We start from the raw sequence: 72,089 nt of genomic DNA, 5'->3' as shown, positions 1-72,089 counted from the left end.
ATTTCATTTTTCATGGAATGAGGTCAATAATCATTGTTTTCATGAATTTACATATCTCATTAATTTACAAATTTTCATGAATTACATTAGTAAATTCTGATGTCCTTGTTATTCTATAGGTAGTGTTATTTCAGGGCAGGAATTAGAGAAATGTATGTGAAGTCAAGGTTGAATGAGGCCATATACTTATGACAAAATAATTAATGAGCTATGTTTTATAGTCTAATTTTCTGAGGACCAATTAGTAAGAGATAAACTGAGAAGGTTGTACGTAAAGATTAAGTTTGTTATCATAAAACGTTGGCTTTTCAGGTACAATAGGGTCAAAACTTCTTATACACAGAATCCATACAAAAATATTGAATATAACTTACAATATTAGTAGCATTACATAGAATTCATGAAGTACTGAGTTCAGAGCAACATATGCCTACAAACAAGGTCTGTGGACGTTGCACACTCTCCAATATAGACATATTTATACAAATTTAATTATACATGAAATTAAACTAAATAAGAAGTAAAATCAATTGGATCAACACACAACAACATAGAAATAAAAACTTGTAAAGACTTAAGTAAGAGACCCATAGTGGATGAAGTGTGGTTTCCAAATGCTAGGGCAGAAATGGACATATAATCAGTTAAAGGTAATTGAAGAATGATAAGTTACCCACTTTGAGCTACAACAGCATTTGAATGAAAAAAAGTCACAAAGTCAGTGAAGATAATTCACTTCCATTTGTATGCTTTGTAATATTTTCCAAAAGTTTTCTGCATATTTTTTTGCAGTCAAATTGGGAAACAATCCAGAAAGTTAAAAAGAGGGAAGTATTCCTCCTTGGTTTTAAAAGCAAGAAAAGGTATAGAGAGAAATTTATTGAGCTAGAAAATTTACTAGTTAGAGTTAAAAAAAAAAAACTGAGATTATCAGAGTCTAAGTATACTGTATTTCAGTCATTCCTGGCTGCATTGGGCATTTTTTCTTAACAAAGAATTTGTTCACATATGTACGCTTAAAGAACATTGATGCTTTCAGTCAGTCTTTTTCATTAATAACAATGATGTACCATTCAACAGTTTCCAGCCACAAAAATACACAATTTTAGAAATTTTCTGTTTCATCCTCCATATATTCTGCCACAATATTCACCAGGACAAGATAATATAAACCTTTTGGCAGTCCCATCAAGGCATTTACTTCTATTAATTTTAAGGCCAAACATATACTGCATAAAAAGTATGATACACGGAACAACATAATTTTACTTAGTAAAAATAATTTTTTTCATGAAAAATATATCATAACTCCTTTGTCTTGGGATTACATTGGAAAAACATGAGGTAATTATACTGGATATTATGACCTTAGGCTATGAGCCTTAAAATTACCTTAAAATACAAAAGAATACTAATGTTTATCTTTTAATATAGTTTTTTATATTTCAAATATTCAAAATCCACAGCCATCAATGATACAAAAACATGAGAAAAACAACTGCAGTTTGTTGTCTCATCATGACATTTAAATACCTGCTGTAATTTGCCTGTGGCTTCCACTTTTAATTTAAACAAATAATAATTTTTACATACAATTTGGGTCAAGTGGAGGACAAAATTTCCTGCATTGCTTTCCTGGGCAAGCCATCATCCATGAAACAACTGAATCCCAAATCAAAATATGTTTACTCTACATTATAATTATATCAGTTCTTAACTCATCTAGCATAAAAAAAATCCACTTTCTTCTGGTTGAATATCTTGAGCTCAAAGATATGGAACGTGATAGCTAAAAAGAATTATGACATAAATAATGAAGTCTTTTTTTGCATAAGGCAAATTGCACTTTTTTGTACATGATTTTTCTGCCTGCAAAGATCTACATTTCTCTTCCTACAATGGTATTATGATTGATGATGACTTGTGTCATTACAGGAGGCTTAAAATATAGCTACAAGTGTTTGAGTCCTTTCACTGCTAAGAAGAAAATACTATAATTTTTACTCTAATAGGAGACTCAAAATGGTGCTAGACAAACCTATTTTTTTAATCTACCTCTTTATTCATGGTTTTATAATGGTTTTGATGTAGTCAGTTCAGACTATTTCTGATTAATGGGTGTCATCAAGATGTAAATTCCCTCTATAATCATTAGCAATGAGACAATTCTTCCCATTAAAAATAAAAACTATCTCATAGAGTCTTTGCTATATTCCAAGGCACCACTCTCGCTTTTGCTTTACTAAACAAACAAAAAAAATTCCACATATTTGAGTCCCAAAGTAAATGGCAATACATTAACCTAAGCACCAGGAGAAATATAAAAAAATACAAGATATCACCTTTGAAATATAAATACAAATAAGAATCAGAAATGCTAAGCCATTACCATCTAAACTATACCAGAGCTTTTAAAATGTAATCTTAGATGTTCTACCCACTCTCATAGTAAGATGCCTTATACCCAAACATATTTAATCACTCACTAAAGGTCACTCAGTCAATTCATAACAGTTTTAATTCTAAAGCTTTTACAGAATTTTTTGATAATACATTGCAAAGTCTCACCTGTCTTCTTTAGAAATAAGACCCAGAGGTTGTTTTAGTCTGTTTTATAATGTTTTAGAAAAATACCAGAAGCAGGCCAATGTATAAAAAGATATAAATGCATAAAATATTTTCTTAGAGGCTGGGGTTCTGGCTCAGTGGTAGAGTGCTCATCTGTCACATGCAAGAAGCTGGGTTCAATTCTCAGCACCACATAAAAATGAATAAATAAATAAAATAAAGGTATAGTGTCCAACTACAACTTATAAATAAATACAAATATAGTTTTGAGTACATAGCTCTGAAGATTTAAGTGCACTGTACCAGAATCTTCTCAGCTCCTGTGACAGCTCCTTCACCTGCATTACACATGAGGTGGCATTATAATGAGGGCTCATTTGAGAGGTAGAGAGAACATAATGAGACAGGAAGTCAGAGAAATTCAGAAAAAAGACTTGCTCTTTTGTAACAACCCGCTTTTAATAAGAACTATGTTGTGCCCCATGAAAGTTACATTAACCCTCTCCAAGAACATCTCCCCCAATGATCTAACCACAATTTACTAGATCTCACTTCTTAAACATTCCACTATTTTCCAACTCTCTCCCTTTGAAACTAAGTTAAAAACACATGAGCATTTGGGGACATACTCAAATTATAATGAAAGTAATATGAGAGAGACAATGGTAAAAAAGAGACATAGAATGTCATTTCTTAGTAGTTATAAAGATTCTAGATACTACAATAAAATTCTTTAGAGTATAGAAATTATTTTAGGTTGATTTTTTTTATTTTAAAGACAATGGGGAATTTAATTAAATTACTTTTTGAAGAATGAATGAATTTGAATGTGACAAGACTAATGGGCTAGGTATATTAAAATAAGGGAAAAGTCTGTGCAAAAACTCAATGTTTAGTAAACCATGCCTAGGTATAAAAACAGAATGCTGGGCTTTCTGATTATGCTATATCAAGCCAAAAGTTTACTGGCTAAAATATGGTGGCCCTCAATACCAAAGCAAATATTCATATAAAAGATGCAGTGGAAATAAATCTCAAGAGCTTCCTACTTAAAATATCTGCTTCCAAAAACTACATGATTCATAGTAATTCTCAGACGTATTATATTTTCTTCAATTTCAATTTTTAGCTTTCTATATAGTTACCGCACCATCTCATGGCCAGATCAATATTTTCTTGAACTTCTTCATATATTATTCTATACACTATCTCAGATATGTTTGTTTCTAGATTGCCAGGGATCCCTCCTACTGAATTCTGAGATTCGTGAGAGGTTGAACAAGCATAGAAATATACTTATGAAAAATACGCCATGTTGTAGGTGAGAAGTAAAAGGAGAAAAGAGGCAAAAGTCCTCATCTAAACTTGTATGTGCTGATACTACACAAGGTTATTCCAAAGATGTCTGGTTTGAGATAGGAAAGCAACTTCTCTTATATATTATGACACAAAGTTCGTCAAATATGTTTGTTACAGACTTTTTGAGAACACCTAAATTTTTATTAGTAATTTCTACATTGAAAAACTACTGTTACCTTTAAACAAAGCTATCCATTGCAATAAATCTGAAATAGTTCTTTAATATTGCAAAATAGAAAATTGATGGCATCATTCACTTAATTCTAATATTTTCCAATAACACCTCACACCACAATATATGTACCTTATATTGTTTAACACCTATAGGGGTTTTTAACACAATGGATAGATAATTAAAGTAAAGAGTAAAATGAGACTCAGAAACAACTTATTATAGTAAAAATTATTATTATCTTATTTCAAATACTAGTGTACCCTTTTGCTTTTTTCCCCCAAAAGTTAATTTTTAAACATTTGGTATGATATTTAACTTTATTTAAATAATATAATAAGTAGTACTGTTTTTATATATGTACTCTCTGATGCATCTCAAATATATTTGCATACCCCAAGACCTTAGCAGATTTCTATACACATTATTCACAAGAGAAGCAGTAGTTACTTCTGAAATCTATATTGCTCTTTTCAAATGAGGTCTTGCAGTTTTTTAAAAATATCTGAAATAATTATAATAAACTTATTTCTAATAAGCATATAGTAAGTGCCTGATAAATATTTGTGAAAAAGAATGAAGAAATAATAAAAGCATTTATATAATCTGTACAATATGGTATGTGGTATTTCATGATTTTAGCTACAACTTATTGAATATTATAACAATCTTACTACGTAAGTAAGATTTGGGTATAATGAACCAATAATAAATAAAAACTTCATTCTGCATTGTTAGTAATTCACCAAGCAATTTTTTCAAAAACACTCTGATGTGTGTTTTTTGTCAACTATTATATTATGAATGAATGAAGCTCAGTAAATGAATAATTAGAACTACATACTTGCTTAGGGTGCCTATCATTCATTGTTAAAAATCCTTTAGCTATATAAAATTTTAATACTGTATATACCATTGTGATATAATGGAATTTTGATATAATGTACATTAATAATGCTGAAGTCTTTCATTGAGTCTTATATCAGTTTATGAAATAAACTTACTATGTGTGATTTCCTCAATTCTAAGTGTCTTATGTTTTAAGAAACTGTATAGACAATGCAAATTAAAGTTAACATACTAATATCAAGAGCAGAAGCACCACAGGAAAGATAAAAACAAAGAATTCGGAGATTCCAGCATTATAGTTGTAATTTTCTCAACATCATTTCAATGTACCTAACCCACTATTGACACCAAAATTAATGAGCAAACTCTGCTCATGCTGATTGTGCATAATGCTATTATATAAAATGAAAACAAGCAAATGCGTCAGAGATGCATTTTACAACATTAGTTGAAAATACAATTCTTGATCGGTATCTCACTGTGTTTTACCCCAGAAAATATCTTCTTAGTGTGCAAGATAAATGGGTAAAAATAAAAAAAAATCAAGTAAAATTTATGTTAAAGATTAACAACTACTTTTTCATGAGGTAAATGTTAATGTCTTTTTGAAAAAAAACATGTCAATAAACTGTGCCCTATTACATAAAGGAAAGCAACAATTCTGGTAAGTTTCTTCATTTTATTCTTTGAATATGCCAAGTATTCTTTAGCAAACTTCCACATATATTGTTTAATTTCACAGGTGTAAATTATATCTGGTTTTCTCGAAATTGCTACTTATTTAATATAAATTTGTTGAGAAATTATTTCTGCATGTGCTGATAGTGAAATATAGTGAGGAATGGAAGACATTTAAAGCTCTATAAATTGAAATCCCAGAATGGTGGGAGCAAACTGTATATAATCATGAGAAACATATTGAGTACTATGAATTTGTTCCAGATATTTATTTCCCTTAGTATCTACTTTTCACATAAACAAGTTCTTTTAAATGAAGCTGACTATTAAATATCATAGAAAACGCCATCAGAGAAATCAGAAGAAGAATTTTAAAAGAGAAACAATCAAATCATAAACATCTGGTTGACTAAGAGGAAGGTACTTCTATTAAAACCATGAGCACAACAGTTTATAGCAATTTGTTTTTCTAAAACACGGATAAAATTGACTTGCTAACTCAGGATAGAATCTAATGAGTAAATCTTGTTATGGTAAGAAAAAAAAGTATAACTACTCAACATGAATATTGGCCTTTTCAAAAAAAAATATTAGGGTCAAAACCAATTTGGTAAGATAGTATTAAATATTTTATATCAAAGAAAAGGCAAAAATATTTAAAATAATTTTGATTATAAGATGCATGTAAAAAAAAGTAGTGTCCAGGCCTGATGTGGTGGTACATACCTTTAATCCCAAATATCATAGAGGCTGAGGCAGAAGGATCACAACTTCAAGACCACCCTTGGTAACTAAGTGAGACCAGGTCTCAAAACAAAGTACCAAATAATTTTATTTATATATATATATATATATATATGATAAAGCACCCCAAGTTTAATTCTCAGTGCCATATAAAACAGTAGTTTCCAAAATTTACACCCAAATCAGCAACCTACATTCTATCTGCAACTATGTAAAGTTTTAAAAGGAAACTAAATTTAGCCATACCTACTACTAGTTGTCTGATTATATTGATCATAATCTTGAAATATAAATAGAAGACCCTACACAATGTTTTAGGTGATCCCATTATTTTTTCTAATTGCAATGAGAGAGGGAGGAAAACCAATTTAACTTATGGTGCTAATTCTTTTTCTTCAGGCCTAATCAATCAAATATTACAAGGATTTAGCATTTAACTGATTATCATTTATGGTATGTGTTCTTTGATTTTTTGCTTAATTTACATTGGACACTTTATTATTTCTGAGTATCAACATCTGTACAGGCCATCACACTCCACTCTTTTTTTTTTTTGATAGTTACAATTCCCTGTGTTCATGCTTCCTCAGTTAGTTATTCTCTTTAAAAATAATTATGTGTTGCATTCTTTTTCTACAGAAAATTTATGAAGGTTAAAAACCCATAAGCATTTTCACAAATTTGACTTTAAGATACTTTTCATCACAAAACACACACCAGAAGTAAGAATGATTTTTCTCTAATTTATTAGCCTTTCTGACATCCAATATCAGGACATGAATGGTGCTCATGGAGGGATGTTCTTAACATCAAGAACAATCAATACTACTTTCTTCTTTCCCATTAAATTTTACAAAAAGTGTACATTTTACTGTGTTTCATATACAGAACTTGGCTTTCCATTATTTGTGTTTAGTGCGTTTTTACTTTTTTTTCATCACTCTGTTTTTCCTGTATTTTCTAATATTCATTTTTTTTGTGGTGAGAAAAATAGACCACTAGAATCTTCTAACTTTTTCTACATTCAATTACTTGACTACTCACTAGCTAATATTTCTATTAAACCATCATTTTAAATGTAGGACTGAGGTATGCTAAAAAAATATTTTCAAGTTCTACTGCAGAATAAGCATAACTTTCTTGAGCTCTGCAGTTAGAGCCACTGTTTCTGTCCACAAACTCTGCTCCCTTTTTTAAAAAAAAATTCTTCTATATTGAGTAACTCTCTTTGAAATGATGCATGGAAAATAGTTTTTTAGATTTTTATTATTTATGAAAATCTATTTTTATTTATCATTGATGGACAATCTGCTTCATTTTAGAATACCAGGTTGAATACTATTTTTCCTTTAAATCTTGTGGTTATTCTGGATTTATCATCTATAATCCATCATTAAGGATAAATACTTGGGTTTTACACTTGCTTTCATGAAGCTGACCATGGTTTTTCATTTCAGGATATTTTCTTTGTTTTAAGCATAGCTACTTGAGAAAATCTGGAGATATATTTAGCATATTTAAATTTTATTTTCTTTATTATTGCATTCAAACAAAGTGGAATATTTCCAGACCTATTTTTCTTTTCAGTATATACAAATAGGAAAATGGATAAAATATGAAAAATAATATATCTGTTTTTCAGTCCAAAAACAGGCATAGCAGGTGAGTGAAACCATAAGCAATAAGTGCAGACTGGTTAGTAGAACTATAACTTTATTTTAAAAATGAATCTTAATAAGTGCAGTTTGATAAAATGCTGTTAAAACTTATTTGTAAAGGGGAAGTAAAAATAATCAAAGTATACCACTGTAAGAAATAATTGAGGTCTGGCACCTGAGAACAGACTGTGGGGGAAACTTTATGTTATGATAGGAAAGAATCCCCCACTTTCCCTTCACCCTCTCACCCACATAACCTCACCAGAAACAAACATGATGCCCAGAATAAAATTTTTCAAGTTAAATAGTCACAATCTTTCCAACTACAAAAGGCAGTTACAATTCAACTGAACAAAGAAGCTAATGTGCAATGTTAAGGACATCTGAGACATCAAATAAAAAGTTAGGTTAAAGATAATTCTGTTTTTTTTTTGTGTGTGTGTGTGTGTGTGTTTTGTTTTGTTCCAAGGGTGTGGCTATTCCTTGGTCACCTGAACTCAGCAAAGAAACTGTTATTTTGAAGAAGTGTTAGTGGGTGACCCACATTAAAATCAGACAAATATTAATAAAAATTTAAAAAGCCTATTAATCTGCTTGAATCAAATGTATGAAATATGATATGTCAAGAGCTTTGTAAAATTTTGAACAACTAATAATAAAAAAATAAAAATAAAAAATAAACAAATAAGCCTAATTACCAAAAAAAAAAAAAATGTTGCTACTTTTTCCCTTTACATTTTACTGTTTAAATTATCTTATTTTTAAAAAAAAAAATATTCACTTTTAGTTTTAGGTGGACACAATATCTTTATTTTTTTTTTATTTTTACATGATGCTGAGAATCAAACCCTGTGCTTCGTGCATACTAGGCAAGCCTGCTACTACTTGAGCCATATCCCCAGCCCTAAAGTATCTTTTTTTAAGTTTTGATTTTTATTTTTTGTCTTGAAAAGTAGACAGTAAAACAGCTTCCAGAAAAATTTACAATCAACTGCATGAGGGTCTGGGAAGCTGAGAGGCTGAAGCAGGGCTGGGAGGAGCAGACTGGAAGTCTGACTAAGGAGCAGACTTCCCTTAGTCACTGGAGGCCAATTATAACTAAAAAGAGACAAAAATCAATAAGTGTTTGTAAACCAGGAAATGACACAGATTATCAAGTTAGTGTCAGTTATAAAAAAATTCATATAATCATGAAAATAGAGAAATTAACAGGATTAGAAAAATAATAGATTTAAATTTTATTTTTAGAAGCTTATTGGTGATACATAAAAATAAATATTTTAAATGAAAGGCAGAGAGATATGCAAGTCATATAGTACTTCACAAACCTTACTTCAGTTACGAAAGTATAATCAATTGATAACTTCTACTTATTTTACTCTCTATCTTCCTTGGCATTTCACCTAAGGTCACACTTGTAGAGTGTGACTAATAGCTAAGCAAATAACTAACCAAGAAGATAGTCACTCTTACACTCTTTCTCAGAAAACCCCAATCAATTTCAGAGCAAAGGAGTGACACAACACCTATTCATTTTCTTCTTTGGGAAAAGGTCCCTTTTGTGAATCAGATAGAAGAGGAAATTGGCCAACCTCTATCAAAATATTACTAGAAATTAATATGAGTTATCTTCATTTAGAAGTAAAGTGAAATAAAATAACACCATTGTACAGTATCTTTCAGGATTACACTTGAAAAATAAAAACATGAAAAAAACTCTTTCTAAAGAGCATAATACTTGGCAGCACACTTCATCCATAATTTCACGTGGAAAAAGAAGTTACCTCAGGTAAGAACGTATATAAGAAGGTACATAAAATAATAAGGAAAAATCAAGACTTGGTCAAGGGTTCAGAAGGAACTTTGAAGACTATAAAATTCTGGGGGTACAGTATTAAGGATGGATGTCTGAGAGAGACAATGCAGTGTAAATATCATGGGATTTCATGCTATCACATACCAAAGCACATATATCATGGACATTGTACAAGATAACCAAGTTGACAACTGGACTTGGCTAGTTGCTTTTATCCAGAGTTTCCCCTTTCTTTTTCTTGGATTTCTCTCTGGAAACACACAATCAACAACAACAATATGCTGTGATAATGAACCTTAGTGATTCAATAATAAGCCCTGCAAAAATATAACCTAAGGCAGTCAAAAACACCACCAGCTTCCTTCTCTGCCCACTGGCAGATTACACAGCTGTTTCCTCCATATTTTTTCCTTTGTTTCAGGCTGACCTCAGTTCTGAGCTACAGCAGCTTCTACACAGACAGGGTCCCAGGAAAAGTTCTGCTCCTCTCCAAGGACCTTATGGGTAAAGTTAACCCTCAGTAGTTTAGGGGTGTATAGGATCATCTACCACAAACCATCCCCAAACATACACCTTTGCCCAAACCCTAATTCTAACACTGCCACTGTCCACACATAGAGGTTAACCCTCTCTAGTACCAACAGGAACTCAAACTCAAATAATCTGATGTTAATTCTCTAGTCCTAGACAAACCCCGCAATCCTTACCCTTAATCCTACCCAAACCTAACCCTCACTTTCCATTTAAGTCCTTTGTGATGGGGTGGTTTCCCTGCCTTACCCTTAATCCTACCCAAACCTAACCCTCACTTTCCATTTAAGTCCTCTGTGATGGGGTGGTTTCCCTGCCAGACTCCCTGAATGGGCTCTGTGGCCACCACAAGATCTAGAGAGAGGTTTTCAGACCCTGGGCTCTAATGTCTTTAGTTCTCCTAACCCAGGCCGTGTTCCCATCCTGGATGACTGGAGCCTTCCCTTTCCCAGGGTTAGTGGGGTCATGCCATGACTACAGCTCCCTGAAAGGCCCAGGGCTGCAAGCCACCCAAGAGCCAGCTGAATCTAAATAATATACAGCTGTTTTTCTGCTGTCTCTGCTTCATTATTTCCATTAACTAGCTTTGTTATACTCCACCATGCCCAGTTTTGACAGGGCAATGAAATGGGTCCAGGATGTGCACCTGAGGGCTAGCACACCAGGACTTCTCAGGATTCCAGTTTTAGACCTTTTAACTTAATTAACTGTCATTGGCTGTTCCACCTACTTGGTCTCATAGAAGATAATAGAGGAGAAAACTCACTTCTTTGCATAGCATTTCTATCATTCTGTGCTATTTAGAAATAATTCAGGATGAATAAATAAAGACTAAACCCTGTAGCCACATTCTATGGTGCTGGAAGAAACCCACCCCTTGTGGCAGAGGGAAGATAATCTTGTGGAGTTGGAGTAAAGAGTAGCAGTGGTGGACTGGTTGAAGATGTCGGGTAACAGGAACAGAGCCTGGCACTGCCAAGGCTCAACAACATGATGAGGCCCTGGTGAAAGACAAAAATACTGAGCAGCAGACACTCATCTTACCATGCTTTACACAAGAGCAGAAGCCAACAGCTACAGATTTTTCTGCAACTCTTTACTAAAGTGTACTGGTCACCAAGTATCCCACTACAAACTGTGTGTCTTAATGTCCCCAAAGCTTGAAGCTCAGTGGGCAGACTCTGCCCATCCAAGAAGCTCACCTGAAGAAGCTCAGAGCTGTGTGTGGATGATTGTGCAATATTTTGAAATTTCAAAATATTATCTACTTATCTTTCAACATTATATCAAACATCAATTTATCAATAATTTATTTATTTTAAGTTTATAGAAAAATTAGAAAACACATATGGTTTTCTTTGAAGCTATGTTATATCACATAAGTGATGACAATATACACCTACTTCTAACTTACTTTACTACATTAATTCTGCTGCTACTGTTGTAAAGTTTTAAGATGGGCAGCTCCAGACTTGGTCATGTGGTGAAAGTGACACAGTAAATTTGAACCTAACATCTGATCCCAGGAAATATAAGCACACACTGTGTGTATAAAGAGACTCCTGAGTTCTCCCTTACCTACCTTTCTTTCTTCCTTTCTTTCTTTCTTTCTGTCTTTCTTTCTTTCTTTTGTTCTTTTTAAATAGAAGTTCTTAGTTGCTTGATTAAAATGGCACAAATTGGTCTGATAATTTGAGAACTTGTATCTATAAGTTGACAGCTCTTGAACCTTATTCTTCAGCTGCTCAAGTAACCTTTCTTAAAAAACATAGATATTTTTCTGACATCCTGTTTTTTGCTTTTGTTGCTTGTAGGATAACATCAGTTTAATTAGAAACAGGTCTAATTCATTTTATTCAAGAAACAATTCATCTTTCTGGGCTTGAGACACTAAACAATCATCTGCTGGCCTGGCTGAGGAAATCATCTTGCAAAAAACCCAATGTAAAATCTTACTGGAATCCTGTTACTCCAGAAAATTTCTCACATGAGAGCAATCCCTACACTGATGAAAGTGTGGGCCTGGGAATCCTGGAGCATTCTCTTTTCCATTCTGAGAGTGTGTCCCAGAGCTTCCCCTTTCTATTTCCTGAATTCCTCCCTGTAAACACCCAATCAACAACAACAATATGCTATGATAGTGAGCCATAGGTACTCAATTTTCTTGAACACCAGTTTTCTGGGGCCTGTCACCATGATGGTATATCCCTTCAGAGTTACTATAATGACTCCTTAAACACCCTCAGTGTGCAGTGGTCTGCTGACCTTGCTCTTCTCCCTTTTACTAACCAGGAGGACTGGTTGAATAATTTCTTCTACTCCTGAAGGTCTGGGAGGCAGGCCAAGCTCATTCAAGCTGTAGCTTGAAAATATATATAAGCATTTAATGCTTCAATTATTTTTTAAATATTTCTTTCTTCCTCTGTATTTTTGTTGTTTCTATTTCAGGCAATTTAAATAAGAAAGAGTCTTAGAAATATATTTCCATGCTTATGACTTATCACTAAGTCTTCAGAAAAAAATGTTCTTGCTGCTGACATGAGGACACTATCACCATCAGTGATAGACAGCTCTCAGCTGGATCTCTTTTTCTGATCTTGGTCTTATGGATGTGATGTGCAATATGTGACAGTGGTATGAGCTAAAGAGGTGTGGATATGGGAGCACACACTAACATCACTGATGAGAACAAATTGTAACAAAACATGTTGATGTGATTATCTTTCACCAAAATTCAACAGTCCTGAGCCTTGATGCTATCAGAGGAAACTGCAGAGGAGTTCGCAGATCCTTTGTAGGATGCTTGGAGACAAATAATCAGAAAGTGCTATATCACATGTCTGATGTGCTCCTAACAAAGAAGATCACATATGTCTGTAACAATAATCTGAGGAAGTGGCTCCTATGTGAGCTGCTACTCAGACCTGCATTGTTTGTGTGTTCTGCAGAAGTCTTGGAAACACTGGCCTCACAGACATATTTAGCATTGTGGGGATCAGAGTCCCAACTCGGGAATATGGTCTAGTGATATTTGTAGAGATTTTTTTTTCAAGGATTTGGTGCCATGTTTAGAATGCATATACTTAAAAGAAATGTGACACAGAGTGATTGAACACACACTCGGGATAAAAAGCTGATTTATTGTCAGGAGCCTGAGAAGCTGCTCTGTGCAGAGAGAAAGAGAATAGTAGAAACTCGCCCTTTAATGTTACTTTTTATATGCTGTAGTCATGACAGTGCATTAAGAGCAGATGTAGTTATGATTTATATAGCAAGCATCTCTTGATTTTGTGGAAATCAATTTTTTATTAGGAAATAAACAGTCAGTTTTCCTATATCTCAAAAGGGGGAATGAAGATATTGACACATCATTTATCATCTCAAAGAGAGAATGGATAAACCAGCATTTCTCCATCTCAAACGCTGGTAACTCATCTCCTGTCTCTCAGTGAGAGAAAAGAGAAAGACAAATTACCAGACAAGTAGGTTTAATCTTGAGCTTGTTTCTTTTTCTTGAGAATAAAAATAATATTTATAAAGTGTGAGTGGGGGAAAGAAAGTTGTAATTATGCCAACAATTGTCATCTATCTTTTCTAAACCACTTTTTAAAAAACTTAGGATATTTCTGTAATATATTGCTCTTACTATTGCTGAAAGTATTTTATTCTTGGTTTGATTTTAACACATTGTTTAAAAAAATTGTACATTATTTCTAAATTGAACAAGATTTTAAGTCTCTGGATATTGCACAATAAAAATATTTTTAAATACAGAAGTCAGTTTATAATAATCTAGAACACAGAAAAATTCGAACACTAATTGAATAATCTTATTATATATAATTAATACTAAATCTGATTTAAGAATGAATACTTTTAAGAGCTGCCTTTGTACTCTCCAATTATTTTCTTTTATGCTTCATCTTCTTATAAGTTATTTCAATTGCATTATAAGTTTATATGCCTAATACAATAAATTTTACATGCTGTAAATAATTCTTAAAAAAAAGAAACTAGAAACTACCAATGATGTATAAAACAATATTAGCTAAAATGCACAGAATCTATTTTATAAGTTATAACTAGAGGCTGAAGTATAACTTTGTGTTAGCCCTTGGTCCAATTCCCTGCATGAAAACATGGCTAATGATAAATTGTGCAGTGCTACTAGCATGGCCTTTGGCATCAAACTTGCTGAAGTCAGTAACAAGAACTTGAAATCTAGAGGCTAATATGAACGTTATTTTATTGGTTTACCAGTTCAAGTTTAGAATTTTTCAGAAATTGTAAAAACTACTGGTGAGATCTTTATCTTCATAGAATTTGGATTTTTATTTTCATAAGAGTTGAATGAGATTAGATTTCTCTTTTCAATTAAGTTTTGCTCATTTTAAAACAGTAAAACCTTAAAAACTACATTATGCTTACAAACACTTCAGTAAGCAGGCTTTATTTTAAATTTCTTTAGAGGTCTCAAGCACAAAAATAGATTATAAACATCAAAAATATGCCACTGACAAATAATTATGTTTAGTAATAAATATTTTTGTTTAGACTTCAGAATCACTTTTAAAAGAAAGTTAAAGTTAAAGAGAGGAGTTCAGTAGTTACAAAAATTCACAATCTTGAAGTACCAGAGTAGAGGTGCAGGATCACACCACACTTTCAGTATTTTAATTTTTTTTAACTACAGCAATCTATGTGGTGTAACTTGTGAAAGTGTTCTCTCTATCCTTCTTACAACTTCTCATTACTTATTTTTTTTTAAAATATTTTCTTATTAAATAAATTTAAATATATTTTATTATTTTCAGTGTTCCATAGTGTAGGACTTATTCTGACAAATTTCCTGATCAAAGATGTTCTTTTTATTTTTGAATATTTGCAGATTTCTTTATGTCTTTTCTATTATAATTAATTGAAAACAGAAAATTTGTTGGTTTACACTTCTTTCATTTATTTTGCTTAGTAGGTGTATTTGTGTTTGTTTGATGGTCTTTTTTTTTTCTCTTTTCCCTGAATTCTAGGTTTGTGAGATTTGCACCAATGTTTTTGATGTGGTGAAAATAAGGTACTTACAAAGTAACTTCTTTAGGTCTCTTGCTTTCTTAATTTTGTCCTTTCCCCAAATGTAAAATAATGGAGCTTGAAAAGTAGATATTTTCAAGGTTACTAAAATTGAAATGACTAAAAATAAGAAAAAATAGATGAAATGAAAAAGCCAACAAAACATACGCACTTGGGCTTCTGATTAATGTGTACAATGTGGTGAATTTCTGGCTGAATGTTCTCTAAAGTGTGTTGTCATCATGTAGATAAAAGATAGAGTCAAGACTTAAAATCAGTCTATCCACATAAAACTGTTTTTTTTCAACTTTAACACATTTTAGAGTTGTCACCATGGTTGTTAAGTGATCTCTATACTTTTTATTGTGTAGTTTTTAGTGACTTTGAAACCATACTTGAATTCAATTTCCTTAAACTTTAAAAAGCTTAGAGCAAAATACTCTGTAAAGCATAAAAGAATCAGTATAAAAATAATATATGTTTTGTTTATATGGTATCTCAACCTATAAATAATGACATTGGAATTTTATACTTTAGACTATGTGGCACATAACAATAAAAATTTACCAAAAACAACATATCTACTAATATTGTAGAAAAATGTCATTAACAATATATCATAATTTATCTGTACTATCTAGTAAATTCTGTACATCTTATATTATTATCAAAGTTTTACCACACTTCAAAATTCTGTAATATACATTTTTTGTAGCATTGATTGAACCTAGGAACATATAAGCACTCAACTACATCATGAGCTCCCCAGCCATTTTTTATATTTTTATTAGATGCATAGTTTTGCTGAATGGCTTAGATCTTTGTTAAGTAACAGAGGCAGTATGTGGACTTGTAACCCTTCTGCCTCAACCTCAAAAGACACTAAACTTATAGGTGTGTACCACCGTGGCTGGCACATGTTAGCAATCTTATGATCAATACTTTTTCTTCTCTGTTGTATAATAATCTATAATTGTTTTGTACAAAAACCATGCAGTGTATTTTGTTATGTATAATTTCTAGATAAACATTTATAATAGCTGCAAAAAGTATACAATAAAATAAACAGTCTTTGTTAAGGTTTTTATTTTGTATTTAGTAAACTCATATAATATTAACTCTAATTAAATTAAAGTAAGATGGGAATTATAATTCTCATAGCATCTAGTAAAAAAAATACAGTTTCATTGTTACACTAGGAAAGAAGCTGAGTGGAATAGTTTTTTGTTAAAGAATAGTGATGAACCAAGTAGTCCTAATGGTTCAAAATAAGAAATGACTCAAAAGTTCTTGAATGTTGATATAAACAATTTGTAGTGCATACATAAAATACAAAAACAGTCATCAATACAAAAGAACACATTACTGAAGTACACATGCTTACTGACTCTCACAGATACTGTATAGTTAATCAGCTGTATTTAAAATTATATTGCATGATGACAAGCAAAATAAAATTATGGTTAAATACCCATAAATACTCTGGAAATAAAATTTGCATGTAAGAGAATCTAGTTTTATTGGGATGATGTAAATATTCTGTTTTTTAAAAACAGTGAAGGTCTTTATCATTATATTTTTCTTTTCTTTTTTTTCTTAAAGACAGAGTGAGAGAGGGGGAGAGAGAGAGAGAATCTTTTTATATATTTATCTTTTAATTATCGGCGGACACAACATCTTTGTTTTGCATGTGGTGCTGAGGATCGAACCCGGGCCGCACGCATGGCAGGCGAGCACGCTACCCCCTGAGTCACATCCCCAGCCCTATCATTGTATTTTTCACAACTGAATAATTAAAATCTGTGACATTTAAGACAAGTAAATATGACCTAACCAAAAAGTAAATATACAAGAAGGGGTATGGTCTACTTGGGGAATTAGTAAAAGCACAGAAAAAAAAATAAAAATAAGCATAAATACCTGTAATAAGCAGGTATCGAATCTGGGTAACTGGTATAATCTCATTTATATACATTGTACATTCTTGTAACAAAACATTTCTATGCTAATTATTTAATAATCTCTTTTCTTTGAAGAAAATGCTATAAAACTCAAAGGTATGTTCAGAAAAGAACTGCCTTTTCCTTAGGTCTATAGTGGGTTCATCTGGGAATTTATTTAGAAGATTTTTTAATCTTGATAAGGTAAATGACAAATTGTCAGATCAATTAATTCTATGCCATTTCAATATTCTGTAGTCCATCTTTGATCAATATGGTATACTACATGATTGCTCAATATGATTCATATAAAAAGTGATAGTATACAAACTTGCATCAGAAATAATCATACACTAAATTACATAAGATTATGAAAAATACAGATTGCTCATTTTTACTCATAACTTCAGCTGTCACTGCTGTACAGTCCCTTTGGTCCCACAGCATAAGAGAGAAACATTGGCAGTTTAATCAGGTGCTGGGGACTAATTAAATATTTGTATTTATTTCATCATTAGCTCTTAGACAAAATATGTACCCAGTCTTTGAAACAGAAACAGGCTTTTTGTAGACATAGGGGACAGAAAGAAGCACCCAGTCTCTATACATTATTTAACATCAAACTAGTGTTTCAACACAATACTGAGGAAGACAATGTTCCCAAGGAAAATATCAGCCAGCAGACATATTCCATGCTTATAGGCAGCTCAATTCCAATCATTTCGTCCTTTTTCCTCAACTAATTTAATTCCCACATCTAAATTTAAAGTTCTCCCTACCTCAGCCTTGTTTAAAATACTTATCCTTTTAATTTAATTTTTTTGCAACTCAATTCCCAGTATTCTATTTCCTCCTTCATCTCAAATTATCTCTTTAACTTTTTTTATTTATTGTTGTACCCCCACCCAAAGCCTTTACCTCAAGAAAAGGTACAATTTAAAAAGATTACCCAATACATTGAAGTTTAACCACAGAGGCCCAAAATACCATTTTCCTTGCTTAGGTTTAGGAAGAATATATTTTAACTAGAATTTCATTATCATAAATTTCTTCCCTACATTTCTCCTATTCCTCCTTCTGTTTACACACAATCACAATGTAGCAAACTCTCAAAATGTATAATATATATATATATATATATATATATATATATATATATATATATATAAATAAATAAAATCATACAAAGAATTCCTAAAAATATATAACTGTAAGTATGCCACAAATACCATTTAAAATTCCAAAGTTAGGGATACAGTTTAAAAAATACACTGAAGTTTTCTTATAAGTTGTGTTTGTTGTTTGTTTTCAGGGGTTAAAAGGGCATAGAGGATTGAGGGCCTTCATATATGAACCAATTGCTTCACCTGAAACTACAAACTGTATTGCAGCAGAAATCCAATGAAGACTAAAACATTTTTTTTTTCTGTAAAAGAAAAAAGTTGAAATTGCACAAATAAAATGGAAAGTCTCTGTACCTTGCCCACCAGGATACAAAATATTAAATAACTCATTTTCCCACTTGAGAAACAGGCTTCATGTACCAAACTAGAGCATTATGAAGTATGTATTAATGAATAATAGAAAAAAAAATCATCTCCAATTTCTACCTTTTAAAGACTTAATACCACGGTAAAATGCTTTTAGAGAATGCCCATGAATTTGGTTATCAATTCAGAATACAACCTAAGGGATAATTTGTAAGTGCCATCTAGGATCCAGGTAGCCTCATCAACAAAAATAAAACTTGTTGAGATCATCCAAATTTAAAATTCACATATATTTTTACATCTGGATTGAATTAATCTTTTCTTGGTACTGGCTTCCGTGTTAAAAAAAAATAATTGTTTGCAGGTTTTATTTAAAAAAAAGAACAGATCTTTAGAAATTAAAATGTGCAACATTCAAGTTGAAAACCACAAAAAGAATGTCTTTATCAAAAAAGTGAGTTGTGAGACAGGATTCATTTGCATTAAACTCTAAAACTGACAAATCAAAAACAATTCTGATTGAAACTCTCATTCCAAGTATATGCCACAAAAGGGTACACAGTCTATTGTGTCTGAAGTTGTGAAATCCAAAAGCTTTATAAACATAGTTAAAGGTGGAAACAGGATCCAGAATCTATAAAAGGCTCTAATTCACCTCTAATTCAGCTAGCCGAGTCTAATGATAGTTTCTAAGAAACTTGGAGCTAAAAACTGTTACCTGACACGCTGGAATTTGTTTTCAAAAGCAGTGTCTCTATCATAGCCCATGTTGTTTTCAGGCATTTTCCTGTATAACTAATGGCATCTTAAATTTTCAAGTTCAAATTGTGTATTTACTCCTGATACCCACCAAAAGGAGAAACTGGATATAGAGAAAGATTTACTGTCCCCTAAAATGTCTTGAGCACTGCAAGAATTGCTGATTACTGTGTCCTATCAATATCAAATCTCGGGGATTCTTATAAGCAATTCAAAGGGGGATGTGGCAGGGTGGGTTAGTTCATATTATAGCCAGTCTGCATTCTGAAGAAGATATCCTGCAGATAACCTGATATGAGATATCCCCTCAAGGAACATTTAAATCTAATAATCCTATCAAAAGTCCATTTTAATATGAAATGTGAATCCAATATGTTTCAAAACATACTCAAAAGGCATTCAAATGTCAGTTGTCTTATATTGTGAAGTATTTCCTTTTAAATATAAACCTTTTATTTCCCAAAAGTAAATCCCCAAAAATGATAAGTGCTACAAGTTTTATACTACAAAGGACAAAAGCAAAGGTATCTGTTTTCCTGCCCTTTTCTGATCTTCTATCCTCCCCCATTCTACATCCTGCACACCATTTGTAGGTCTTAATTTTTAAAAATTATTTCTACAGTAGTCTTATAATGCTCTGAATGCTGAAAAACTTCTTATCCTTTAACATGGCTTCGCTTAAATTTATGCACTGCTCTTAGGAAGGAAACCCAAAAGACTTTTTAATGACAGATGCATTACAGAAAATTTTCCCCACAAAGTTCTGCTGCTGTGAAATATTAACCTTCTGAAATCACAGAAAGGAAATGACTTACATTCTTGAAAAATGAAGTCACTAGCAGCTTTCTCCAACAGCATTTTCTAATCCCCAAACTACATCCTGTGGCAACTGGGAGTGTTTCATACAAAAACTACATTTAAATAGATGTTTATAAAACCAATAAATAAATATCACTGGGTCCTTGAGAATAAGGGAAAGAATCACACATGGAAAACACAGCAATAAATGATTTTCCTCTACATTTAGAAGTGCAAGAACACAGACTTTAAGTCAAAAGCATCCTGAGAATTTTAAGTTTGTTTTACCTGCAGTGAGTAATGCACAGCTCCTGAGGAAAATGTTGGCGAAACAGATACTTTGCTAAAATAAAATAAAAACTAAAACTAAAGGGGTAGAAGGGAGTAAATGACCTAATATTTCTTTAGGCACTAGGTACACAACTGTGCATTCCCAAAATTTTGCAAGGTTCATTTCAACTTTAAAATATACAAGTTTTGGTCATTTTCCATCTCTTCATATCTTTTAGAAAATGTCCCACCCTTAGGCCCTGCCATCCCGGGACTGAAGGTGTTGTTTTCATCCTTTTAATCTCCCACGGGTAGCCCCAGGTATCCCTACCTGACAGTGCCTGGCTGGCCAGCCCAGAGGGTAAACTGGGCGGTCTTCTTTTCTGTCGCCTGGCCTACAGCCCACGAACTCCTCCGGAAACAAACATTCTGCAGGCGGCCCCCAACTCATATGGCCCTGAGATCCCTCCAGGCGCCCAGGAGTTCCATCCTGGAGTAGGGTTTCCCCAATGAGACACTTTCAGGGTCATGGAGTAGATGCTGCGCTCCAGTCCTATCTGGAAGCCAGGTTTCCTGGCCTCCAGGGCACACAGAAGGGGACACACACAGCCCCCAGGAATGCAGGTTCAGAAGATAGTCCCTTCACAGTGATGGAGATGGAAAGAGAAGAGCCCTAGAAAAGAGCATTGGAGACCACCACGGAGCCCTGCAACCTCCAGAGCCCAGAGATCCGGGGACAAGGCCCGGTGCACAGAACACAGGAGTGCAGCCCGCAGTGGCCACCGGCCTCCCACCCTCGCCACAGAGGTGGCCTGGGAGCTCGGGCCTCCACTGCTGCCAGGATCTGCTGCCCTGGGTCTGGGTCCTCCCGCCCTGGCATGTGCGAGCTCCAACTCCGGAGGCCACCTGCTCGCCTGGTGCCCGACCCTACACCCGAGCATGGTAGAAGAAGAAGAAAGACCGAGAGGGGGACAGTGCCCTCACCGGGACTAGTGATCTTGAGAAACCCTCCTGAAACCTGTCCTGTCTTGGTGGCTGCAGTCCAGCTGACAGGGGTACCCAGCCAGTCACCGGCACAGTGCCCAGGCGAGGGGGTGGAATAGGAGGCCCTAGGTTCTGTGTTCCTGCTCTTACCTCTAGAAAGTCCCCAGCGCCAGGCTTCGGAGCCTCTTCAGCTGTCAAGTTCTTCCTGCTTGTGCGGAGTCTGCCTGCTTCTTCCCTGAGTCTCTTTTAATAAGTCTTCTCTGGATTCTGTGACTTGTTGCACCACTGAAACTTGGGGAGCAAGACAGAACACTTAGCCTGTTTTATATATATATATATATATATATATATATATATATATATATATATATATATATATGTGTTGTGGATGAACACAAAACGTTTACTTATTTATCTAATGTGATGCTGAGGATCGAAACCAGGATCTCACACATGCTAGGTAAGTGCTCTACCACTGAGCCAGAAAACCAGTCCCACTTAGCTCTATTTTGATACAATTCAACTCTGTAAGGCATTTCATGGATTTTTAAGTTGCACATCTGAGATCCATGGATTCTTAAAATTGGCATGTTGTAACCACATGGCAATTTTTTTTCCGAGTTGTACATAGAATAAGAATGTTCTAAGTGTCTTAAAGGTGATGGCATTTCAGAGACAATGAAATAGGAAATATATAAAAATATCAGCACATTGGTCACACAAAACTATTCAAAGGTGACTTGCAAAAAGAAGTTACAGATTTCTATATCCTTCTCTTTTTTGGAGGGGGGGTGAGTACCAGGGATTGAAATCAGGGGCATTCAGCCACAGAGCCATATCCCCAGCCCTATTTTATATTTTATTTAGAAACAGGGTCTCACTGAATTGCTTAGTGCCTCACCATCCCTGAGGCTGGCTTTGGATTTGAGAGAGTCTTGTCTCAGCCTCCAGAGCTGCTGAGATTACAGGCATGTGCCACCACGTTCCACTTCTAAATCTTTCTGTCTACACTAGAATCTTTTTTTTTTTGCAAAGGTCAAGAATGTTTTATTGTGGCTTGGGGGGGGGGGGAGCTGTGCGCTGCCCTGCACCCTGAGCAATTGTTGCGAGCCCAGAGGTGGCCAGAGGGAGGGGGCCAGACCTGGAGGCTGAAGCCAGATAGCCAACCAGGGCCCTGCCCATTGGATGCTGGGTGGGGCGGTAACTATGGCGACAGCCATTGCTAAGGGCCAGAGCCAATCAGGGCATCACCCGGGCTGTTTCAAAAATCTCCCTGCAGCGCTTGTGGGAGGGGAGGCCAGAGCGGTGCATGGGAGAGGGGAGGTCAGAGCAGAGCGTGGGGGAGGGGAGGGGAGGTCGTGGCCCAGCTGGGAAGGTCCCCCTCCACGTTGTCGCGTGTGGGACCTGGGTGCTTACTTGCAGCCCTTGGGCACCTTGGGGACACTGGGCTTGGCTGCCTTCTTCAACTTCTTGCTCCCAGCTGCTGCCTTCTTGGCCTTGCTGCTGCTGCTGCTGCTGCTGCTGCCCTTGTCCTCGGTGGAAGCGGCCTTCCGGGGTGCGTGCTTATCGGCTGTGGCGCCCTTGGTGGGTCAGGGGTCTGCGTGGCACCGTACTGCCTGCTTCTTGGGTTTGTGCACCTTTAGCTGGCCTACATCTTTTGGCAATTGAGCTTGAAGGAGGCGGTGGCCCCTGTGCCCTTGACCTGCAGTAGCAAGTTATTCTGCACCAGCTTGCACAAAGTACTTGAGGTAGGTGCAGTTGTTCTGCTGGTCGAACCTCTCCACCTTCCTGGCCTCTGCATAGATGCCCACCAGCGACAAGCTTCTGCTCCCTCAGCCTGCGGACGTCTCCACCAAAAGCTGGCTGTACTTGCCTGGCTGGTTCTTCTTGTGGCTGCTTTTATGCTTGGGGCCACCATAGCCCTTGTCGCTGCCCCCCCCATGCCTTGCCGCCCTCCCCATGGCCCCCTTGGCACCCAGGAGCGGCAAGCCCTCCTCCAGCTCCACCAACATGGTGGACAGCGGGTTTGTGGCAGGCGGTGCCGGGAAAAGGAAGGTGGGGTGGGGGCTCAAGGTTCGGGTCCGGGACTGGGCGGCAGGGCTGGGGACAGATGGAAGAGCGCCATCCGTGATCCGGGGTGGGAGTCTGGGGCAGCTCTGGGTCTCAGGGAGGGCTCAAGCTCGGGTCCGAATCTCCTGGCCACTGCAGCGCTGCTGCTCCAAAGCTGCCCACCTTCTGGACATGTGTGCTGCACTCTGCTAAGCTACATTTTTTTATTCAGAAGATTTCTATACAGATCTTTCTCCTTGTGTAAAACAAATGGAAGACCAGTGTTCATCAACATGAGGACAATTTTTTGAAAAGGTTTTGAGGGAAACAAACTTCTTTCTGCTTTTCCATGAAAGCGCATGGTGGGCAGTTAATGCATTTGAGGTTAAGTTGTTCTCACAACACAGGCAGAATTTATGTAATATGGATTATTTTAGTTTCTTTGCCCTATTTCTGAAAGTTTGTAGGTCCATTTATAATTTTTTTCAAGTGAAACATCCTTAAGTTGAATTTCAATGATTCATAGTGGTTATTGTTTTTATAAGAATGTATTTGAAAACATTTATTCTCTGTGTACACAGTTTATGTAGGAAACTAGCTCCATGATATCTCTTGGCTATTAAGCCTGTATAAGGACTTTTTCCATCTGATACTGAGGACAGGTTTTATGGGAAACTCAACCATCTGAAGGTTACATACCTTTTTCCCCTAGGAAGACTTCAGCTTTGCTTATCCAAGTATCGTCCTATGTCCTGGATTTTGTTTGAAATGTAGACTGGTGGTGTACCTGAACCTGTGGGAAGAACCAAACAAGATATGTGGCTCTCAGACTTGAGGGTATTAGCAGGATTGCTGGACTAGCACAAAGTTTCTGATTCAGTAGTCTGGGTGGGAGCCTGAGAATTTTAACAAGTTATCACATGCTGCTGATGCTGCTGGTACAGGGACCATACTTGGAAAACCATTATATTAGAGTGTCCTCATGTGCATTTTTCTCCCCTTTCCAAATTTCTTACTCATTTAAATAGCTTTTTTAAAAACAGATTATCATATTCTTTAACTTAATTAAAGGGGAAAAAAGCATTTTTTTTTGTATTAACCACACCAAGATTGCTTTTCAGCATCTAATTTCAGAGCAAAAAATTCTCTTTAAGCCTTAATTTTAAGTCTTATCTATGGGTGTCTCTTTCTCTTCTTTCTGTATTTTTTTTAATGTTTAAAAATTCTTTTAATGTAGATAACATGTTCTTATGGTTCAAAAGTTAAAACGACACAGGAATGCTTGGGAAAATGTGATTTCCAACTGCTTTGACCCCCACTTTCACCTCTCTTTCTTAGATAACCACCTTTAATTTATTTTCCATAGATGTCAATTGTTTCCTTTTATAGTAGGAGAAATGCCAGTGTACTATATTCTTTTTATATAAAATGTGGTATACTATTTAAATAATTGTATCCTATTGTTTTTTCTTTATATGCTCTTGAGATTTTTTCCTATTAGTATTTATTTAGAAATAATATAATATTTGTTTATAGAAAACACTTAAAAAAACAGCTGTGTTTAAACAGTGTCTATTAAGTGCCTTGTTTACTTATCCAACCCCCCCCCCCATGAGTGTTTGGGTTGTTTCTAGGTTTATCACAGACCATACTATGGTGAAACACCTTGTATACATATCATTTTATACATGTGCAAGTACATCTGTGGGATACATTCCTAGAATTGGGATCACTGTGCCAGTGGGCAGTGCATTTATAATTTAGTTAAATGCTTCCTTTCTTAGGTGTTGCACCATTTTAAACTCCCACAAGTACAGTTGCTCCTCATTATTCATAGAGGATTGGTTTGAGGAACCCTTTGTGGATGCTGAAATACAAGGATGCTTAAGTCTCTTATATAAAAAGCATAGTAGTTGCATATAATTTATGCACTTTCTCCACATACTTTTAAATCATCTTTAGATTTCTTAGAAGACCTAATACAATGTAAATGCCATGTAAATAGTCATTACACTTTATTGTTTAGGGACTAATGACAACAAAAAAGTTGGTATGTGTTCAGTATGACAATTTTTTAAAAAATATTTTCACCTATGATTGTTGAATCCAGTCTGAATACCACAGATACAAGAGGGCAGATCTCAGTGTATGAGAGAGTTCTTATTTTTTCTGGGGCCTTTCCAATATACTGTGTACAACCCTTGAATTTGTTAACAGTTTGATAGATGAGAATGATCAATATTGAGTAATTTAATGTGGATTTCTATCATTATTAATAAGGCTCTGCAGATTATGCTTAAAAACTAATTGTAATTTTTTTTTTTGTGAACTCTCTGTTAATGGGTTTTTTTCACATTTCTGTTTTGGATTGCTTTTTTCCCATTATCAATTTCTAGAAATTTGTAAATTGGAGAGATTAGCCCTGTGTGATATAATTCTAGTTTTCCCCAGATTTTCACTTATTTTTATTTACCTTCACATATTTTGATATACAAAAGTCTTACATTTCTGTTCTTTAAATTTTACAGTTTATATTAATCATTATGGTATCTTGATATTTTTTTAAAAAAATATTTCTTTATTTCTATGTGGTGCTGAGGATCAAACCCAATACCTCACAAGTGCTAGGCAAGCACTCTACCACTGATCTAAAGCCCCAGCCCAGGTATGTGGAGTGTAAGTCACTGAAAGGCCTCCAAGAGTTTTAGAATTTGCCCATGGTTTCTTTTAGTACTTTTATGGTCTCTTGCTTGCTTATTTTCCCATAAGTACTTTTAAACTGTTTTCTCTAGTTCCAGGAAAACAGAAATCTAAAGGAAATAAACATCAAATTAAATGTATACATTTAAAATCTATTTAACTTCTCCAAACTTTTTTTTCAGGATCTTAATAGAGGTGCTGTGAAAGAATGTAAAACAGGAAAATAATTAAATATTTTTACTGTGGTAAGTGTTTTATGATTTTACATTTTAAAAATTCTATTATTATTATTATTATATTATTATTATTATTATTATTATTATTATTATTATTATTATTATTACTATTTTAGTCTGCTTCCTTAATGTGTAAAAGGGATATTGTTTTAGGAGTGTTTGAGTTCATACCACCTCTGGATAGTAAGGTGAATGCCAATAATGTGGGCCGTTTGAATAATGTTTGTCTTTCCCTATCTCTTTGACTCTAATATTTTAAATTCTATTATCTTGTCATTTTAAAATGTGGTTCTGAGAAAGAGATCCTGTATTACATTTACTTGCAACATTCAATAAATTCTTTCCTCTTAAATAGGAAGATGAAAAGATTTGAAGTAATTTTGGTGATATAGAGGCACTTCTTTCTCTTAAAAGTTTGTTGTGATTTTTTTATTATAGTAATTAGAAAAAAATTTACTCATATAAAACAACATAATGACAAAAGTAAGTTCTCAATTCCTGCACAAAGAAATGGCCACCATTAATTCACTTTTGGAAACTCATTGATGGATATGAAAGTGTATATAAGACTTTAAATACACAGAAGTCTCTCTCTATATATGAAGCTATGTGGTCATTTTTATAGTGATATATATATATTTGTGAGTTGAACCTGATGTGCATAATCATGGGTGATCATTTTACTGGCTGCCTAGTTTTTGTTTAATTTTTTTTTTTTAGTTGTCAATAGATCTTTGTATATGCAGTGTTGAGTATCAAACCCTGTTCTTCACACATGCCAGGCAAGTGCTCTACCACTGAGCTATAACCCAGCCCTGCCTGCCTAGTTTTCTATTATTTAGCGGCATCATACTTTATCTAGCTACTCCTTTCATAACCATTTAGATTATTACTTGTTTTTCTTTATTGTTAATAATGGTATAATGATTATAGTATACTTATTCACTTATCTTCTTAGAGGTATAACTGCCAGGTCAAAGATTATATACATTTTAAATATTGATAAATATAGCTGCTATTTGTAAAAACTGTCCCCCTCAATGTCCATGAGAATCCTATTTTCAAAACCCTTGCTCACACCAACTTTTGTTAATCTTTTTAATCTTTGCTAATCCAATAGGAAAAAAAAGTACATTTTTGAGATAACATGTGTTTTATTGGTACTGGGGATTAAACTCAGAGGTACTTCACTAGTAAATTAGATCCCCAGCACATTTTATTATTATTATTATTATTATTATTATTATTATTATTATTATTATTTTGAGACAGGGCCTCGCTAAGTTTCTGATGCTATCTTTGAACTTGTGATCCTCCTGCCTCAGTCTCCTGATTTTCTGGGATTATAGGTGTGTTCCACTGTAAACTATTAAGGAAACCTTGTGTTATTCAAAAATTTCTTTCATTCAACATTCTTATTAACATAAAGAATTCTCTTCCTTAAGAACATACTAGTGATTCATATATGTCAGATATTCTTAGGCATTTAATGTGATGAAAATATTTAAATATATTGAGTATTTTTTTAGGTTTTTTGCCTTGATTTTAACTCATTGTTAATATTTGAAAACTTGAGGATTGGGGATGTGGCTCAAGTGGTAGTACAATAGCCTGGACTGAATGAGGCACTGGGTTCAATCCTCAGCACCACATAAAAATAAAATGAAAGGATTGTGTCCATCGTAAAAAAAAAAAAAAAAAAAAAGCAAATATTAAAAGCAATATTTGAAAACTTGATCAACCAGCTATAACTGTTTTGAATACAGAATGTTTTCTCCTGCAAAGAGCAGTACTTTTGTGTTTTATTCACCTGAAGGAAAGCCTAAAGTAACTTTCAAAATAAATTACTTAACAATTTTCAAACATGGATACCAATGGCTGAATACCATACAGAATATTATTTCCATAATTGGGTCATAATATTGTTTTTATGAGTTATGTAAACTATATGATTGTGCAGTCATGCCTAAAACTATGTGTATCTCTTCTGTCCAAAGATTTTATCACTTCCTGATATAAATATGATTTTTAATTTTATGTTTGCTTTGGATTTTATTTCAATCAAACAAGAGTTACATATAAAGATGGTCTCACATGAAACAGATTCACAACTTTATCATTGACCCACTGTTTATTCTTTGAACTGTCTTCTATATATAAAGTACATCTAGATTGCCTTTCCTGAGAGTGCTTTTCTTTTCACTTCAATTAACATTGTTTACTGAATAACCCAAGGCTGGGACAATTTGGACCAACTGGCGATTTATTCACCAGTTTTCATTCAGCACTGAAAAACCTACCTAAATGGTAGGCATCCACAGACATCCAAATCATTATTTACTTCTTTGTTTAATTTTTTGGTACTGGGGATTGAATCTAGAGGCACTTTGCCACGGAAACACATCCCCAGCCCTTTTGTTTATTTTTTAAAAATTTTTAGACAGGATCTTGCTAAGTTGCTTAGGGCCTCATTAAGTTCCTAAGACTGGCCTTAAATGTAGGATCCTTCTGCCTCAGCCTCAACCTCCCAATGGTTGATGCATATTATCATTATTATTTAAAGATGCAAAAGAGAATAGTATACATTTTAATTTAGAGAAGACTAACATGGTTTCTTTGAAATTTAGATGTGCATAACTGTATGGAACTTGCTGCCATAATATTCAATGGTACTTTATTTCAAATTTTGATGTGGACTGTATTTTATTTAATTTTTAGAATAACATAAGTCCTGTATTTTAAATCTTTTTTTCTAAAGGGCAGAGTAAGTATTTAAACTGAGTATGCTGCTGGATCCTGTTTAAGATCTGTTTATGTTTCTCAGTATAGACATGGCAATATTTTTACAATATGTTGTTTAAAAATAATGATAAAGTAAATGCCCCCCAAAATAAAGTAAATATAATTGTATGGTTCACATTTTTAAAAATAAAAGCAGAAAATTAGATTGACAGTCTTTGAGTAGAATTAATAAGTTTTTGTCTGAGACTTGCCTGTGAAGCTTTTCTGACTCCTAAACCAGTTTTTCACAGCCAAAGTAAACAGAGAAATGGAACAATTAATGATTTAATAGATTTAAGCCGTATTTTATATTTCTGTATTCTAATATTTTTATTAGAAAACAGGATTCTAAAGAATACATGTAACTTGTTTTAATTATTATTTTTGCAGAAGTTTTTTGCATGTGAAACTTTTAAAATCAAATAAATAATACTCTAGCAAGTTTTATTTGCACTTTATTTTGCCTAACAATTGTTTCTTTTTTTAATATTTATTTTTTAGTTGTAGTTGGATGCAATACCTTTATTTTATTGATTTATATGTGGTGCTGAGTATTTAACCCAGTGTCCTGATGTGCAAGGCAAGCACTGTACTGCTGAACCACAACCTCAGCCCCTAGCAAATATTTCTTAATACATAATCTGAAATTAAATCAAGGCAGACTTGAAATTACTGAGTCTTTATTATTGGGCCAAATTAATGAGGTTTTCTTGGACTTTTCCTTTGGGTATCTTATTGTGGCTAATGATGTAATCTTATTTGTTTTCTAAAATATTGGAGTTTTAGGTTTTTGAAACTTTTATGTGGAAGTACCAGAATTTGTTTATACAGTGCCTTTCATTTCACTTATGAGTTAATTTCTTTAACTTTGTGCCCTAAAACCTACTAAAAATATTCCTGGAAGGTGAGGGATTAAACAGAATTTGTAATCAAAATGAAGACCTTTTTCTTTATTTCTCCTGTTAGCTGCATTTGTTAAAATTTTTATACTACATTTAAATAAATATTAAGACTTTATTACAGGGCTGGGATTATGGGACAGTGTAGAGCATCTGCCTGGCATGTGTGAGGCACTGGATTTGATCATCAGCACTACAATAAATAAATAAATAGACAAACAAACAAATAAACAAATAAATAAATAAAGCAATTATGTCTATCAACAACTACCCCCTCAAAAAAAGACTTTATTACATATTAAATAGGTGGGATTTTCTGTATTTGAAACCAGTTCTTTCTATATTAGGCATGAAGTTTAATTTAGACTGGCAGAGTAAGTGATCATTTGTTTGGAAAGTTGGGTAGACAATCTTTGGTTAGTTTCATTCTCTAACCTTCCAGCTAATTGTTGAATTGCATGCTCTTTTGTTCTTTGCTCTGTCTACTTTGGATCTGGTTTTATGGTTGGTTGAAATAGGGATTTATTGGTAGGAACATAGATTATTTTCCCATTTTAGCAGATTGTGTGTTTTTCTGACAGCTTATTCTGTCATAGGCAGAGTGATTCAACCAGACCCTTGTGCAGAGGTGTTAGTCTATGATTTGGGCAGCCATTTTCAAAAATAACAGCTTTATTGGTATACAATTCACATTACCATCAAGGTCATTTATTAAAAGTGAAATTCACTGAGTTTTAGTATATTCACACAGTTGTGTGCCTATCCAGCTATCTAATATGGAAACACATTTGTCATACCCAAAGAAGACCCATGCCCTTTAGCAGTCAGTCTCCACTCACTCTTGCTCCATGTAGGCATAAATATTCTTTCTCTTTTTGTGGATTTACTTGTTCTGGACATGATATATAAATGTAATCATTCAATGCATAGCCCTTTGTATCTGTTTTTTATCCTGTTTTTGAGGTAGCACATATCAGAACTTTATTCCTTTTATTGCTACATAGTGTTCTGTAATATAGATATACTGTAGTTTGTTTACCCATTTATCCATTGATGGATATTTGGGTGACATTCACTTTGTGGTTCTTATGATCATGCTGCTGTGAATATTTGTGTTGTTGTGTTGAATTCTGTTTTCTTTTGGGTAGATACTTAGGATTGAAATTTATGGAACATAAGTAACTCTGCCAGACTGTTTTATGAAGTGACTCAACCACTTTATATTCCCATAATCAATGTTTGAAGATTCCATTTCTCCATATCTTTGCCAACATTGTGCCATGGTGTTTTTCCATAGTAGCCATCCTAATGGATATGGAGTGGAATTGCATCTTGGTTTTTATTTGCATTTCCCTGATAACTAATGATATTCAATAACATCGTGTACTTGTTAGCCATTTTTTATCTTTGTTAGACAAATTCCTGTTCAGATTCTTTACCCATTTTAAAAACTGAGCTGTTCTTTTCTTGTTTAGTTTTAATAGTTCTTCTTAATTTCTGGATTACCAAATGTACACTTATCAGATATATGAAGTATAATTTTTTATTATATAGTCTTTTCATTCTTATAAGGCCAATAGGTTTTTTGTTCAAGTCCAATTTACCAATTTTTAGACTGCTTATGCAGTTTTCTCTGAAATTTCCTCTAAGTTAAAAAAAAGACCTTATTTCTCAATATCTTCCATTAAATTTTTTTCTACAGAAACAATGATCATTTAGTTAACTAAACAATGGTTTAGAGATATTGAAAATATTTTTTGTTTTCAAATATTTTCATCACATTTAATGAAAGGAGCCCAAGTTTTCTAACTTGATATCCAGTGCACTTTTTAAAAATCTGCTTAGCTCAGAATGCACACATTATTCTGTAAATATTTACAGGTGTCTAATGTATTCTGAGGACTTGACAGGGCTTGGAAATCCAAGGATGCTTGGAACATGGTCCTGTCCTTAAGGAACCAGAGGTCATGTGCCAGGCTATAGATTTCTACAGAGGGTAGTGGCACCAGTGGAGGAAGAGGGGCACTGTCTGGGTGAGAAATCCTCTCAGGGAGTCAGTGATGCTGCTTTGTCTGCAGAGATTCATCGGTTTTCAGAACCTTTTGTTATAGCCTATGAGTCTTCCTTTCAGACATTTGCTGCTGCTGTGTGTTATGTACTTTGGCACCAGTTATTTGTAACAGCAATATTTAGGAATATTGATGTAATAAAATGTAGACATCAATGTGATGACTTTGATACCTAGAAGCAAGCCAGAAGAAAGCCACATTTCTTTGATTTCTTCAGGTTTTCAAGAATGGGAACTTTCTACTTACTAATTAATTCAGTGTGGTGTGTGTGTGTGTGTGTGTCTGAGCTCCAGACCAAACCCAAGCAATTTTGGGTAGTCAGAGAAGAAATGTGAGTCAAGGAGGAAGAGCTGTTTGACTTGAGGGAAGATTGTTTATAGAGATTTGGGTGAGTCCTGTTAAGGAATTTAGATCTTTCTTTAATTATGGAGAGCCATTGATGAGTTTAGTTGTGTTTGGGGAACATGGTCCCTCCTGTTATCTGTACCACAGAAGCTGTTTGTGAGAAATAGAAACAGGAGACTTGTGGGGCTTTGGGACTAGTCCAGATGAGAGCCAATGAGGACCTGAGCTAGGTCACTGATGATAGATGTGGACACACAGATTGGAAATGTTTAGAAGGTGCAAGTCAGAATGCTTGGCTGCAATCAACCATCATATGTTAAAAGGAGGATTTCTGAGGAAAGAAGATTTCTGAAGAAAGTTTTAAAAAAATGAAATGCCATATAAGCCAGCATGATTTTAGGCCCTTGGGGGCTAAGCAACAGAGCAGGGGCCATACTCAGGCTCTCCCACAAGAGGGAGGAAAGAGTCTCCTTCCAGCTGTGCTTTTTAAAATCCCAAGAGCACTATTTTTTTTAAGTTATAATTTTTTTAGTTGTTGATGAACTTTATTTTGTTTATATTTATGTGGTGCTGAAAATCAAACCTGGTGCCTCACACATGCTAGGCCATTGCTTACCACTGAACCACAACTCCAGCCCCCAAGAGCACTCTTAGTGTTGGGTTTTGTGCTCCCTGCTCAGGCAGAAGTTTGCTGGGAGCTCCATGCCTTCATCACTAGCATTCTCCAAAGCGAGGAAGGATTGTGGAGCAGAGCCATCTGTTCCTTTTTGGTTATTCAAGTTGGCTTGGGCAGATGTTAAGATCTGAAGGGGAAGGTTGGGAATGCCTCAAAATTTTTTGGCCTGGTTTGACCATGATGACAGCATTTCTGTGCAAGAACAAGGTTCACAAGTGATTAGACTAGAATGCAGGAAGTAAACAGAGTTTACTTTTAGACCAGCTTAGTTTGGGATGTGACTGTCAAGATGTTATGTTTCCGTGACAATTCACTTGACTTCATTCACTAATAGAAGCCTCTCTAGGGTTTGTTTATTTTCTTTGCTATGACTTTCCAGAGACTAGCTTGGATTTTTAGAGGTACCTTTATTAGCTCTTAGATAAAGTAATTAAAATTTATTTTAAACAGTGCAGCTTATTCTGTTTTTATGTTTTCTGAGTTTTTTTTTTTTTTGGTACCAGAAATTGAGCTCAGGGTGCTCAATCACTCATCAGCATCCCCCAATTATTTTTTTCTTTTTTCTTGAGATAGAGTTCTGTTAAGTTGCTTAAAGCCTCACTAAATTGCTAAGGCTGGGGTTGAACTTGCAATCCTCCTGCTTCATGTTTATAAGCCACTGGGATTATAGGTGTGTGCCACCAACCTGGCATAGCAATCTTTCTTAATGGACAAAGAACAGTAGATGCTGTTTAACTGTTCTTGCTCCTATGTTAGTGAAGTCTGAATTGAAATTTCTTTCTGCATCTCAAAGAGTACAACATAGTATACAGCAATTCTAAAAGGGTGTAAGTTATATGTTTATGTAAACTTCTTTTCTGGATGTAATCCATGAAACATCAGTGTGTGTAGCAGTTAAATAGGAATTTTGGTCAGAGGACAGTGGAAGGCTGGCCTGGCACTACACTGTTACTCCAACAACATCATTCAAACATCAGCATTTTGGGCTGGGGATGTGGCTTGCTTCACATGTGTGAGGCCTTGGGTTTGATACTCAGTTCCACAGACAACTCATTGTTCTGTTTTCATTAATGAAATACAAAGTCATTTTTGGAGGAATGAAGGATAAATTACTCATTTATATATCTTATGTGTTATAACATGACACGAATCATTTGCTTATGTGATAAACACTACTACATTTAAGATCAGAATTGTTTTGAATATTTAAAGTCACTTTAAACATGGTCAGGATTGATAATAGCATTGCCGGTAAGGCCATTCCATAGATTTCATTTTACTAAAGAGATCTTGATCTTTCCTAGCTTTGCAAGATATGACAATGAAGGCAAGCTGAATGCCAAAACTTGGAAGATAAATTGTTGCCCACACCAGCTCTGCCACTATGTTGTTTCTCCTCCATGTCAAGCAGATGGTCAGATTAAGGTGAATTTGAGAAAAATAAATTTGCTGAGATTAAATGGGCGGTACTCATGGTGGGATGAATCCATTTTTTCTGGCAGATGTGGTTCTATTTGAGGCCCTTTTGATAAAAGATTCAAGAGATACACTCTGCTGTTAGTAATGGGAAGTAGCTCAGTGATCTTGGACAAGTATATTAAGGTCAATGACACTCTACCTGTATATAATATTTTCCATTATAGCATTGTTGTGAGGATGAGCAGAGCTGCTGCATATCAACTGGTAAGCACAGTGCCAAGAACATTGCAAACTACAAGTGGATCTTACTCCACACAACAGTCTTTTTCTTCAAAGTAAAATGCAACAGGAGGGCAGTAATTGACAGCAGAGGTATCAGAAGGAACCACAAATTGCCTCTTAGCTTCAATGGAACTCAAGCTGTAACAGGTGTTATTTCACAATTTTAATTAAAATCAGTATCAGAGGTGAGATATAAATTTTCATAATTTTAACTATAAGCAGTTAAATTTCTGTGCTTTTTTCACCAGTTTACCAAAAGCAAGCCATTTTCATTTGTAAAACTCCAAAAATCAATAAATAGAAGATGAAATAACTGAATACTATGGTTGGTTTCATCTTTTAGTGGATACTGCTTCTCAGTGAAGATGAGAATACTTGGATATTGTGCTTGCAGAGCTCATGGTCTAGGTTCAATGGTTACTGAACACTCAGGATTAGTAGTGTTTAATGTAGATATGAATTTGGGTATGATGTGGTTGGAACATGTGCAGAGTAATCATGTCAGTCAAAATTCACTAAAAGCTTATGGTTTAGCAAAATTGTACCTTTGAGAACACAAAACATGACAATTCTGAAGAACCTGAAAAAAATTAGAATTCTAAGGGAATTGAAGCACATGCCATCCACAGTTATCACTGACAAGTGATTTTTATAGATTTTGGTGGACATGGCATGAGTTTGTTGGGTTCTTTTTTAATAAAAGTATTCAATAGCTCTAATCAGTTATACATGAGAGTAGAAAATGCTTCAATTCATTGTACACAAATGTAGCAGGTGTTGGGTTCTTTTAGAGAAACAACCTTAAAGGGTAGTATCATTGCAAGGGAAAAAGATAGTGGATGGTTTTCAAAGGGATATCCTTACTAAGCTGTAAAATGTCTTGAATATTGTGGCAGAGCTATGGGTGGCTATATTTATGATGAATAATTAAGGTTGTATCTTCTATAAGATATAGTAATTTCCATTCTTGGTCCAGTTAGCTGAGTTCAGTAATGAAGAATATGCTGTTAGAGTGTTATACTTAATACCAGCTGCTAAAATATTTACTTAAAATTTCCTCTTTGTTATAGGTATTTAAAAAAATCATTTGGGGTCACTCTTCACATCCTTTTATATTTCTAAGCCAGAATTACCTCTTAGAGCTGGTAGACTCCATACTTGTTGTGTGTGGAATAATTTTTAATCTTTTTTTTCTGAGTTCACTTAAGATATGAGAGATACGTGTCATTTTGGAATTCTAAGCTGCTAGGATACATTTCTCCACTTATGTTATCACTGAAATTTAATATTTAAACCTTTAATTTTGTGGTATGTTTCCATTGCTATTCTTTCATCATGAGATTTAAGTGTTGCTCAACTTTACAAATTATTCCAAAAAGAAGACATGGAAAAACTTTGTAATTTGTTACTGTCTATTCTGCATGAAATCCAGCACTTTCAACAGTGCCATGTGCAGTAAATATTTATTTGAATTAGAGATTTGCTTTAGGGCAGCTTGCAAAAGTAATGTTTTCAGTATTCAGTGCCTGAGCCTTCAGTACTGGTAATTTAGCTATACATTCAGACTTTATTTGAAGCCAGTAAACAGACAACTGTGCAATCCAGGGAGACCAATTTCTTCACTTTTCTATCCAATAGTAATTTTCTTTTACAGTCATGTTTACATAGAGTAAAGGTCAAAGGAAAAGGTGTATTTGGAGCAGTTACATGAGTAAGTTTGCTACAGTGAAAGATTTTCGGTATACTGATGAGTAACAGGAAGCAGGAATCCACTAGGCAGCTCTTTGGTCAGTCATATTTCTTAGACTGCTGCTGCTGATTTTTTTTTTTTTTGCATTCAAAGCAAGCTGTGGTTAGGTGCTGAGCAACTTGTTGAGGCAGCTTGTCTTCCCGGCCTACTCATTATGCACCTGCGGTACTCACTATGCATCATGCTGACTGACAAGGCATTCTGCCAGCCCCAGCCTCAGGTGCTCCTGGTGTGTTGCAGGTTCTGCAGGTGGCTGGGAAGGTGAGGAAGGATGGCCATGCCTGATGCAGGCACTCTGTGCTTGTGGACTGCCTTTGTTACACTAGGCTGCACATTCAAAGCAGAGGTTCAAGAATAAAATTGTTGAGGATTTCAAGATGGTGAGCACAGCATAGCAGAACAACTGGGAGGCCCTTCTGGGAATGGGACCTTTGCTACTTGTGAGGCTGGCACTGTCTGACCAGAGTCAGAAGAAGGACTCCTGTTGGTATCTCATTAAAATATGGCCTTGGACAAAGTTCACTTGGACTGGAGGAAGACTCTGGGAACTCAATGGTCAAAGACCTGCTGAGAGGATCACAAGTCCAGTGCTCTTGCCTGAATTTACCTGGAAAAGATGAAGAAGGCATCTTTGAAGTTCCATGTATTGTGGATAAGAAGTGTGACTATCAATCTGGATTTGGTCCTTAAACAGTGCTACATGTGGGAGGAGGGGCCTGACCTCTTGGACTGGTGTCTCCATTTCTTTCTGGAGAGAACAAATCTGACTTAACAGATGCTGCTGATATCAGGCAGTGGCGGGGGTGGAGCTGGGGCTTTGTGGTCCTGAGCTCAGGTCGTTAAGCAGTCAGGTTAAGTCCATTCACCACTAGTGGCATCCTGGCTGACCACATGCTTGAGACCCAGGGCCTCAATGCTTAGGAGCCTTGGACCAACTCCATGTGGCAAAACTGCACTCAACTTCACATGAGGATCTGTGTCTCACTGGCACACCTAGGCAGTCATGTCCAGCTTTGAAGATCTGAACACACAAGGTAATTTTCATGGAAAAACTGCCCTACCAGTGTCAACTGCATCATCCTGGCTGATGGATCCTCTTCTCATTTTAAGTTTGAGGAGATTGAGGCATGGACACTAAAACAAAATGCTGAGGCCGTGTGAAAAGACAGCCGTGATTTGAGCCATGAATGCTATGGAGCCCACTCTCTTTCACCTGTGTTACCCTGTCACCATGTCCCTCCTTGGTCTTGGGAAAGCCTACTTATTGCAGAGTGTATTAGAGGGTGGAGTGACATATGGAAGTCTCACAAAGCATTTCATGTGATGTCTCTTTCTGCAGAATTGGGTGGGGGGGGGGGCAAAGCCATTTTTCTAATAGCCAGGGAAAAGATGCACTTCACGCTCACTTGGCAGGGGCCTCTGCCCACTGGAGGCCAAAGAGAAATGAAGGACAGAAACTTAAAAGACAAAGTGATCTATTCCAAACCATAACCCATTCAGGGGATTTTTCAGGCAGCACCTTTGAGGAGCACCTCTGTTTTGTACAGTGAGGCTAATTCTGAGTTTGGCCCACAGACATCTGATGTCCCATTATTCTTTCTCCTGACCATCACTTTGACTCACTACTGGGCCTCTCCTCCAAGACAGCTACCTGTGGGGCAGTAACTCATCCCCATTATAAAATGTGAGTCACCAAAAAGACCAAAGCAAAAAACTAATTAAGAAACTACAAATAATAAGTAAAATAGATGGCCCTTGTTAGCTTTAACAACTGATGGATTTCTTTCCCCATGAAACAATGAAAGTTCACGTGGATTACCCATTAAATTTTGAAATAGATATGACAGTCATTATTCCAGGATATCAGTCAGGTTAAAAACGTTTTTAGGAAACATGCAACCTTGTTAATTATGATATGTTTTTCTTCAAACTGGAGTGAATAACAGAGTGAAGTTTACTGCTTGACACTAAATTTGTTACTGCTCTGTTCTTCACAATCTCACATTTGTATTTTACCCATAATGTGCATTTATCTTCCTCAGGCTGATTGATTTTTCTGTGAGAAAGATACTTGCCTCAGTGGGCACAGCAGGTCATTCTCAGGCTTTATCATGATGTGCTCACCAGGCCCTCATATGCTCTACATGAACTTCACACCCATTTTTCCTGGATGTACAAAACCACACCATCACTAGATCCTTAGCCATAAAAATTTCTTGTGCCACCTTTGCTTATGAACTTGATGGAAGGGGCTGACTCTATGAATTATTGTCTCTCCTCAGAATTTCTGGTGATGCTGATGATGGCAATGATGGTGATGACGATAAATGTGATGGTGACAATGGTGATGATAATGATGGTGATGATGAAGGTAGTGGTGGTCGTGGTGATTATGGTGGTGGTGGTGGTGGTGATGATCATGATGGCAGTGGCAGTAATGATGAAAATGATTATGATGGTGATGACAGCAATGGTTATGCCAATGATAGTGACATAATGTTGATGGGAATGATGTCATGAAGAGGATGATGACCATGTGACGATGATGAATGTTAGCAGCTGACATGAATTAGATTATTTTATTTTTCCCATTGGCAGAGTCCAGACTAGATTCTGTTGCCCTCAGACTTGGTCATGTGATCTGTTTCACCAGTGAAAGGACAGTGGATTCTTTGGGAGGCATGATGAGATTCCACTTACACATTACGGTTTCTGTTGGAAACATGGCCTCACATCTCAGCTCTTAATAAACAGGTTTATGTGGAGAAAGGGTCTGTGAAATTGGGTGGTTTGTGCTGAGATCCTGTGGCAGATGTTGATTCAGGATTTGTCTGAACAAACATTTATTGAGCATCTCTGTTCTAGGCATTGGGGATAGAATGTAATTGGAGCTTATAATTTTGAAAGGGGAAAGAGAAAAAAGTAAATATAGAGTAGATCAGAAAAGGTAAAGGCAATGGGCACAATGTGGGGGGCACAGAGCTTGTCTGTTGGAGACAGGGATGAGAGGGGGGAACCTCCAGACTGTTGAAAAGCTCATGTCCAAGCAAAATCCAGTGAGTGAGTGGGTAGTCCATGTGATAAGTGGGGATGGGAAAGTTCTAGAGAGAGAAGTGGAATGGCAAGGGCCCTGGGGATAACATAGAAAGCTAACCAAGAGGTCAGTCATGGATGCGGAGGCCAGGAACTCCAGGCAGGGGCTCCATGGGATTTCCAGTGCCAGAGACCCTGCCACCCTGTACAGCACTTATCCATATTCAAGAGTCCAAGAAGATGATCAAAATGTCAATCCACAGGGAGCCCTTAAAATTCATCTAATCCCACTCCATTGTGCATACATAAGCTTTCCCTAGTACCCCAGATGGCTATGTCCCAGCCTGTGGGTGCAGCCCCTTGTGTCCATGCTGGGCACCTTCTCTTGCTTGAGGGTCTAACTCACATGTCCAAAATGTCCCTTTGGTGTGTCATGTCCTATCATCCTAGGACCCTGGAATCTTGCAAAATAACTGCCAGCATTCCAGCAGGCCTTTGTCACCCTGCTTAGCAGGTCTCTTCCTTGTTCTGATTTTCATTTTTTCCTGTTCTTGAGTGGCTTCAGATAACTCTGTGGTTGCTCCATGTGTTTTTTCCTAAATTACATCTTCACTAAAGACAGAATACCATTAGTTCAAAAGCCCATGAATGCCAAATCCAAACTTATTTATCCCTAATTATTTTAAAAATATAGTTGAAAGTAGAAAAATTCTCACCATTCACATCTCACCTGCTTTGGGCACCTAGCATCTAATGTCCAATTAAAAGAGAGTGTGGTTAGGAGACCCCAAGGTGATACCACTCTTCATATTTTTATAACCCCTGCCATACTATTAGCTATATTACTTGGGCAAATAATTTTCAGAGACACTTTCTCTGACTCTCTTTTTCCCCATGAGTTCACTTGAAGTTCTCAACTTTTGGATGATGGCTCTTTGTCATAATTCCCTGGACAGTTTCGGGCTATGAAGGGTGTTATTTTTTTTTCTTTTTCTTTTCTTTTTTCTTTCCTTTCTCTTCTTTTCTCTTCTTTCTTTCTTTCTTTCTTTCTTTCTTTCTTTCTTTCTTTCTTTCTTTCTTTCTTTCTTATCTAGAAATTGAACTCAAGGGCATGCTTAACCTTTAATCCACATCCCCAGGTTTTTTATTTGTTTGTTTGTTTTTTTACATGGTCCCTATAGGTTGCTTACAACTTTACTAAGTTGCTGAGTCTGGTTTCAAATATGTGATCCTCCTGCCTCATTAACCCAAGCTTCTAGAATTACATGCTTGAACCACCACACACAGTGAAAAATAGTTTTTTTTTTAATGATACCCTCTCCCATAATTGTACTTTTATGCCTTATAAGCATCCAAAACCCCCAAATTTCTTACAATAGTCAATTTAAACTCCATCACTCCAGAAGCAATCACTGTTTTTTAAATTTTCTCAACTGATAATAGTCTGTGCTGGAATTTTATATAAAACACATTTTATTTAAATAAACTTTAGTTATCTTGTTTTATTATTAATTCATAGTACATCTAACAATAAGGTATTGAAGGACTTTACTAAATGCTATTTAATGCATAGGTAAATTGGCCAGAGTGTATTTAATTTTCTATTTGTAGACTCCAAACTACAAATATTAGGTATTATGAATAAAATATTACTAAATGCTACTTTTGTGATGTATGTCTTCACTTTTCTTGGGTAAAACTTCAGAGTGGAAGTTTTGGGACTCACATTTGGTGTCTATGTTGAATTTCAGAAACAAAAATGGAAAATACAAGTTTGTTTTTCAAAATGTTGGATCCATTATATATACTCAGAAATATCACAGAGAATTTCCAGTTGCTCTGCAATCTTGCCCACATGAGGGGCTATTAGTCTTTTGTATTTTAACCAGTCAAATAAATATGTACAATATGCCATTCAGATTTTAATTTGCATTTATCTGAAGACTGGTTTTTTGTTGTTGTTGTTCTTACTGATATTTTGTACATTTCTTTTATGAACCATTTTCTAATCTTTTGTGCACCTCTAAGAAATGGGTTATGCCTCTTTATCATTGAGTTTTAAAAATGTTTTTTATATATCATATACTGGAACTTTGCAAAATATTTGTTTTGTAACATATTGTCTGTAGGTGAGTCAAACAAAGTATGACTGTGAGCTATATATTTCCACTTAAAATTCAATTTGTATCTTACTTTTTTAATAATTTTATTGTTTTACCATACAAAACTTCACTTATTTTAGGAAAACAAAAGCAATCACATGAACAAGCAGCTGTAGTCTTATAGAGGTCTGCCTTAAACATATCACAAATGCTTCATGCCATCCTCTGCTGGAATATCTAATTGAATCTTGACATTGACCATTTGAAGAAATCAAATTTAACTAGTTTCCCTATCAAAGTAAATGTAAGCCTTAATGTTAAAACTAGATAAAAAAATCTACAACAAATGTTGGAAACATAAACTGTGCCAAAGAACTTTTAAAGAGAAATAAAAACAATTTTATATTTACTATTGTATTGAAAATTATTTTCCAGTTATTAATTTTTTCACCTGGTGTGGTCACCATTGGTATGAATATTTCAATGACATAATATAAAAAAATATTTAAAAGGCCTGGGATTTTAAACCAATCTTTTGACTCTGAACAGTATTAATCATGAACCCAGCCTAATTCCAGTATAAGAGTGGGAGACATCTTGTCAAAAAGCTATAAAAAGTTTATTTTTATTTTCTGTAAGAAAACTAAAAATTCTTTTTGGCCTGACAATATTTTGATGTTTTAAACATATTTGGAATTTCTACCTGTTCTATGAATTCAAATATGCCTGGCTATCCCTGACCAGATAACAACCCTCTCTAAAACCTTACTGGTGTCTCATAAATCTTGGCTCACACTGACCAAATAACAACTCTCTCTAAATCTCAGTGACAGCTCATAAATTCTAATGTCTGGAATTGAATTTATTCCCTACCTTGAAATGTTGAGACATTTAGATCCTTAACCTGCTATCTGCCTTTGTTTTATGCTTATCAAAATCTTGTTAGATGTATAGTACCTGAGACACCCACCTTCTTTGTAACATTTTGTGCTGAAAAGACTTTTTCCTGAAGATTAGGGGGTGATCTCTAGCATGGAGTTTTGTAAGAGACAGTTCTGGCCAGCTTTTGTGTACACAATACAATATTAATTTAATTTAATTTCAAATTGGAGTTGGTGGTCTTTTCTTTGTGTTCTGATTCAACATTAACCTACTTTTTAAACATCTTTTTAACTAAAACCAAAGAACAAAACAAAACTTCTGTAAATGAACCAGATGCATAATAATAACCATTCTTTATTAAAAGCACTGTATTCATTATATAAATAATATAAGCTTAAAAATAAAAAGATAGCTCAAATATCAAGGGAGTTTAGAAGTTAGAATTTTTTTCTTTCAGAATATAGGTGGTAAAATAGGTAGATGGAACATGTGCTGGGAGAAATCAAAAGTCTTTGCAGAGGAGGCAGCAGAGATTTGAGTCTTTCTCAGGTCTATATTTTGCACAGAAGAGAAAATGTGAAGCATAACTATATCAAGTAATGTGCAAAAAAATCACAAAAATATTTATTATAAAAAATCATATCTACAGAAATGGTTTAAAAGAAGCAGTTTTTTTTTCAGGAATAAACATTTGGACATGAATGGAAGTTTTGGTACTATTTTTAAGTAGTTTTACTCAGAGAAAATAATCTTTATACTATTTCTCCATTTTACTGGTTGGAATTAATTACAATTTATATATCTTCTAAAAAAGATACTGAATGCAGAAAAATATTAATTGCTCATGTTTAAATCAAGGTTTATTCAAGCTCTTTGTATATGCCTTAATTACTCTGTGTAGCAATGTAGGATCCATGTGTTATTTGTGACACTTTGTTCCCAGAACTCTGTCTAAAGGGAAATAGGTACAAGATGATTATCCAGGCAAAAAATATCTATCTAACATTATATTTTACTTTATACTTATTTATGTATTTATGTATACATATTATTTTTATTATTTAAAATCACACTTTGTTCTGAAACTACAGTGATACTAGTATATTTTAGCTTGAATTATTTGTGAGAAACAAACAAACTAAAAAGACATTTCTCTTTGTTGGCTGGTGATTTTTTCAACCTCAGGAGTCTCTTTCAGAATGGCAGAAATAGATATGTAATTCTCTAGTTTGAGGCAGACCCATCAAACTAGATGATGTTTTGCTTCTGCTTTCTATCTTGATCACTAGAAACATACCTTTATATTCACATGGAACATTTTTGGAATTCTGTTTTGTTAGTTCTTCTAAAAAATTAAAGGAAAGTGAAAAAAATGCAGGAAAGATAAATAATTAATTTCAAACAATTCATTTTTAAAATATTTTTTTTTCAAATTACCAAAAATTCTGAAAAGTTAGAAAAGTTAAAAGCCTTAGAAATAACCTTAGACAATTTTCTCTTTTGCTCAGAAGAATAGACTATATCTCTGACTCATTCCTCTCTAGAATTGTACTGTGTGCAAATATGAAAAAAAATGTGCTAAGATGCCCCACATGGCTTATAAGTTTTAAAATCCTCACAGGGGCTCAAATGTGCCATTTTTCTACTTTCCAAGTTACAAAATATGAAATTTGTATATGTAACAAACATTTACAAAACTGTAATTCAAAATTACCTACAGTATAAAAAAAATTGAAGAACTGACCCACTGAACATTAATCATAGGGACTTATAATATTGAAGCCATTATATTAAATGTCTTTTTATCATTGTCACAATTTTCCATGTTTATATCATGAATATATTAATCAAAATTTTTACCCACTTAATAACAAATATCTTACTTTATATTTTAATTGTTTTTTAAGAAAAAAATAGTAGTAATTTATATTAATAATTTAATGTTCATACTTGTTAAAGTATGAAATATATACTTTAAAAGCTATGGCTATCACAAGTGAAAAATCAAGCCTAAATTCTTCTTAAGATTGGGAGCCATCTCTTCACACAGGCATGAAAAGTTACTTTCTGCTTCATTATAAATTACTATGATTTCTAAACATGCTTGAAATGCCTGCCAATGCCTTAAATTCACCCATGTCTGGTTTTCCCTGATGAGATAACAACCCTCCCTGATAATTTAGTGATGACTCATAAATTCTGGCTTTCACTGACCAAATGACTACCCTCTCTGAAACCTTAGTGGTGCCTCATGAATTCTGATGTTGTGATCTAAACTTACTCCCTAAGTGATGAACAATTTTAAACCACTCACTTTCTACCTGCTTTTGTATTATGCTTGTAAAAATCAGGGTTGTTTTCCCTGTTAACAACCCTCCCTGAAACTTCAGTGATGATTCATAAAGGGCTCTTTGGTCTCAGATTCAAAATACATGATCTGAAGCCCTTTCCAATCAAGAGCATTTTGTGGGAACTGTCTAATCCTGTTTGTTGTCAGGGAGGAGGAGGGTGAGCCTTCACTGTTACTTCTTATCTCCTAAGTCCTCTTTTTTTGACATTTTTTTCAACTTGAATCTCACACGTCAGAGTCACAGGTTGCTCTACTGTGCAGAAACCGAGGATCCCAAGCAGGCCCAACTCCAGAGAACCAGGAAATGTTGAGTGTGCATTGGTCCAGTGAGGGAGGCTGGGGGAGAAAGACTATTTTTTGGAACCACAAGACTGGCTGTGGTGAAAACAGGAGCTAGCAGATTGCGACTCTGGGCAGTCTCTTTAGGCTTAAGTCCTCCACTGGGTCACTATGACCTCAGTCCTACTGGCCAACCAGGTGGGGAACATGTCAGTGGAAGAGACTCTTTGCTGTCTTCCTTAGCTTAAAAGGCATCCTCAGTCTACCTAAAATACTATGAGTCAGGTGTGTTCCTGCAGCCCAGTATCTTACCAGATGCTGAAGATTGACAGGTGGAATAATTATCAAAATCAAATCTCCAGAGGCCATTTTATTGAAGGAAAGGAGCTGTTGTTTTGGGGCACCTAATTTCCTCTTGAGCCAGCTAATTTTTATTTTGACTTTTTTTTCTACTTTTTATTATTATTATTATTATTATTATTATTATTATTATTATTATTATTTAGATAGTTAGTGTCATTAAGTAAATCAGGTCTAATATCAAGTAAAAATGAAGAATGAACATTATATTGAGAATGGAGTCAGGAAAAAGGGGAATTGGTCCAGAGTCCATTCCAAGGAAATGTTAATGAAGCAGCTCCCAGCAAACAGAGAGATGCTAATCCAAAAGCCCTTCCTTCCCAGATTACTGCTTCAGCCCACCTGTCCCCCAGCCTTTACGCCTTCCCATGTACATTCCATCACTGCAAGATAACAGATGATAGGACAGAAATTCGACAGGAATGCAGGAAAGCTGAAGGAAGAACTTAGTTATAAAAAAGAGAAGATCTTGCCCTTTCATGGATTCCTCCTCTTGGGTCCCCTTCTTCCTCTGGAGAGAAGTCTTTTCTACTGTCCCTTAATAAAGCTTCAACATTCCACTCTAAACTTGCCTTGGCATGCTTCTCTGATATTCAGCATTGTGGAGGCAAGGACTTGTCACCGGTAAACAGCACTAATAGTAGGTTTAAATTTATTTATTTATTTATTCATTTATTCATTTATTTATTTATTTTTAGAATTTTAGTATTTATTTATTTATTTATTTATTTTTTAGTTTTCGACCGACACAACATCTTTGTTTATTATGTTGTGCTGAGGATCCAACCCAGGCTGCACTCATGCCAGGCGAGCACGATACTGCTTGAGCCACATCCACAGCCCCGGTTTAAATTTATTTTAAGAAAGGTCATAGATAAATTGCTGAGATTATTTTTGTTGTGGTTGATTTATCTAGACTTTGCTATCACAATAACGCATACAGGTTTTACATACAAATGTATTCATATGGGGATTTTATTTATATTGTGATACTTTGATGATTATTGTAATATTATGATTTCTCAATATATATGAATACTAGGCCATGGTAAGTTCTTTTTTTTCCTCTTATAATTGAAAAGTTTTTTGGTTAAAGTTACATATAATTTTGTAGATTAATTTAAAAAATTTATGATTTGGTTACTTATTTCATTTAAAGTAAATGTTTTTGATTTTTTATTATTGCATTATTGTTGTATTTAATAGTCAGGATTGACATAATCATAAAACATGGAATATAATTTGCTACCCATCAGTATCCAGTAGTTCCCCTTTCCCTATTCTCCCCCTCTCCCTATTTTATTGTATATTTATTTATAGTTTTTTTAAAATTATTGCATTATAGAATACACATAAAAGTAGACTTCACTGTGCTATATTTATATTTGTACATAGCAATTTTGGTGACATGTATTGGGGATTAATTTGGGGGAAAATTATCACCTTTATAATAATGAGTTTTATCATCTATACATGGGATGTATAATTCAGTTTTTTATGTGCTTCTCATAATTTTTATTTTCTTATAAGTTCTACATATTTTGTTTCTAAAAATTTACACATGTAAAATACCACTTTCATGAGGCACCTATGTAAATTTTATACATAGTGTTTTATGCTCTTTTTTAAACTGGATATGTTACAAAATGTGACTGGCCTAGTGACCTTTTTTCCAACAGATTATTATTTATCTCTTCCAAGATGTGTATTGTATTGAGCCACGCCCTTGGACTTAAAGTGTTTATATGAGTACCATTGCGTACTTATATGTTATCATGGTCACATATGCTCTAATTTCACTAAGTCTCTATGATGGGGAGTATCATGTATATTCAATAGCAAAATATTTTCCACAAAGAGATACTAATTTAAACTCCTTTTGAGTTAATTATTATTCATTTGTTCTATATGTTCATCAATATTATTAATTTTTCCCAAAATGGGTTTTTATTTTGCATATTTTAATTTCTAAAAATTTTGAAGTTTTAAATCTAATAAACATAACTCACGTATAAATTTGCAGTTCAAATTTTTGGCCTTTATATTTTTTTATGATTTCTGGCTTAAAAGATGAGAAAATAAATCCAAAAATGCAGCTAGAGTTTGATTTCAACAAAAAGAAAAAGGTTTAAATTATTTTTTAAAATTGCCTTTTTTATCCTCATTATTTACTATAGGTTTCTTGTGTGACTGTAAGTGTAGGTTATTTAAAGTGGATTCTAGGGCTTATCTTTGGAACTTACTACAGGAAAAATAAATAAGAAATCTCTCAACACTATGGCTGCAGGAAAATGAGTAAATTTCCTCAAAATCACATGGTAATTAAATTGTTAAATGACATATTTGCTAAACATCCACTCCTTAAGGAATTTTTTTCTTAAATATTTATGGCAGTGAATCATGAATTCTATTATCTGGATTTTGGTGTTTAATATAAAATCATATGGAATAAAATTTGGCCAATTCTAGAAATATTCATACATAATGTGTTGCTTACTTAATGACATGCTGAGGAGATAGCAACTAATGAGCATATTTATTTTTAGAAATAGTTACTTTTTTGCTTTTCAGTTTCTAAAAGCCTTTTAGATTTATTTCCTTACTGACTCTCTCAGGGACACTGATGTGTATGTTTTTTTGTTTGTTTGTTTGTTTTGTTTTGTTTTGTTTTTTCATTTTTTAATCTCCAGGCATTTACCCTTCTAAGAAATCTGTCTTGGGAGCTCTGTTTCTGAAGAGTTTGTTAGCATGAAAAAAAGTATTTGTGTTGCCCCTGAAATGTATTCTCAATGCACTCTCTTCAAAATGGAAAGAAATAATATTTCCCCAGACTGACATCCCTGTGTCAGGAGCTAACAATACATTGATGGTCTTGAAGAAATTTCATACAGCTCTGTCTCTGGGTAGTTTTATGTGAGCTGCTGAATTGCCATTTAGTATACAAATACCCATGTTTTTATCTGTACTGTGGGAATAATTTTAGAGGACACAGATGAATAATGCTCTTCATGGAGGCTATGAATATCTGTATGTTCTGTAGTGCACAGCTGACAAAGCCCCTGGAAGACACTGTGCAGATACTAATTGGTTAACGATTATCTGCCACTCACATAAAATTTATGTCAAAAGCTTGTAATAACCTTTTCACTTTAGGCATCCATGTCATCCACATTCCTGAGTATAAAAGTTTGAATCTTTTTTTTCTGAATTCCAGTATCCATTTCTTTTGTGCTTCAAAGTGGCACAAATAACTATGGGTTTTTGTCTTTCTTTTACACTGTGTTTCTAATAAAAATGTTCTCTGCTCCAAGTCTCTATTTTCCATGACCACCTATGTTTAGAAAATGACATAGAAAACTGTATTTGATAATTTATAAAGGAGAGTTGATAATACTTCTGGTTCATGTCTTTCTTCCTTAGAAACTGAACAAGAATTATGCTTGGTCCTGAAAAGGGAGCAGCATAACCTATCAAATATATAGGAAAAAATGTTGTTTGATTTTATATTCTCTTCTAAGAATTGTCTGTTCAGATCCTTGGCCCATTTGTTGACTGAGTTGTTGTTGTTGTTATTATTATTATTATTATTATTATTATTATTATTTGCTTAGATTTTTGAGTTCTCTATGTACCCTAGAGATTAGTACTCTGTCTGATGTGTGAGGGGTAAAAAATTCCTCCTAGGATGTAGGCTCTCTCTTCACCTCACAGATTGTTTCTTTTGCTGAGAATAAACTTTTAGTTTGACTTCATCCCATTTATTGATTATTTGTTTTAATTCTTGTGCTATAGGTGTTTTGTAAAGGAAATTGGGGCCTAATCCTACATAATAAAGATTGGAGCCTGCATTTTATTCTATTAGATGCAGAGTCTCTGATTTAATTCCTAGGTTCTTGATACACTTTGAGTTGAGTTTTGTGCATGGTGAGAGATAGGGTTTGTTGGAAAAGCTATATTTTCTCCAGTGCATGTTTTTGGCAACTTTGTCTAATATAATTGTGATTTTGTTGGTTAGTCTCTGTGACTTCTATTCTGTACAATTTGTCTATCAGTTTGTTTTGTTGCCAGTGCCATGCTGTTTTTGTTAACATTCCTCTGTAGTATAGTTTAAGGTCTGGTATAGTGATGCCATCTGATTCACTCTTCCTGCTAAGAATTGCTTTAGCTATTCAGGGTCTCTTATTTTTCAGATAAATTTTATGGTTTCATTTCTAATTCTATGGGGAATGCCATTGGGATTTTGATTAGAATTGCAGAAAATCTGTATAGTGCTTTTGATAGCATGGTCATTTTGATAATATTAATTCTGCCTATTCATGAGCAAGGTAGATCTTTCCATCTTCTAAGGTCTTTTCTAATTTTTTTTTCTTTAAGATTCTGTAGTTTTTCTTGTATAGATCTTTCCCCTCTTTCATTAAGTTGATTCCCAAGTATTTTTTTTGAGGTTATTGTAAATGTAGTAGTTTTCTTCACCACCATATGTACCCTATCTTTTGTATGTAAATTTTTAAGCTTTGTACTTTTTATACATTTCAGTATTATTTATTAATAACTTATATTCAGCATTTAATGTGTCAATATGTTATGTTTTATGAGTAAAGGGATAAAATAGCATTTTATTATCACACTGTTTTCCCAATATCCTAGCATCTTTCTTTGGATTGAATGCCATTTTTTCTCTTCCCTGCACTGCTATCTTCATTATGCATCACTGCCTTAATAACAAGAGGCTTATTAAGAGTTTTGTTTCTGTTGTTGTTTTCTGTAGTTCCACCATTTATTTTATTATGAGGTTTACCCTGATTGATTTAAATTCATAGCATCAATCATGTGGCATCATGATATTTTCATCAGGAGTATACTTTATGTACAACAGTGGATATAGCAACTATCTTAGCCAAACATCTAGATTCTTGTCATTATACTCAGAGAAATGAAAAATTGCAGAATATTCTTAGGATAAAATTTCCATCAGAGTGTATTTCCATCAAGTGAGAAATCATTATATATGCATATATTTGAAATTATATACTATATAATTAAAATAATTATTTTTTGTTGTATTTTCAAATTTGCTACTGCTTTTTTAATTGTATCTGCTTTTTTATATTTGTACTGGAAATTGAACCCAGGTGTGCTTATCCATGAAGCCACATCCTCAGTCCTTTCTGTATTTTATTTTATCAGTCTTGCTGAGTTGCTAAGTGCCTCACTAAGTTGCTCAATACAATATATATATATGACAATATTATATATAGTATTGTCTTCGAATTTATGATCCTTTTTCCTCATCCTTCTCAGTCACTGCAACTACAGTTGTCCATCACTAGACCTTGCTCATTTGCTTTTTAAAAGCACCAACATTGATATTGGTAACTCTCTCTGTGTTATGTTCATCTTTAATACCTTCTTTTTTTAAGAAAGAGTGAGAGAGAGAGAATGAGAGAGAGAGAGTGTGAGAGAATTTTTTTAATATTTAATTTTTTTTAGTTCTCGGCGGACACAACATCTTTGTTTGTATGTGGTGCTGAGGATCGAACCCGGGATGCATGCATGCTAGGCGAGCGCGCTACCACTTGAGCCACATCCCCAGCCCAATAGCTTCTAATTTTGCTCTTTTGCTTAAGATTTTCTTTACTTTTAGTTTATAAAATTTACTTTTCATTGGGATTGAGGATTTGATAATAAATTCTTAGACATTTTATGACTTACTAATTTTTTCTGTATGTTTTATTTTCAACCTCAGGTTTAGTTGAATTTTAATTTTTGCAGCTGTATAGAGGTCTAAGTGAAACAATAACTTATTTGGATATTGTTTAAAGAAATGGAAAGACAATTTAACCCAGGTTTTTTACTGTACTGTATATACCTGAAGGACATAAAATCAGAATTCTACATTGACTCAGCCACACTAATGTTTATAGCAGCACAATTCACAATAGCTAAGCTACAAAACCAAACATTCAATGAGGAATGTGTCCATTCAATGATGACAAGAAAAAAAAAGGTTGCTTATGTACACAATAAACTATTAATGAGCCATAAAGAGGAATAACTTTTTGATATTTGCCAGTAAATGAATGGATCTGGAGATGTTATGCTTAGTAAAACAAACCATTTCTTTGAAACTGAATGTTTAAATTTTTTTGCTGATACGTAAAATCTAAAGTTCATAAAGTGGGGAAGGGTAAGAAAACAAGAACAGTAGACTGCACAGTGGTAAAAATAAATAAATAAAAGGGAAAGAGATAGAAATATTAAAGATATATATAAATCCTACCATCATAGTCAACAACAAGAACAGGATTCTAATTAGGATAAGATATATCCCATGCTTACATAATATCATAAAAATTGATTCTACTCTCAGGTAGAACTAGAAAGAACCAAAAAATTTTTTTAAAAATTATATTTTTTGAAAAGCTATATGTATATTCTATTATAAACATCACAAAACATATGCATCAATCAAATTATAAAAATATAATATATATATTATATATATGCATATATTATTTTTTATGTTAAAAATTGTTAAAATTATAAAACAGAAAATACAAACAGGATTGTTTTTGTTATTTTATTTTAATAACATTCATAAATACCATATAATGTTTGAACTTAAATTCACTATTAAATATTTCTATTAGGTGGTCTGTCTACCTTGTTACATTTCAAAATTTCTCTTTTACCATTGGTATTGGGATTACTAGGGATCTCACTACATATTCAGAAAAGCCAGCTCTATCAGAGAAATAAAAAATTAGATTCTACACTTTAGTAAATCTCTGATTAGTGGTTGTACAATTAAAATTTGAGGATTCCCTTTTATAATTACAAAAATTTTCTCATGTGAACAATATACATAATTTAGATCATGATATAAAAAAAATCAAAAAAAAATATATTTTTGTGGTAATGCCTGAGTTTTATATTGTGTTTCACAAATGTGGAATATATATACTTTTTTGAACTTAAATCACTTTTTCTGCAGAAATAGATAATAGTATCATTTTGTTCCAAAACACCACCTACATGATAGTCTACTAACTCGCATTTTAACTTTATTTACCTTACAGACTGTGCAAATGTTCTTATGGTCAATGTGTTTTTTTATTTATCTATTCTTTTTACAGTTACTGTTGTCATTCAAGGATATAGACATTGATTTTACTGAAGAGGAATGGGAATGCCTTCAGCCTGCTCAGAAAAACTTATATAAAGATGTGATGTTAGAGAACTATAGAAACTTTGCCTTCCTTGGTAAGTTTAATTTCCATTTAAAATTTTTAATTAATAGTTATTATTTAATGTACTTCTGTTGTATCTTCTGGGAACTTCTCTGTAAGAATGAGTTTCAGGTTTGTGTTTCAAAGAAAAAGGGCATTTTTAGTACAGATAATTTACTCTTTAATATATATTGTTACTCTTTAATCTCTCTCTTTCTTGGTATGTTATACATTCTCCACTTTAGATAAGGAGTTCCTAGCACACTTTAGTGATGTAAACTCTTGTAGCCTACACAGAGCAGGGGACTCAGCAAGACATTCAAATGGAGAAAACCAATCTAAAAAAATGTTGGTAGAGTAGTTATTTAGCAGAAAAAACATTTCAGAAGGTTAGGTTTATTTCTTTTGATTTTAAATATTGAACACATACTGCCCTACGTTTATCACATTTTTAAATTCTTTGTGATCCTCCATTTTCTTCTATAGTGATGTCCCAGTTTATTTAGATTAACTATCAAAACTTTGTTTTATTGTGAGGGCCAGCATGATGTGTTACAAATCTTCTTGTGAGGAAACCTGAAAAGGAGCAAAGAGAAGAGAGAGACTCAATCTCAGTGAAAAGAAAAAAAAAAACTAGCCACTCCTCTTCATGGCTGTACATAGTATACCCCAAAATTTCATAGCTTCTGTTGCAATGACTGCATTTTAACCTAGTATTATTTTAACCTCAAGTGTTAGCTAACCAATGTAACATACAGTTAATACAAACATAGGGTCTCTTCTCCCAAAGGAAATTACCACAGAAACTATATAGTGCACCTGTAAAGTTGTCTTAATAGCTTCAGAGAGAAACTGCTGGGACTTACAATTGTGGGACTCAGGGTGCCAGTTTCCTGGCACCTTTTCAATTTCCAAGGTCAGAATACCTAAAGCCCACCCTCCTTTTTTAAGGCCTTTTGAGTAAATAATATTCCTTATCTCCTTAATGCTGGTGGGGGCAAAAAAAGGGCAGCCATAGACAACAGCAAGTGCCAACATCAGTAAACATCCACCTATGAATATTTTTTGACACAGATGAAATTGAGTAAACATTAAGTTAGCCAATCCAACAAGTGAATCATCAATCATCTTGTTGTACCTTATTAATGATATCTTTAAGGAAATCTAACTCTTTTAAAATAAAATTACTATTTTCACTTAAATTGAAGGAACACATGTTAATAAACTTCTGATATCCATTATGATATAACAATACCAGACAATCAATTGCAATCATGAATTTTAAGTATGACGTGACAATGTTGTTTTTGTTGTTCATTAAGCATATTAACAACCTTGGAGGCATGACTAATACTTTTTATGATAGCATAGGTGAGTTTCATTGTAGTTTTGTAAGCCCAAAGAGCTAGTCAGGGAAACCCACTAAGGAAAATATTAGAGCATCAAATTCTGCCTTAGAGAGAAGGTTCACTGAATTATCACAGTTTTTATCAAGAAGAATAGACCTTTTATGAATATATTGTGCAGGATTGTGACCTATTAAATACTATGTGGATGGTAAGGACACAGTTATTCTGCTAACACAACAATGAATACCATGAGACATTTTTTCAGTTATATAACGATTTCATCCAAGTGAGTCAAGATATTGTAATGGGTTGTAGAAGTCCAGGATCTAACAGTACTGAGTTTCCCACAAGTGGTGTACAATAACAGAGCAAATCATTAACAGAGTTTTGTGTGAGTTTAGCAACCAAAGCAGTAACTAAGTTATCCATAGTGCATTCTAACCTATTTGAGCCAACTCCTTTTGAGCTGAGGTTATTAATAGTTTTATATCCCCCCAAGTATCTGTAATTATAGTATTCTGGGTTCCTCTTTTAATGTTTCTCCTCTTTTGAGGAGAATGATTATTCTCTTGTTTGAAGGGACTCTTCTCTTCCAGGGTTAAATGAATTTTATGAATCAGCTTGTCAAGTCCCTGATATACATTTAAAATTGCTATATTTCATGCATCAAAAAGAACATGTTGGCATAAGTTTAACAGTCCATGCTTTTCCCCACGTGATCAAAGGCATAGTACCTTGCCATGGTGATAAAGTGGAATCTTATATATCTATATCTATCTATCTATCTATCTATCTATATCTATATATATATATATATAGATAGATAGATATAAATAGATAGATAGATAGATAGATAGATAGAAAAATAATGGCTGTTTGAGAATAAAATGCCTATTCAATGCAGATGACCAATTTTGACTATTAATTTTATGTTGTATATTGAGCACATTAAGTGTAAATAAAACATTATTTAATGTTTATTAATATGAGAGAGGCTAGATCTTTGTTTCTGTTTAAAAAGGCAAGGATCAGTATATAATTTACTCACTCAACAAAAGCTTGTCCAAAACGATTATGAAAAATTTCATTTTTTAAAACTAAATCTCATTCATTAAAAATTGTGCAAAAGGATGAGATGTAAAGGCAGAGGCATTATCCATCTTTAAACAAATAGGCCCTCTAGGAAAAGATAATGCTTGGTTTCTTTTCATGCTCTCTGCTGGTACTGACTTGGAAGTTTCTTATTTTAGATTCAAATCTGTTAGTAATTTTTTTCTTTTTTAATGTGTTTTGTAATAATGCATTAATAATCATAAATATTTTGAAGTGAATAACTCATTATACTTCCACTTTGTAAGTTATTTTCTATATTTCTTATTTTTCTATTTTGATTAATGATTTAATTTCTAGATCATTGTTTTTTATTGTGACATGATTGGATTTTTTACAAATATATATATTTATATCCCCTCAAGTGTAATGTGTGTGTGTGTGTGTGTGTGTGTGTGTGTGTGTGTGTGTCCCACTTATCTTTATATATCCTATAGGTTTTCAATTTTTACAGTATTTCACAGGTTGCTTAGATTTGTCTTAAACTTGGTCCTGCCTGATAAGCCTCTCACATATTGGTAGAATTTCAGGTTTGCACACTAGGAATGCCCCTCTCATTTTTTTGAAAGAATTAATTCACATACATAATTTGTGCTTATTTATATTTATATTTTTTGTCTCAATTTCACTCTCTAAACTTTCTTTAAATTATTATTTAGTGTTCTTTGAGTAATTCATAACTGCCAGTATCCTAATTTCCAGTTTTTAATGTTTTTTTTATCTTTCTTGTCACTTGGATTAAGCCACGCTTCTCTTTGTTTATATTTGCTATATTATTTTTATTTGTTCATTAAAGGAGCCAACTGTAGATTATATAGTTCATTTTTTAAAAAAAGTATAAAAAAACTTAAATAAATAAAAATAGGCAAGAGCAGTGCTGCATCCTTGTAATATTTGCTAATTGGGAGGCCATGCAAAATTACTTCATGTTGAGGGGAGTCATAGAAATTTAGAAACAGCATGAGTCAAAAAATTTTAAAAAGACTTGTGTTGTAGTTCAGTGATATAGAATTTGGGGGGTTAATCTCAAGCACCACACATGAAAAATTAAAAGTTGGATGACCTAAAGATCCAAAAATGCCAGTACTAAATATGTACCAATGAATAATTAAATCAGAAAATTGAAGAGATACCTCTGCTTTTGTGTTTAGTGCACACTTTGTTCTCAGTATTAAAGCTATGGGCTCAATGTATGTGCCTGTCAATAACCAAATGTGTAAAAATATTGTACTTATATACTATTATTAGTTAATTATAAAATATTTTGTCTCTTAAAGTTTTATAAGAAATATATGCAGGACTTTGCATTAAGAGAAATGTGGCATGCAGATATTAAGTTGCTGGTACATTTGATTCACATGTGGAATTCAGAAATTTATTCGGTAAAATTTTGCTCACCAGGTACTGTGTTTTGTGTAGGGTTGATATTATACTCAGAGTTACATATTTCTATTTTATTCAGCATGAGAGGGTCAAGAGTTTTGTTTTACCACATGGTGAGTGTATTATATTCTTCATTAATAGTAATAGAAGAAATACAATACCTTGCAAGAACAAAACTGATAATTATCTAAAATAATAATTTTGTTATTTCATTCTTTTTTGTGTTAATTCATTCTATTTAGTCATTTTACCTTGTATATATAGTATAAAATACCATGATATATTTAGGAAATAAACAAAGGTGTATTTGTCAATGAAAGAAATCATCATATCTCATGAATTTAAAAATATAAAAATCAATTTATTATACTCGATCGTTATGCATTGACTTCATCCATGTATTATGGCCATAGGCTATGCAAGGTTTTTATAGTCTTTTAAAATGTTTTAATGGAAAATTTTATAGACATATATGTGTATACTTCTTAGTAAATTTTTTGTTCATTTTTCTTTTTTTTCCCCTTTCCTCCTCCAGCTTTATTGGAAGAGTTTAAAATTACATTTTTCTATTTTTTTTTCTAGGACTTCAGTTGCTTTTTCCATCTTACTTTTAAAAACTGATTACAGCAAATGAAACACAGTTGTCTAAGTGATATAGTATACAAAAATAACATCTTGATTTCTGTGAAAATGCATTTCTCTGCAATTTCTGAATAAGTCCAAATTTATGCTAACTCTCGAGCATCGATGTTGACTCTGGGTTTTTTGAGATTTCGTCTATGAAAAACAAACAAAAAAACCCAATGTGTTCTAAACCTTTGCCGTCACCATCTGTAGGTCCAGCAGCAGCAGCTGCTGCAGAGATGCTGTTTCCTGGTTTTAGGCTTTTACCCCAGGTTCTCTCGCCTTAGCCACCGACACACCCTTTCGTCTTATTTTGTTTACTCCCACTTAAATGTATGTTGCGTGAGGGCCTGATACAGATGTTACTTGATGTTATTTAATAGCTACTGAGGTCAGGCAATCCACGGCCATCATTATGCTAAAATTGGAGTTATTTATGGAAGTTCCAAGACACTTCCAGAATTGGTATACCTCCTACATGGGAACTTATCCAAGAAGCCCAGAGCGGGCTTACTGGTCTGACTCAACTCTTCCCATTCATCAATCCCTATTCACCAGTGGCGCAGAAAGGGGGTTCTTTAACAAAGCATTATACATAACACCTCTACCAAACTAAACATAAACTTTTTTTTTGTAGTTAAATGCAGAAAGTCGTTTTTTTTTTTTCCACCCCTTTTCTTCTTTTACATGGCAAGTAAAGCTCACTGGCCTGGTAGTAGCCTCTATCTGCCAACCTTTGGCCAGTGAAGAGGATTCAGAGAAAATAATACAACCATCAATCAGAAAAAGAAGGGGTGACAAAGGAAAATAATTAGGCTGTGGCCTCAATTGTGCATTCCTGTGCAAGATGCCCTGACTCGCCACAGCGGTAGCAATTGACTTCACTTGTCTTGCTGCAGTTGATGGCCACATGACCAGTCTCACCACACCCATAGCACTTCACTTTGGTGCAGTCTTTCTGAATGTGTCCGAACTCTCCACAAGAATAGCACTTCTGCTCGTCTGTGTGGTCACAGTCATGAGCCAGGTGGCCCGGCTTGCTACAGTTGTAACAACACTGCCCTCGCTCTCTCTTGGGCTCCTTGCAGTCCTTGGCGATGTGGCCACCTCTGCCGCAGTTATAGCAGGCATCCTCCTGAAGGTCACAATCCTTGGCCAGGTGACCAGACTCACCACAGTGGTAACAGATGTCTGGAAGAGATGAGGAAACAAACTGGAAACCTCTATCCAAGGTAAAACCACCTCTGCCTCGGCTTCTCATTGCACGACCATGGCCTCCCCCGGTTGGGCACCCCCGGGCCCAGTGGCCAGATCGTCCACACTTGAAACACTCATTGCTGCTCATGGCCGCAGGTAGATCTCTCGGCATGGGAGCGGGCCCGCGGGCAGCGGAGACTCGGGTCGCAGGCCCGGAGAAGGCAGCTCGCCAGGCAGCAGCTGTTTATTTTCAGGGTCCTTGCGTGCACCACATGCGGGTCTAGTTATTTTCATGTCTGTATGTCATGGTAGATCAAAGCCAGTTTTTAGACACTCTTTGAAAAATCCAAAAATTTTATATGTTTTACATTTCTCTTGTTCTACTGAGAGTGAAGGTAGCTGGTAGATATTTCCCAAGTACACAATGTTATCTTATAGAGAACAAAAGGCTGAGGATGATAAAAGTAACATACTTACCTTCTTTTTATTATATTTCTTTTCTTAATGATGTACTCCTGTTGGATGCTGTGGTCTCTACAAAAATTTGAGTAAATAATTCTGAAGGTTATTTTGTTTGTGCATTTTTATTGAACTGATTTATTTTTTGATTTATGATGACTTGGACTTACTAATCTGCTACACTCCTGGTGTATTTATTCTATCTTAATTTCATGTTATGTATGCAAAATATATTTATCCCTGTCTTGTAGGTATTGTTTATTTTTTATTTTTGTTTATTTCAGCCATGACTCCTCAGGATATCCAAGAATATTCACCAGAAAAGGGCATAAAACATATATTTCACAAAGTGATAAGTGGGAAATACAGAAGTTGTGATCTTGACTATTTACAACAAAAGAAAATAAGGAAAACTACAAGTGAGAGTGAACACCAGAAATCATATAAAAAATCAGGTCTTGTTCACCACCAGAGAATTTATACTGGAGAAAAGTCCTACAAATATAAGCAATGTGGCAAAGCTTTTAGTAAAAAAAAAAAAAAAAAAAAAAAAAAAGGTCTTATTTACCACATGAGAAACCACACCAGAGAGATGCCTTACCAATGGGCAGAATGTGATAAAGTTTTTTAAGAAAACTCAATTTTTATTAAGCAAAGAAGAATTCACACTGAAGAGAAGCACTACAAATGTGAAGAATATGGTAAACGTTTTAGTCAAAAATTAAACATTATTTACCAAAGAAGAATTTACACTGGAGAAAAGCTCTACAAATGTAGAGAATGTGGCAAAGCTTTTAGTCAAAAAACAGACCTTATTCACCACAGCAGAACTCACAGAGGAGAGAAGTCCTACAAATGTAAAGATTGTGGCAAAGCTTTCAGTCGAAATGTAGGACTTACTTACCACAGCAGAACTCACACTGGAGAGAAGCCCTACAAATGTAAAGAATGTGGCAAAGCTTTCAGTCAAAAATCATACCTTATTTGCCACAGAAGAACTCACACTGGAGAGAAACCCTACAAATGTACAGAATGTGGCAAAGCTTTTAGTCAAAATACAGACCTTTTTCAACACAGAAGAACTCACAGTGGAGAGAAGCCCTACAAATGCAAAGATTGTGGCAAAGCTTTCAGTCGAAAAGTAGGACTTATTTACCACAGCAGAACTCACACTGGAGAGAAGCCCTAAAAATATACAGAATGTGGCAAAGCTTTCAGTCAAAAATCACACCTTATTTGCCACAAGAGAACTCACACTGGAGAGAAGCCCTACAAATGTAAAGAATGTGGGAAAACTTTCAGTCGAAAAGTAGGACTTACTTACCACAGCAGAACTCACACTGGAGAGAAGTCCTACAAATGTACAGAATGTGGCAAAGCTTTCAGTCAAAAATCACACCTTATTCGCCATAGCAGAACTCACACTGGAGAGAAGCCCTACAAATGTAAAGAATGTGGCAAAGCTTTCAGTCGAAAATCACACCTTATTTGCCACACAGAATTCACACTCAAAAGAAGCCCTACATATCTAAGGAATGTGGCAAAGCATTTAGAATAAAACAGGAATTATTCACCATAGAAGAACTCACACTGGAAAATAGCCCTAAAAATGTGAATAAAGTGGCAAAACTTTTAATAAAAAATAAAACTTTATTCACCACAGCAGAAGACACCCTGGTGAATATGAAATGTAAATAAAGTGATAATACTTTTAAAGAAAAACTAAACCTCATTAACAACAGAATTTATATAGGAAAGAACCTCTACGAATGAAAACAATGTATCAAAACTTTTAATAAGAAATCAATTCTTTTTTACCACTAGGCTATTTATTCTGAAATGAAAACATACAAATATAGAGAAAGTAGAAATATTTTAAATTATATATCTTACATTACTAGACATCAGAGAAAATATGTTGGTGAGAAGCTTTATAAATGAGACCATTGAACCATTCCTTTAAGAAAGGGTAAAAATTTAATCCTCACCACAATAATCATAGCAGAGAGAAAGTTTTGAAATGTGAAAACTGACAATGTGACAATGACTCCAAAATATATTCACCAATACTCAGCACCTGTGGATACACACTGGTTAGAGAGAAAACAAATGGAGGATAAAACATTTCATTGCCACATGTTTCTTAAACACTACTGATTGGTGGAGAATTCATTGTCCCCAGAAACTCTAAAAAGTAAAATAATATTTCTAAAACTTCCTCAAATTTTAAATTCATTGAACATCTGAAAACTCATAGAAGTAGTGAATATTGAAAATATTTTCTACAAAATATATGCCTTATAGAACAATTAAACCTTTATAATAAACACCCTGACAAATATGAGAGTAAGTCATTATCTATACATTAAACCTTGATATGTATGAGGATCAGTAAAAGACACAACTCATTTAAATGTAGAATATAAGTAGTTGTCTTTAACTTTTGTTTTAATTTATTAAGCATTATCAAGTTATTTGGTAGAAATATCAGTCATAAATATCATACATACATGGTGCAGAAACCTTATCTTTGAAAGCATATAATTTTTTTCTGAATAAATATTACTATTTTCACTTTTGAATACTAGAGAAAACAGTTATAAGAGATCTATTTTTTGATGTTCAACACTGAATTGTAATATTTTACACTTTTTTTGTATTGCAGTTTAAATTTAAGAATTTTTAAACACTGAGCCACATTCCTAAGCCCTCTCCCCACTATTTCAAATTCTGAGACTGGTCTTTCCAAGTTGCTTGAAAACACACTAAGTTTCTGAGGCTCAATTTAAACTTCTGAAACTACTCAGCTTTCCAATTTGCTTGGTTTACAAGCAAGGACCATCATGATCAGTTTACAGTGCATTTTTTACCTATATTTACCTTATGTATGCAATATGTCTTTATAACTGAATATTTGTTTATATGTTAACACTCATGTATTGCATCATGTCATTAAATGACAGACATCACAGTGTTCCACTTGACTAAATATTTTATTCAACAGTAAAACATGCTATTGAGTAAATAATACTCTAGCATCTCTCAATACTTTTACACATTTAAATAAAACTTAATATGGAATATAATTGCATAAATCAGATCTTTATAATTTTCTCTGATTGTATTTACAGTGAAATTAAGTGTTATAAGAAGGACATAGATATAAAACATAAGCCCCATATTTTCATATCTTGAATTACAAATTTTAACAATTCCTACTGATTTGAAGAGACTGAATTTCCACAAATGTAAAGGTAGCTCTTGTGGAGAGAAGAGCTTTATATTTCTTGTGTGTGCATAATGGCCTTCTAGACTTCAGCATCATTGGTGATATTTTATTTTTCTGTGAATGAATGTTTTTCTATGATCAGTGTTTTCATGTACATTAGTAAATTCTAACATCACTGTTATTCTATGAGTAGTATTGTATCAAGGCAGGAATAATCAATGAAATATGTTTTATAGCCTTATTTTTTATGGACCAATTAGTAAGGTAAACTGAGAAGGTTGTATGTAAAGATTAAGTTTCTTATCTTAAAATGTTGTCTTACCAGTTACAGTAAGATAAAGGCTTCTTATACATGGAATCCATAAAAAATCATATTGAATATCATTTAAAAATTTATTAATATTAATATAATTCATGAAGAAGTTAGTTTACAACAACATATGGTAAAGAATAAGGTCTGGGGACATTGTACACTCTCTAATATAGACATTTATAACAATTTAATTATACATGAAACTACACTAAATTAGAGGAAAATCAATGGGGTCAACACACAACAGCATACAAATAAAATCTTGTATAGATGAAAGCAAAAGACCAATAGTGTATTAAGTGTGGCTTCCAAATGCTAGAGGGAAAATGGATATATAATCAGTTAAAGGTAATTGAACAAAGATAAGCTACCAACTTTGAGCTAGGACAGCATTTGAAAGAAAAAGAGTCCCTACAAAGTTAACAATGATTATTCACTTTCATTTGTATGCTTTGTAACATATTCCAACAGATCTCTACATGTTTTATTTCAGTCAAATTGGGAAAAAATACAGAAATTTAAAAACAACAAATATTGCTACTCAGGTTTTAAAAGCAAGAAAAGGAATAGAGAGTGATTTATTGAGCTAGATAAATTTACTAGTTAGAGGTAAAAAAAAAAAAAAAAAGAACTGAGATTTCCAGAGTCTCAGTATAATCAGTATTTCTGCCATCCCTGGCTTCACAGGGCATTTTTGCTTAACAGAGAATTTGTTCACTTATGTACTGTTCTGAATATGTAGCGAGATCTCTAGTAATTCAATACCAATGGTGTAAGAGAAATTATGAAATTTTTGGAACAGCACCCTCAAAACTATATCTCAGTTCACAGTACCATATTTCAGAGTTATGCTTGTCCTGAGTTCAGAAAGATGAAGGACATGACCACTTATTTTTATACTACAGGTAAAAGATACATTTTTTACCAATATTTCTCCTGATATATATATATATATATATATATATATATATATATATATGTGTGTGTGTGTGTGTGTGTGTGTGTGTGTGTGTGTGTGTATACTACAGAGAAACTGTCCTGAGTGAGGGCAGGGAGATTTAACGATAAAGTGAATTGGTAGATTTCATTATTATAGATGTAATAATGGAATTTTCTCAACATCTTTTCAATATAACTAACCCTGTATTGATACCAAAATTAATGAGCAACCTTATGCTGAATGTGCATGAGACTACTATATAACATGAAAACAATTGCAAATGTGTCAGAGGTGCATTTTACAACATTATTTGAAAATTCAATTGATTGATCATTATGTCACTGTGTTTGACCCCAGCAAATACCTTCTCAGTGTGCAAGAAAAAAGGGAAAAACTAAAAAAAATCAAGAAAATCCATGTTAAAGAATAACAACTTTTTTTTTTCATAAGGAAGTGGTCAAGGTCTTTTTGAAACAACATGACAATAAACTTTCCCCTATCACATAAAGGAAAGCCACAATTATAGTAAACTTCTTCATTTTATTATTTGAATATACCAAGTATTTGGCAAACTGCCACATATATTGTTTTAATTTCACAGGTGTAAATTATATTTGGTTTTTTCTAAATTGCTACTTATTTAATACAAATTTGTTGAGAAATTAATTCTGCATTAGCTGATTAGTGAAATGTAGTGAGGAATGAAAGTCATTGAAAGCTCTATGATTTGCAATCCCAGAATGGTCAGTGGAAGCTGTATATAATCATGAGAAACATTTAGTACTATTAATTTGTTCCAGATATTTATTTCCCTTAGTATCCACTTTTCACCTAAACTAGTGCTTTTAAATGGAGCTGACTATTAAATATCATAGGAAAGGCCATCAGAGCAATCTGAAGAAGGATTTTTTTAAAGCAACCAAATCATAAACAAGAAACAAGAACTGGCCAACTGTTGGATCTTAGTTTTTGACTTCAACAAATTTCCTTCTATCTTTCTTTTGATGATGACTAAGGGAAAGGTACTTCTATTAAGAGCATGACCAGAACAATTTGTGGCAATTTATTTTTCTAAAACATATATAAAATTGACTTGCTAACTCAGAATAGAACCTAAAGAGCATATCATGTTATGGTTTAAAAAAAAGTATAACTACTCAACATGAAGCTTGGCCTTTTGAAAAAAAAATAATGTGAGGGTGAAGACCAATTTGGAAAGTTAGTATTGAATATTTTATATAAAAGAAAAGGAAGTAATGTTTTAAAAAGTTTTGATTATTAGATGCATGTAAAAATTAAAAGGTAGTGTCCAGGCCTGATGTGGTGGTACATACCTGTATTCTCAAATATCATAGAGTCTGAGGCAGAATAATCACAACTTCAAGGCCAGCCTTGGTAACTGAGACCAGGTATTAAAGTAAAATATCAAAGAATTGTGAATGTATATGAATGAAAATGCACCTCTGGGTTCAATCACCAGGACTCTATAAAACAGTATTTCCAAAATTTATACCTAAATCAGCAGCCTCCACTCTATCTGCAACTATGTTAAGTTCTAAAAGGAAACTAAATTTAGCCATATCTACTACTAGTTGCATGATATTGACCATAATTTTGAAATATATACATAGAAGACCCTTCACAATGTTTTAGGTGTTCACAATATTTTTCCAATGGCAATGAAAGAAGGAGGAAAACCAATTTAGATCATGGGCCCACTTTTTTCTTTTCAGGCCTAATGAGTCAAATATTAAAAGGCTTTAGTGTTTATTGATTATTATTTACATAATCATAATGGTACGTGTTCTGTGATTTCTTGCTTAATCTACATTGCACACTTTATTATTTCTGAGTATCAGCATCTGTGCAGGCCACCACACCCTACTCTATTTTTTTATACTTACAAGTCCCTGTGTTCATGCTTCCTCAGTTAGATATTCTCTTTTAAAAATAATTATGTGTTGCATTCTTTGTCTACAGAAAATTTAAAATTTAAAAACCAGTAAGCATTTTCACAAATTTTACTTTAAAATAGTTTTCATCACAAAACACACACCAGAAGTAAGAGTGATTTCTTTCTCTAATTTATTAGCGTTTCTGACATCCAATATCAGGACATGAATGCTGCTCATGGAGGGATGTTCTTACCATCAAGAACAATCAATACTACTTTCTTCTATCCCGTTAAATGTTACAAAAAGTGCACATTTTACTGTCTTTCATATTCAGAACTTGACGTTCCTTTATTTGTGTTTAGTGTGTTTTTACTTTCTTTTTCATCACTTTGTTTTTCCTGTATTTTCTAATATTCATTTTTTTTGTGTGGTGAAAAAAATAGGTCACTAGAATCTTCTAACTTTTGCTACATTCAATCACTTGACTACTTACTAGCTTAAAGCATCATTTTAAAGGTAGTACTGAGGTATGCTAACAAAACTATTTTCAAGGTCTACTGCAGAATCAGCATAACTTTCTTGAGCACTGTAGTTAGAGCCACTATTTCTGTCCACAAATTCTACTCCCTTTGTTTTATTTTTCTTCTATATTGAGTAACTCTCTTTGTAATGAGGAATAGAAAATTGCTTTTTAGAATTTTATTATTTTATTATTTATGAAAACAAAACAAAAAAACTAAAAATCAACTGAGTTTGTGAAAACATCAGAAATTTAAGTACAGTGATCAGGGTAGGATGACATTCCACTGACCTAAATGTTCCTTTAAGAAAAATTAGATTCAGACATTTTCATTGTGACACAAATTGGAAAGGGTATATATATATATATATATATATACATGTATTATATATTATGTATATATATATATACATGTATTATATATTATGTATATATATATACATACATAATATATAATATACATATTAAATAAAGTACTAATGAAAAAAAATATTCCTCCTCTAAACTTCTAAATTATATTCCTGTGTATTTTTAATTCAGGAATGGGAAATTACTAGCATGTTCATTTGAGTTTCAAAAATATTCAGTGTGCTTCCAAACCCTTATATCATGATCCTCTTATTAGTCATCTCCTAACTGACAGAGTCCAGGGTCAGTATATTTTTAAGTTTTTGAGTTAAATTGGATCCAAAGACTTCATGAGATATATAAGTAGTTTATGGCATTGTGATATTGCCCTCTATGAAATGAAGTTTTGAACACAGAATCTTATTTCCTTCTAAAAGTTTAGAAACTTATAATTACTCAAAGTATAGAATTCACATCAATAGTAGTTCTATTTTATTAATATTACAGAAGCAAGTTTATAAATAAAAAATGCTAAATTATATATGGGGATATGGCTCAGTGGTGGATCACTGGCCTAGCATGTGTGAGGTCCTGAGTTTGATCCTTAACATCACATGAAAATAAAATAAAATAAAATAAAGGCTTATAAAATATCAAGTTAAAACTCATGTCTTCTTTTATAATATGTATACAAATAAGTAATGTTTAAAATCTCTAGATGACATTCCATATGTAAGTTGTATCAGTAGAACTCATTAAACTTAGTACAAATGGGAAACTAAAATTAATCATCATTCCCTATTTAAAAAACGACTCATTTTAAGAGGATATAAATTAAAGAAGCAAACATTGTCAGAAGAAAATATCCTCAATATACCATATGGAACACAGTTCTGTCGGCTAAGTAGAACTGTTGGAGCTGAAGTCTCTCTTCTGCAGCTACAAGAAACCTCACCAGTATGCTAAAATTCCCTCCTTCCACAGCCTTTCCATGACCCAACTGCACACTACTTCTGAATCTAAGAATGCAGAGGCACTTATCCTGATGGATGAGGCCAGGGAGGATGTGGTACAGGTAATAGCCTAATGATTTGCATGTTCTAAGGTGGCTTTGCTAGAGTTAGAAAGGTAATCACATAAATAAATCTCTTGGAGGTAAGTTAAGAATTAGGTGGGCTCCATGCTCTCCACCAAATTCCAATTTGTTTGAAAGTTTTAAATTGTGCTCCACCAGAGCCCAGCAATTGCTGGTCCACACTGGAACACTGCACCCCAGGGATCTCCTCTGCATTCTACTCATGTGGTAAAGGACATGTTCCTGGTTTGGGGTCAGTCTCCAAACTCTATCTCTCCTGTCTCTGTCCTTTCAAATTCCTGGCCAGTTGCATATCTCCCATCTGGTCCTTCAAGCAGCCAGATTGAATGAGGAGTGGAAAAGCTGGGTAGGTTTTCACAACTAGTAGTCCCCTATGTAAACCCCTCTCCATGTTTGATTTTCTTCTGGTGACTTAGGCACACTCTATCTCATGCAGATGTGTTAGCCACGTCTGTATTCAGGGCCAAACTCAGATTTTCAAAAAAAAATCAGCTCCCCCAGCTTCTGGCATAAGCACCATGGCTGCAAAATTTTGTATTTGTTGTCCTCCACATGCAACTGGGAGAGAATTGGCTTCTTTCCAATACAAGGATAGTGTGAAGCACATTTTTCATTTTAGCCCATAAACTCTCCATACCCAGATACATATCAGACATCCTAAAATGTGGGTTTCTTTAATTCTTTTATCACTCCACTGTGCTCACAAAGGGATGGTTGTGACTTATGCCACGCATGGCAGCTGATGTAGATATGGGGATTTTTCCTTGTTTATTATATTCAACTTTCTGAGTTCCCAATCACTTTGAATGATCACTATAAAAATCTGGTAAAATTCCCCCCCACACACACCATTTTTGGGCACCCACATGGTTGAGAAACTTCCCATATGATTTCATGTAATGAAGCAGTGAGGAAAGTGACCTTCTATATACCATCAACTTGAAATCTCCCTCATAATTCCATATCCCTGAGGTCCCAGATACTTCAGAGGCTGAGGTAGAAAGATCACTTGAGCCAAATAATTCATGGTTGGCCTGCCCAACACAACACAGAGAGACCACATAACAGGATGTCCTTTCTTTCTACTTCCCTAATCATACAACTCAAGGTCTTTGGAAAGGAACAAACTTATCCCCAAACCAGTAGAAAAAAGAAAATAATTAAGATTACAGCCAAAATCAAATATATTGAAAAGAAAAAAATAAATGAACAGTTGATTCTTTAAAATGATAAACAACCTGGGAAAGTTATTGGACAAACTAATCAAAAGATTTTAAAAGACCAAAATTAATAAAATCAGAAAGAAAAAGGGAGAAATCACCATGACATCACTGAAATCTGGAGAATAATTATAGTGTGTTTTTGAAACTTGTATTCAAATAAATTGAAAAACCTAGAAGAAATAAACACATTTATAGACAACTGTGACCTGCAAAAATTGAATCAAGAGAAAAATAGCCAACAATAACTAGCAATGAGTTAGAAGCAGTAATAATAAAACATTTCCACAAAGAAAAGTCCAGACACAAAGAGATTATTTAATTAATTCTATTATACAAGAAGAAATACCAATTATCAATTAAATAGAAAACATGGAACACTTCCAAATTTATTCTATGAAGCCAATATCACAGTCATACCAAGGCACATCAAGGAAAGAAAACTATAGATCAACAATACTGAAAACTTAGATATTAAACATTATTATTAAGTTCTTAAATACTAGCAAATTTCATTCAACAATACTTATGCATCATGACTAAGTTTATTTACCCTAGATGTGCAATGGATGGTTTACCATAGAGATATCAATAAAATGTAATTCATTACATAAATACAATTAAACACACAAAACCATTAGTCATCTCCATAGATGTACAGAAAGCCTTTGATAAAATTCAGCACCAATTCATGATAAAAGAATACTGAAGAAACTAGGTATAAAATAAACTTACCTCAACATCAAATTTAATATATGTTTAAAACACAGACCCAAGTAAACATAAATAGAGGGAAAACAAAATATTTCCTTTAACATCTACAAAAAAAAAATGTCCACTCTTACAACTTCTAATTAATATAGTACTAGAAATATTAGCCAGAATTACTAGTCAAGAAAATTACAGGGGATAAAAATAGGAAAAGAAGACAAATCAATACTCTTTATAGATAATATTATCTTATACCTAAAATATTCAAAAATATCAATCAAAAGACTATTAGAGCTAATAAACAACTTCTGCAAAGTCATGGGTTATAAAATAAACATGTGAAAAGCGATGTCTTTGTGTCCTCTATTCTGTACCATTGGTCTACCCTCTTGTTTGGTACCAGTACCATGCTCTTTTTGTTACAATTGCTCTGTAGTATAGTTTAAAATCTGATATCACTATAAAGCAAGTTTCACTCTTCCTGATTAGAATTGCTTTTGCTATTTTAGGTCTTTTATTTTTCCAGATGAATTTCATGATTGCTTTTTCTCTTTCGGCGAGGAATGTCATTGGGATTTTGATTGGTATCGCATTAAACCTATAGAGTACTTTTGGTAATATGGCCATTTTAATGATATTAGTTCTGCCTATCCATGAACAAGGTATATATTTCAATCTCCTAAGGCCTTCTTCTATTTCTCTCTTTAGGGTTCTGTAGTTTTCATTGTATAGTTTTTTCACAACTTTTGTTAGATTGATTCCCATGTATTTTATTTTGTGTGTGTGTGAATATTGTGAATTCGTTGGTTGTACTCATTTCCATTTCAGAGAATTTGTCACTGATATACAGAAATGTCTTTGATTTATGCATGTTGATTTTATATCCTGCCACTTTGCTGAATTCATTTACTAGCTCTAGGAGTTTCTTGGTAGAACATTTTTGGGTCTTCTAGGCATAGGATCATGTCATCCGCAAATAGTGCTAATTTAAGTTCTTCTTTTCCTATCTCTATGCCTTTAATTTCTATCATCTAATTGCTCTAGCCATAGTTTTGAGAACTATGTTGAATAGAAGTGGTGAGAGAGGGCATTCCTGTCTTGTTCCAGATTTTAGTGAAAATGCCTTCAGTTTTTCTCTGCTTAGAATGATACTAGCCTGAGGCTTATCATAGTTGTTTTTACAATGTTGAGGTATATTCCTTTTATCCCTAGTCTTTCTAGTATTTTGAACATAAAGTGATGCTGTACTTTGTCAAATGTTTTTTCTGCATATATTGAGATGATCATATGATTCTCATCTTTAAGTGTATTCATGTGGTGAATGACATTTATTGATTTCTGTATATTGAACCAGACTTGCATCCCAATGATGAATCCAATGATCATGATGCAAGATCTTTTTGATATGTTTTTGTATCCAATTTGCCCAAATTTTATTGAGGATTTTTGCATCTATGTTCATTAGAGATATTGGTCTGTAGTTTTCTCTTTTTGAAGTGTCTTTGTCTGGTTTTGGAATCAGGGTGATGTAATAGAACTACCTTATATTAGACAAAAGTGCTGAAAACATGTAATGCAGGAAGGATAGCATCTTTAACAAATGGTGCTGGGAGAACTGGAAATCCATATGCAAAAAAATGAAATTGAATCCCTTTCTCTCACTGTGCATAAAAGTTAACTCAAAATGGATCAAGGAGCTAGGAATCAAACCAGAAACTCTGCATGTAATAGAAGAAAAAGTTGGTCCTAATCTGCATCTCGTGGGATTGGGCTCCAAATTCCTTAATAGGAAAACCATAATACAAGAGTTTAAATCAAGAAGAAACAAATGGGATGTATTCAAACTAAAAAGTTTTTTTCTCAGGAAGAGAAACAATAAGAGAGGTTAATAGAGAGCCTACATCCTCCTATAAATATTTATCCCTCACACTTCAGATAGAACTCTAATCTCCAGAATATACAAAGAAACAAAGAATACAAAATATTAAAAAACAAGAAATCAAATAACCCAATCAACAAATGGGACAAGGATCTGAAAATGCACTTCTCAGAGGAGGATATGCAATCAATAAAAAAATACACAAAAAATGCTCACCATCTATAGCAATCAGAGAAATGCAAATTAAAACCACTCTAAGATACCATCTCACTCCAGTAAGAATGGCAGCCATTATGAAGTCAAACAAGAACAAGTGCTGGTGAGGATGTGGGGGAAAGGGTGTACTTTTACATTGCTGGTAGGACTGCAAATTGGTGCAGCCAATTTTGAAAGCAGTATGGAGATTCCTTGGAAAGCTGGGAATGAAACCACCATTTGATCGGCTATTCCCCTTCTCAGACTATACCCAAAAGACCTTAAAAGAGCATACTACAGGGACACAGTGACATCAATGTTCATAGCAGCACGATTCACAATAGCTAGACTGTGGAACCAACCCAGATGCCCTACAATAGATGAATGGATAAAAAAAATGTGGCACTTATACACAATGGAATATTACTCACCACTAAAAAATAACAACATCATGGCATTTGCAGAGAAATGGATAGCATTAGAGCAGATTATGCTAA

At 33.9% G+C, this 72,089-nt stretch overlaps 3 pseudogenes; 1 reads left to right on the top strand and 2 right to left on the bottom strand.

The window, feature by feature from the left end:
• Nucleotides 1-23,095: 23,095 nt before the first annotated feature.
• Nucleotides 23,096-23,695, bottom strand: LOC143410753 (histone H1.10-like; annotated as a pseudogene).
• Nucleotides 23,696-58,285: 34,590 nt separating this feature from the next.
• On the bottom strand, nucleotides 58,286-58,935 carry LOC143642241 (CCHC-type zinc finger nucleic acid binding protein pseudogene; annotated as a pseudogene).
• Nucleotides 58,936-58,957: 22 nt separating this feature from the next.
• LOC143642338 (uncharacterized) lies at nucleotides 58,958-60,847 on the top strand (annotated as a pseudogene).
• The last annotated feature ends 11,242 nt before the right edge of the window (nucleotides 60,848-72,089 follow it).

Source organism: Callospermophilus lateralis, chromosome 11 (assembly GCF_048772815.1).
Source record: "Callospermophilus lateralis isolate mCalLat2 chromosome 11, mCalLat2.hap1, whole genome shotgun sequence".
Taxonomy (NCBI): Eukaryota; Metazoa; Chordata; class Mammalia; order Rodentia; family Sciuridae; genus Callospermophilus; species Callospermophilus lateralis.
The sequence above is the reverse complement of the archived record's forward strand: the minus strand, read 5'-3'. Positions and strand labels throughout refer to the sequence as shown.